The sequence below is a fragment of the Emys orbicularis genome, chromosome 1 (genome assembly GCF_028017835.1).
Source record: "Emys orbicularis isolate rEmyOrb1 chromosome 1, rEmyOrb1.hap1, whole genome shotgun sequence".
Classification (NCBI taxonomy): domain Eukaryota; kingdom Metazoa; phylum Chordata; order Testudines; family Emydidae; genus Emys; species Emys orbicularis.
In genome coordinates, this window is record NC_088683.1 from 281,886,784 (window position 1) to 281,958,872 (window position 72,089).

A 72,089-nucleotide genomic window follows, 5' to 3' on the forward strand; every position below is an offset into this window, starting at 1 on the left:
AATGGGACATCTGGTCACCCTAATTATTTTAGGTTTTACATCTGCTATATTTTCCCTCTAAATTAACTCTATATTTTATTTCCAAGAGTAAGGCAAGGGAAAATAATGTTTTGTTTTGTTTTTCTAGCTAAAAGAAAGTTTGTCCTATGTGCTAGAGCAGGGGTCGGCAAACTTTGGCATGCAGCCCATAAGGGTAATCCTCTGGTGGGCCACGAGACATTTTGTTTTCATTGACCATCCTCAGGCACGGCCCCCCGCAGCTCTCAGTGGCCGCGGTTCACTGTTCCCAGCCAATGGGCGCTGCAGGAAGCCGCGGGCCGCAGGGACGTGATGGCCTCCATTTCCTGCAGCTCCCATTGGGAACGGTGAACTGTGGATTGGGAACTGGGAGCTGTGAACTGGGAGCTGTGGATGGCCGTGCCTGCGGATGGTCAACATAAACAAAATGTCTTGTGATCCGCCAGCGGATTACCCTGATGGGCCGCGTGCTGAAGGTTTCTGACCCCTGTGCTAGAGAATGAACAGCCCCTTCTAAAAGCTGGGCTGGCCCAAGTGGGTGGAATCAGTATGGTACATCACAGCATGTCTATTTTGTCATTGGATTTTTTTCCTCCTCGATCCAATCTCTGCTCTTCACAATTTCTTTGGAATAGGGCATAGGTCCCAGATAACATTCAAGTTGAAGTCAAACATTAAACCCACAGTGGTGAAGCAGTTTCAAAATTGGACAAATGTATTTGTCCATCACTACACACTTTCCTTTAAAAAAATAATCTGAACTCATTTTTGGCTTTAGTTTGAAAAAAAAAGGCTTTACTCAAAATAATGATTTTTTTTCCTCAAGAGAACATTCCCTTAAGCAATGGCAGCACTGTAGCTTGTCAGTTGTAGTCCTTTTCACTCTGTGATATTCTGTACCCCAAAGCAACACCCTGGCACCCCCATATTTACTATGGTGGTATAATGATGCTATGTTTTGTACAAAGTATGCATTGTGAGGTATCATTTTAGAAGTCTTGATCTGTTGAATATTAATAGGTTGGTTTCAATCCAATGGGATATCAGGTACACCAATAAAAAGGCCAAACAGTGTTGATAGCTGACTGAGGGAAATATACACACTCACAAGAATTACCCCAGGAACTGTGTACAGTGGAAATCTCCAGAGATAAAACATACAGAGTGGAGGCTGCTTGACTGACATCATAGCAAAGAATATTGCCAGGAAGCTGGAAGAAGCTATAAAACGGGGAAGCAACATCATCACTGGGCCTTACTCCCCTTACAATTCAACATCTGGAAACACCTTAGGAACAAAGACTGAAATGGGGAAGGGGGTCCTGGGTGGGAAAGAAGGAAGCCTTGCCTGTGTATGGAAGATTGGTGGACTGTTTGTACCATCAGGATGAGACACTGCTTAATTCAAATCATGTCTAGTGTATAGAATTTAGATTGTTATTGAATGTATTTCTTAGTTAATCAACTTTGAGCTGTATGCTATTACTTATAATCACTTAAAATTTATCTTTCTGTAATTAGTAAATCTGTTTTATATTTTTTTAACCTAAAACTGTGTTTGAAGTGCAAAAGAGAAATCCACTCAGGAATGGGGGCTGGTGCATTGTCCTCTCCACACTAAGGGAGGGGCGAACTGGGTAATAAACTTCCACTGGTCAGGGTTTTGACCCGAGCAAGATGGTACAGTTCGGGCCTCCTTGGCTGGAGGGTGAAGCCTCTCTATTGTTAGTTCATGAATGGCTAGGAGAAGCATTCATGTAACTACAGCTGGGTGTGTCCCTGTGTAAATGTTTGTGTGAGTGGAGGACTGGGAGGGGTCTGTAGCTTGTCACAGGATCACAGTGCGTGAAGGAGCCCGGGCTGATGAGACATAGGGCTCAGCATTACCCTAGTCTAGGTTGCACCCTGGGGAAACCCATCAGACACTCATTTCCATGAAGAGAGGTAAGGTCCTTTGTCTCTAATACATCATGTTTTTCCTCTAAAAATAAAACTGTTTTGATTTCAGTTCTAAAGGTGGCTTTTGCTATACAATACCATCTTAAGTCGACTTATATTAAGTCGACTTACAGCCACTGTAGTAATTACCATGTCTACACTACCCTCCTTCGGTTGGTGGTGCACAGCCTCACCAGGAGCACTTCCACCATCTGACGAGGGGCAGTGTCAGGGGCTGAGAGCCAGGGCTCTCAGCTCTGCATACAGCTCCTTGCCAGGAGCCTAGCTGCCACCCAGGGCACCTCCCATCTTGGTAACTATCACTTGCAGCAAATGTTAGGGCATGTAAAGGTGCTAAGTCTTTACCTTAATCTAGAATAGTGTGTGCCCACACACATCAATACCCAAACTCATCCCTCTTTCTGAAATTCTTTTATCAGCTGTTTTTATTGTGGACAGGGTGGCTATTTCAGGGAAGCCATTTCATAAACAACAGTAACCATGGAAAAATGTACAACGATGCTTGTATATATAGCAGCAGAACTCTTGCAGTTTAGAACTACGTGCAGTTTAGCTGGGTATGCCACACCTATTCACATTTTTCATTTGCTTCTACTGACAGAGAAACAAAAGAGTTTGACCAGCACTGTTCAAAAGGATCCATGAACCAACAACCCACTGACTTCATAGAACCAGGTAAGTATCATGTAAATTGCAGCTTGACAAATTTGTGAATGGATTATATGACAGGGTTGCCTGTGATAGCAAGGGAGCGGATTCAATTATCTGTGAGTCCCCTTCAGTTCTATGTTCCTATAAGAAATACATGCCAGTCCACACCTCTTCCTGTTCCTGAATGCTGGGGCACATTCAACAATATTGGCATTCCCAGAATGGTGCTACACCCATAGCCACTGGGTCTCCTTCTCCAGCAGGTACTACAGGAAGTGATATCATTGGGAATAAATAATTGTGAAATAAGGTACTTGTTGGCATGAGTATGTTACTCAGAATGAAACCTACAATTATTTTTTTCAAAAAAATGTAAGATTTGTTTAATCTTCTGACTACAATCCTTGCTAAAGGTTCACATGAAGGTCACACCATTTTCAAGTGAACTTGGTCCAATTTATAGATGGGAAACATTCAACACTTGGACCCAGATACTCAGCTGATGTTGACTGGTGTAGCTCCTTTGAAGCTGAGAATTGCCCTTTTGGTTTTGTATTCTTGACATGAACCCTGGGGGAAACAGGAGTTTCAGCAGTTTCATTTTCAGAAAAGTAAAAGTAAAAGTCAATGGGGATATGAAATCCTGCAGATCAGACTAGATAAAATTTGCATGAATCCCTGTGAACTGAAAACACAAAGTTTTATGCAGCTTAATGTGCTGCTAAAGGCCAGTTGGTGTGATAGTTAAGCACTCAACTGTTATTAAGGTTGGGTCATTTAGTTTTAATATTCTGAAAAGTAAGCAAAGTGACATCAACATTATCTAGCAATAATGCATATAGTAAAATGCAGGGGTAGGGCATACTACTGAAAGGTCATTCTAGCTTAATACAAAGTAATTTGACACTGAAAAAAGTTTAAAAATGTTAAGTTGGATGTAGCTAGGAGTTCAACATTCAAATTAAGCCTCATTTAGGACATCCCAGCCAGGAAGGTAAATCATAAGTCATCTACCTGCACCCATTTTTTCCCTACATCTTCCCATTATACTAAGAATATATCTTTCCATGAAAACCGAATTCATTAATTCTGATATCCCTTCAGATCAAGTACATTAGTTTCTAGATACCATTTTCTATGCATGACTTTTTGCCACTACTTATTTTAGAGATTTAAATATTGTTTCTAATTACTATAAGTGAAAATAAAGTAGAAGTGTTGGAGAGAGAGCTAAATGTTCAGTACTGCAGAAAGTGTTGGGGGTTCTTTGTTTTAATAGATGTCAATTCAAAAATTATAAATTCGCACAAGAAGGAAGTATGTAGGATAAAGATGGTGCTACATGCTGATTTTTGTGTGTGTCCTGACCTATTTGAATTCTAAGGAAAGAAATTAAGGATGACATCTTCTTAACCAGCAATCTGGGGAAACATTTGGTAGCATAGAGCCAGTGAAACCAACTCTAGACCGCCCCCCTCCCAACACCTTGTAGTTGTGTTTGGTCATGGCCAGAGGAAGTGTACAGGGCCAGAGCCCCTGCGACCTTTAGCAATTCACACCTGGCATATCAACCCGTTGGGCCAATAGACAGCTGACATGACTTAGGGAAGCCCTGACAAGGACTGGTAGCTAGATGTGAAAGGCCTTTGGCTCTGGATTTCACTTCACCTATTGTCCAACAGAGTCTGAGTCTATTGACTCCTAGACTATAGCAAATGTGTTTGTTCCTGTGGTAACACCTACAAGGCAGTTTACATCAAGTCTAGCCAGCACATTGTGAATGGAATATTCGAGTGATGGCCCATCAACAAACACAATGGGCCATGAAGAAAGCTTATCTACACCTGATGGACTTTCATGTGAAGGTTCTGACTAGAATATGGATAATGGCCCCTGATATGACTCATCGAAGCATGCAAGGGCATGCGACTAGATCATGTAACACTAAACTCGATCTTGGGCCTGTATTTTTCCACAAACTGTGCTGAGGGCTTTGCTTGAAACAATGAGTTTCTCTCCACATGGCAGAAGCTATAAAAGGCCCTTGAGACAGCTCCATTTTGCCTCTTTCCTGCTCTAACCTCTGGACTATGGACTTATACTAATGGGAACATTCTAATCAAGGGACTTAGGACCTACCAGTTATTTGGAAGCACACAGAGACTTAACAAGTCAGCAATTTATTCCGTTGCTGCTCCAAACCTGATACAAGTCAGCAGTTTATTCCATTGCTGCTCCAAAACTCTGCAATTGTTGTATGTATTTGATTCCTTTAACCAATTTTAACTCTCACCTCTTTCTTTTCTCTTATAAATAAACCTTTATATATTAGATACCAAAGGATTGGCAACAGCATGATTATTGAGTAAGCTCTGAGTTATATATTGACCTGGGTATGTGGCTGGTCCTTTGGGATCAGAAGAACACTTTGGATGATGAAATTGGTTTTAAATAACCACTCATCATTACATCTAGTGTCTGGGTGTTGAATCCAGGACTGGAATACCTGAGAAGGCTGCATTTCTGACTTCTTGTTAGCCAGTGTGGTGAGACAGATGTTTACTTTTGATGCTGGTTTGGTTTATCTTATGGAAGAATAACCACCAGTTTTGGAGTTTGCCTGCACTATTTCTCAGCAGTTTGTCCTGAATTTGGTATTCTCAGTTGTGACCCACTGAGGCACCATGACACCATCACAGAACCCCAGTTGGAAAAGAAATAGCAGGACACTTCCTTCATGACACACTCCATCTTGCCTATCTCACAGCTGGAAATATACTTTTATCTAGAAGTATCCTTGACAAGAGTCCATTTCCAAGATTTAATGGACTTTAAAAGCATGGGGTAATCCCAAGTTAACTATCTTTCACCTAAGAAGACAAAGGTATCAGCTCTTGGACTTTGGGGGATAGATTGTGTCCCAGGGATTCTGTCAGCTATCTTGATGGAAATATGTGGTGCAGATTTTACCTGGAACCTAGTCTAGTTTGTAAAGTTTTAGTTAATAGAAAGTGTTTTATCTTTCTTTCTCTTGTAACCTTTTCTGACTTTAATACCTTACACTTTTACTCACTTAAAAACTATCTCTTTGGACTTAAATAAACGTGTTTTATTTTTAATCTAAACAAATCCAGTGCTGTGTTTGAACTGAACTGTTTGATAACTCCAGTTGAAGTAACAAACTCTTGGATATCGACTCTTTAAAGGAGCAACAAACCTCAACATTCCTCTGATTTTTTCCAGGACAGGGCTGCACATTTCAGAATACTTTTTTAAGGGAAATGTGGGGCTGAGAAAAGTGTGGAATCATCTTACCAGTTGTTAACCAAGGCTGGTGGAAACCAGTAGAAGTCTATGGTAGTGCAGGAAGGTTCCTGGTCTGTTCAATACATAGACATAGAGTGCATGCTTCTTTCTGACTGTCGGCATCCCAGGCAGACAACCACAGTAGCAAAGCTTTAAGGCATATAAGGGTTGTAGGATAAGAGGTGACACAAGTTTTCACCAGTCTGGATTGCATCCCAAAACATAACAATGACATTGATCATGATATTTTTATTTAATTCGTGTATTTAATTTTGGTTCTATACATTGTTTTACTCTTTAAAGTGACTCTCTAAATTGGTTCTCTGAACTTTATGAATAATCCCAAAGCTATTAATTTGTGGAAGAGGCAAGGGAAATCAGCACCTAGAACAGCCATGGAGACGATCTGTGGACACAAGAGGAAATAGCATCAAATTAAACTGGGAAGAGGAAACCAACAGCTTTGAACCCAAATATATTTAAACTATGATAAATTATGTTTTTTATGATTGTGAATATTATATAATGTTTTGCTTAAATCAAGGAGTTCAGTATTAAGTAGTGAAGGGAACACTAACATAGGTCACATTTTAAACATAAAGTAAACAAACACACGTGTAGTTTTCACATATCTAAACAGAAGGGTTTGTTGCTGTTTTAACTTTGTAAAATGTCCTAATAAACAGTTTCTGTTTCTGTGCAAATAAGCAAAACACGGTTTGCAGTAATTTCCAGAATACAAACGTTCAGCTTAAATGTATAGCAGTCCTTTTATTTTTCTCACTATACACTAGTTTAAACAGAATAAATCAGGTTTTTATGTAGAACAGTCAAGCAGAAGAGCTTGAACCATTTTTAAAGGCTTATGATGATAGAATTACCTGGTATAATTCAATACAAGAAACAGCTGACTGAGCTCCTGATTGAGCATGTGTGATAGCTACTTTCTATAACATATACAAATTTGACATCAATAGCATGTTGTGATTGTGGTTTACCATTATGAACTGAAAGATACTTTATATCAATTCAAATATTCTATCTGAATTCAGTTAAATCACAAAAAATAAGCTACCCCCCCCCCCCCAAAAAAACACCTTAAGATGATATTATAGATCTTGCTAAAACCCCATATAGTGCTGTTGTTTGATTCATAGATTCCCAGGCCAGAAAGAATCATAGTGATCTTCTAGTTTGACCTGTTTCGCTTAGGTACTGCCGGTATTACTTGCCATACCTGCAGCCCTTAATCAAAACTCCCTTACAAACTGCAGTATTTATTAATATTGCTATTATTACTACATTACCACCCAGGGCCCCACAAGAAAGTTTGGAACCATTGTGTACTAGACATCATAAAAAACTGAACAAACACATATAGGGTGACCATATTTCCCTATGCTGAATATGGGACACCTGGTAAAATTACTCATATTCAAGTGAGTTCAATGGCAATTAATCAGAACTCTGCAGTACAAATGTTCATAAGAATATAAGAACGGCCATACTGGGTCAGACCAAAGGTCCATCTAGCCCAGTATCCTCTCTTCCAACAGAGGCCATTGTCAGGTGCCACAAAGGGAATGAATAGAACAGGTAATCATCAAGTGATCAATCCCCTGTCATCTATTCCCAGCTTCTTGCAAAAATAGGCTAGGGACACCATCCCTTCCCATCCTGGCTAATAGCCATTGATGAACATATCCTCCATGAACATATCTAGTTCTTTTTTGAACCCTGTTATAGTCTTGGCCTTCACAACCTCCTCTGGAAGGTTGACTGTGCATTGTGTTAAAAACCTTACATAAGAACATAAGAACAGCCATACTAGGTCAGACCAAAAGTCCATCTAGCCCAGTATCCCAGGAGGGAAGGAATGGGAGCTGCTTCCAGCTGCAGGGAGGAGGATGGGGGGAAGGGATGACCTGGCCTGTGTCTTTGCAGAGCTCATCTCTTTTCCCCCCGTTTTTCCTCCCTTCCCCCCATGGTTGGAAGCAGATATTCCAATAGACAGCTACCACCTCCAGGCTGCTGCTGGCGCCCAACCTAACCCAGCTGCCTCCTGTCCCCAGGCTTCAGCATAGGTAGAAAGGGGTTAAGCCCTAAGGATGCATTGTGAAACAGGGCTCAGGGAACCTGGCCAGAGAGGTGGCTCAGCAGGGGAAGGTGCCTAGGGGACAGAGTAGTCCGGCACTCACAGGGGGCAGGACCCAAGGCGGGGGTGGTGGTGAAGAGGGTGCTAATCCCCTGCCCCGAGGCTGTTGTAGAGCCTACAGGTTCAGGGCATGAACAGACTGGAAATTGCTTCCCCACTCCAGAGCTTAGCTGAGGGGCAGAGAGTCTTCCCCATGCCAGCATTGCACAGGGCTTTGGCGCACACAAGGCTTGGCTTCTCCTGGCCAGTGCACTGGACCAGAGGGTCTTGGGCTTTCCCAAGTGCCAGCCCAGCCAGAGGCAGTGGGGGAAGGAAGGAACCTGCTGGCCAGGCTGTTGGTGAGCTGAGTGCTCCGACCAGGGGCTGGTTCTCCATACAGTGCTGGGAGTGGGACACACCCCACTGGAAGTGTGTGGAGGATCAATGGGATGGGGGGGTGAAGGGGCAAAGAAGGGAGAGGACAGCTAGAGGGGAGCACATAAAGGGTGGATGGGTGGGCAGCAGAGGTGACACGTAACTGGTGGCCACCACCTGATAACTGCCGACACTCATCAGCCACCGCATTTCGCAGCACGCAGCCAGTGCCAGCCGGAAATGGGTCAGAGGCAAGGTCCTGCTGTCCAAGAGCCAGCATGCAGTGGGGCTGCGCTGATGGATCAGTAGGGGGAGTGGCCAGCCCCACGCACTGCATCTTCACCCCAGCACCAGCCTTGCACACCCAACCCCATTGTCGGCCACTGGACCCCCGCACTCACCACTGGTGGGTGGACGGATGGTGAGCAGGGATATGGACAGCAGTAGGACCCACCAGAACTGATGTGGGGGAGACAGAAAATATTGGATAATTTGCCCATTTTTAAGAAAAAGTCGGGACACCTGCAAGAGGGCTTAAATACGGGACTGTCCCTTTAAAAACGGGACATCCGGTCACCCTAAACACATATGAAGACACAACAAGTTCTCCAAAGAGCTTATAATTTGAGGTCCTGATCCTAAAAATTCATATACAAACACATTATTTGATTTGCATGAGTAGTGCCACTGATGTCAACAAAGATACGCACATATGCAAGCTTTTGCAGGATCGGAGCATAAGAAGTTCTACCTGTGCAGTAAAATCTAAACTAACCTAGTGAGTTTGAGGAAAACTGTGATGGAATATAAAATACTTTCTAATCATTTAATATAATCTTTGGCATGATTAAATTGAAAACAATTATGTTTTTCTTGAATACCTTATAATATATAGATTGGCACTAAAGCAGTTTCATATCTGGTGGCATGTATCAGCACAGGAAGATCAGTGAGGCAGCCAGAGTTTTGCACAGTTCTTTTTAGATATGAAACATCATCATTGCATGTATGTACGTACACACTAAGCCAGGATACTGCAGGAAAAATATATAATTTACCCTCATCGTACTTAATTCTACCATAGCCCTTTTTAGGTAACTGTGGTTAAACTTAATTTAGTGGGTTAAAATTAAATCTGTAAAACAATGCCGTTTTATATTAAGATCATATGTAATGCTGCACAATCCACGTTTCATTCATACTAGTAATTTATATCTTTTCCATTATGGAATTTAAAGCTATATGCATATTTCCTATAGGAGCAGGTAGAAAATTCTTAATGTTTTTTCATCTGTTAGAGCTCTCCCAAAGCAATACAATTTGTGCTAAGAAGCATGATAGTTCATTTATGTCAATAGTCCTCAGAGTGCTCACACAGTGCATGTATTTGTTGATGAACAGACCATTTTGATTTAATTGAAGCATTCTAAACAACCTTCAGGAGAGACTGACAATTACACATCCATATGAACCTTAAATGAGGAAACCAAATATTGTTTTAAGAATATTCAGATTCCTTTTCTCTGCTGCTATTATTGCAAATTAAAAGGTCACCATTTAAGCTTGTATGGCTGGATCAGAGTCCATGATGAATTAAACATATTAACTGTATTCATAATCATGCTAGGGCCAGATGTTACTGTTTGTGTTGCTGAAGAGCCATATTAACTGCTAACCATCTTTTGTTTCATTTCCAGGCTTGCAGCACTTTAATTTAAAACTTGAGTGAATCTGACATCCAACTACACTTTAGCACAGAGTATGTTATAGGATTTTTGTTTGCCATTGTGTCTTTAACGTGATACTACTTTGTGGCTGATTCATTAAAAAAGGGTTAATTTATTTTTAATTAAGTTTATTTAATTAAGTCTCACCCTGTTTTTAATAATTGAATGTCTAATGGCACTGAAAGCTGCAGGGAACCGAATCATCATTGCTACATGTAGCGCTTAATTGGAAATGCTATAAGTTTCACAAAATGAGCCATTGTTACAGGGATAAGATCAACTGCGTGGTGAAACACCTTTCAAATTATGTGTGACTTCTTCAAAAAACAAAAGTCAAATCATTCCTAGAAGATTTGGTTATAGACAACTCTTCACTATTTAATGCAGATTTAAAAAGTAAGCACTATGGAAAGAGAGAGAGAGAGTAGTGCAATGAAAATAGTGCAATGCATTTGAAAAACAAATATGATCACATAACAAAAAGAAACATTGGGCAAGTGCACTGCAAGTGTGTTTTCAATTTCAAGGCACTTTCAAGGCCCACGCTACCTATGTCTCATATGTTATTGAGATGTCAACTTCTACCTTCACACTGCCAGTGATATCATCCATTATAGTCCACTTGTTACATTTTCAAATAAGAACCTTTATGCTTTCTCCCATGCTTCCTCTTCTGTATGGGAAAGCTCCCCATGAACATCAGAAAAAATAACTCATTATACATCTTCAAATTCCTCCAAAATGCTCTACTACAGGGATTGGCAACCTTTGGCACACGGCCCGTCAGGGAAATCCGCTGGTGGGCCGGGCCGGTTTGTTTACCTGCAGCGCCTGCAGGTTCGGCCGATCGCAGCTCCCACTGGTCGTGGTTCACCATTCCAGGCCAACGGGGACTGCGGGAAGTGGTGGCCAGCATGTCCCCCAGCCTCCCTCAGGCACAGTAATTACCTCAGGCGTGGTAATCGAGGGAACTGCTTTAGAAAACCAAACAGACAGAAGGGGAACCATTGGGGAGTCCTTTTATTGTTGAAGTTCTGAGGTAAATGGCAGAAAATCTAACTGTTACTGGAGTTACTGATGTGAGAGATACATTTGGTGAAAGGACTACTTTACTTGCATAGACATTGAGCAAAGAATCTACAAGGGTTTTGATTGTGTTTAATTAAGAAGTCTTAAATAAAGCATCTAATCCCTGCGGAAACAAGCTTCCCTGGATTTCCTGAAAGGCTTGGCTGTAATTAACCCCAGGGAGTGAGCTCACCCAGCAAGAAAAAGCTTGGCCTGATAGGAGGAGTGTGGTACTGTAAAATAGGTCTAATCTTTTTACAGAGTTGTTATCCTGATTCCACAGGAGTTGAGTTAATTCCCCCTTTGTATATGTGTGTGGATTAGGCATCAACCCATCTTCAGTTCAGAAGGTTTACAGGCAGGCCTCAGCTTTTATGGGAGCTTGGTGACTGACTGGTGCAGTAGTCTGCAGGAGTTAGGCCTGTGTTAGGTCTTTGTTAGGTCTTTCTAACTGTGAGCTAAATTCTGTTCTCAGTTAAAATGGTGTAAATCCAGAGCTTCTCCGCTGAAATCAATGGAGTTACTCCAGATTGAAAGAGATCTAACTCACGAGAATTTGCCTGTTTACTTTAACAAAATTCATATAGCTATAATCTTTCAGGAAAAAAATCATACTAAATCATTGCCATGCTGATTATTATCAGCTCTTGGCAGGCCATCACAAAACTGCACTGCCCTCTTTGCTTTGATAGTAATTGCTTATCCAAGTAAGAAGTGAGGCAGACTGCCTATGATTATTCTCAATCTCTTAAAGTTATGTTTTAGAATAATCAGCCTTGATTAACAAGTAGGTAGATGTTATAAACACTTAAAGATACCTTTTCTCTAGGCAGGAACATTTTTTCTTTAGATGGGAATACTTATCAGAAATCATTATGTTTTTACTGGAAGTTCCTATAGAAAGTTCCTTTTTTTTTTTTTTTTTTTTGGACCATTCTATAGTACAGGGGTCGGCAACCTTCGGTACGCAGCCCATCATGGTAATCTGCTGGCGGGCCGCAAGACATTTTGTTTACATTGACGGTCTTCAGGCACGACCCCCCCGCAGCTCCCAGTGCCCAGGGTTCTCCGTTCCTGGCCAATGGGTAGCTGCAGGAAGCTGTGGGCCACAGGGACGTGCTGGTTAATGAACCTGAAGTGCTGGTGCAAGCCTGGAGATTTTTTTTTAAACCAACATTTTATTGATAAGAATACTACCAATGTAACAAACCTTAATTATAGTGATGTCAGGCAAGACAAGCCCTGGTACCAACTAGAAAGGCAGATTGTTCAAATATATAAAACCTGAACGATGTCAGGCAGCAGTTAATATCTTGACTCCTAACTGATTGAGGTGCATTAGAGAAACTCTTCATTTTCCCATACTAAGAATTTGTCACCTTCTCTCAGGTTCATGTAATAAAAGATTAAATACAAATGATGAAGTCTTGGCAGCATATTGAATTTGGCCTAATCTCTGCCTTGGGTGATAAAGAAGGCATCAGCAAACTGTGTCAAATGACCGTCTGTTATGTCACTCGCTTCTGTGACACAGTCTATTCCTATCCTCACCAAAGTCAATGGATGAACTCTCAGGGTCAAATTCTGGATGATTTACTCACATAAGAAGGACATTAGGACAAGAATAATAAACGATCACAATTCCCATTGTCTTTATGTGTGTAAGATCTGTGATATATGTATAATTCTATTGTAGCTGAAAAACATGATCACTAACAGATAAAGCCTTCATCATGTTAAAAGTGTGTATTAATAAAAGATAAAAGAGGAGTTTGTGTAAGGCACAAGGGACCCCTGCTTCATGAGGCATGTCAAGTTTCCAAGACAGGCTTGACTATTTGTGTGTGGTCTTTTCACTTAGCATATTTTCTCAACTTTTTTATGCCTGCCACTTGCTCTTTCCAAGGGCCTCTGGGTACAAAAATAACTTCAAAAAGTTCTTGTTAATGGATTTAATGAACAACAATGAACTCTAAAGCTTGTGGAAGTGACAGTTTGCAAAATCAAAACTATTTTTTTTTAATTTATTTATTATTAAGGAAGAATCTGTTTCAAAGCTATGGACAGTGTGCTAGGAAGTTGGCTTTACTAAGCTTGATAAGTAAAACAATTTCAAAATGCAAAGTTGCAAATATATATAATTACAAATATGTTTACAAACAAAATATATTAGAGGTAAAATAGAAGGTACTTTAAAACAAACTCTAGATCTTCAGAAGTAAAGGAATTAAGGATTTTGTCTGTGTCTTAGACATTTCTAAGGTGCCTATCAACTTTGTATCAGTAAAGTTGTATAATGCATAGCTACTATAGCATTATATATACTTCATTTAACAAAAATACAGATTTGATCATGATTAATAAACACAATAAAATTACAACCTTAACACTGAGCCATTATTAATTATGTAATTTTTGAAGGAGCAGAATTTGCCAAAGATTTCACCCAGTGCTAAAGGGTTCTACTCAAGAATATAATTTTTTATTTAAAAAAAAAAGCCATATATGAAGAAAACCTTGGAACTATTAACAGATTACAAACACAATTTTTTTTTCTACCTAACGATGCTGAAAGCCTGAAACAATAGCTCACCCCATTCATCTCACCGCATATTTTAACTCTGAAACCTAAACACAACCGTAGCAACACACTGTAGCATAGAATCTCTATGGATGGTAATTTCATGCTCTAATAATAAGAATATAGCCATAGGGATATATTACCGACCACCCGACCAGGATGGTGATAGTGACTGTGAAATACTCAGGGAGATTAGAGAGGCTATTAAAATAAAAAACCTCAATAATAATGGGGGTTTTCAACTATCCCCATATTGACTAGATATATATCACCTCAGGACGGGATGCAGAGATAAAGTTTCTTGACACCTTAAATGACTGCTTCTTGGAGCAGGTAGTCCTGGAACCCACAAGAGGAGAGGCAATTCTTTATTTAGTCTTAAGTGGAGCACAGGATCAGATCCAATAGGTGAATATTGCTGGACTCCTTGGTAATAGTGACCATAATATAATTACATTTAACATTCCTGTGGTGGGGAAAACACCTCAGCAGCCCAACACTGTAGCATTTAATTTCAGAAAGGGGAACTACACAAAAATGAGGAGCTTAGTGAAACAGAAATTAAAAGGTACAGTGCCAAAAGTGAAATCCCTGCAAGCTCCATGGAAACTTTTTAAAGACACCATAATGGAGGATCAACTTAAATGTATACCCCAAATTAAAAAAACATAGTAAGAGAACCAAAAAAGTGCCCCCATGGCTAAACAACAAAGTAAAAGAAGCATTGAGAGGCAAAAAGTCATCCTGTAAAAAATGGAAGTTAAATCCTAGTGAGTCAAAGACTCAAAAAGTAATAGCAAAAAAAAAATTCTAAATACATCAGAAACAGGAAGACTGCTAAACATCCATTCCAGTACGGCCACTGGAAGATCGAGATGCTAAAGGAGCACTCAAGGACGAAAAGGCCATTGCAGAGAAACTAAATGAATTTTTTGCATCAGTTTCATGGCTGAGGATGTGAGGGAGATTCCCAAACTTGAGCCATTCTTTTTAGGTGACAAATCTGAGGAACTGTGCCAGATTGAGGTATCATTAGAGGAGGTTTTGGAACAAATTGATAAACTAAACAATAATAAGTCACTAGGACCAGATACTATTCACCGAAGAGTTATGAAGGAACTCAAATGTGAAATTGCAGAACTACTAACTGTAGTCTGTAACATATCATTTAAATCAGCTTCTGTACCAAATGACTGGAGGATAGCTAATGTGATGCCAATTTTTAAAAAGGGCTCCAGAGGTGATCCTGGCACAGGCCAGTAAGCCTGACTTCAGTACCTGGCAAACTGGTTGAAACTATACCAAAGAACAAAATTGTCAGATGAACACAATTCGTTGGGGGAAGAGTCAACATCATTTTGGTAACGGGAAATCATGCCTCACCAATCCACCAGAATTTTTTGATTTTGGGGGTCAACAGGTATGTGGACAAGGAGTATCCAGTGGGTATGGTATACTTAGATTTTTAGAAAGCCTTTGACAAGGTCCCTCACCAAAGGATCTTCAGTAAAGTAAACTGTAATGGGATAAGACGGATGGTCCGCTCACGGACTGATAACTGATTAAAATATAGGAAACAAAGGATAGAAATCAATGGTCAGTTTTCAGAATGGAGAGAGGTAAATAGTGGTGTCTCCCAAGGGTCTGTAATGGGACCAGTCCTATTCAACATATTCATAAATGATCTGGAAAAAGGGGTAGACAGTGAGGAGACAAAATTTCAAGACGATAGAAAACTACTCAAGATATTTAAGTCCCAGGCAGACTGTGATGAGCTACAAAAGAATCTCTCAAAACTGGGTGACTGGGCAACAAAATGGCAGATGAAATTCAATGTTGATAAATGTGAAGTAATACAATTGGAAAACATAATCCCAACTCTACATATAAAATGATGGGGTCTAAATTAGCTGTTACAACTCAAGAAGGAGATCTTGGAGTCATTGTGGATAGTTCTCTGAATACAACCACTCAATGTGCAGTGGAAATCAAAAAAGCAAACATAATATTGGGCATCATTAAGAAAGGGATAGATAATAAGACAAAAATATCATCTTCCCTCTGTATAAATCCATGGTACGCCCACATCTTGAATACTGCATGCAGATCTGCTCATCCCATCTCAAAAAAGGTATATTAGAATTGGAAAAAGTTCAGAAAAAGGCAACAGAAATTATTAGGGGTATGGAACAGCTTCCGTATGAGGAGAAATTAATAAGACTGGGACTTTTCAGCTTAGAAAAGAGATGACTAATGTGGGATATGATTGAGGTCTATACAATCATGACTGGTGTGGAGAAAGTAAAGAAGGAAGTGTTATTTACTCTTTCTCATAACACAAGAAGTAGGGGGTCACCAAATAATATTAATAGGCAGCAGGTTTAAAACAAACAAAAGGAAGTATTTTTTTCACACAACACACAGTCAACCTGTGGAACTCTTTGCCAGAGGTTGGTTGTGAAGGCCAAGACTATAACAGGGTTCAAAAAAGAACTAGATAAATTCATGGAGGATAGGTCCATCAATGACTATTAGCCAGGGTGGGCAGGGATGGTGTCCCTAGACTCTGTTTGTCAGAAGCTGGGAATGAGCGAGAGAGAATGGATCACTTGATGACTACCTGTTCTGTTCATTTCCTCAGCGGCATCTGGCATTGGTCACTGTCGGAAGACAGCATACTGGGCTAGATGGACCTTTGGTCTGACCCAATATGGCCATTCTTATGTTCTTATGTTAGCCATTTTAATGTTAACAGTGGGTGTGTGATAAATGAAGGGGGATGGCAGCTCACTTTTATGAACACCCAGCCAGCCAGCTAGCTATAAAATTCCTGTTAGTAAATGTTCTTTACTTACTTTACCTGTAAAGGGTTAAAAAAACTATAATAAAAGGAAGGGACTGGGCACCTAACCAAAAGAGCCAATGAGAGGGTTAGAACTTTTTAAAATTGGGGGGGGAAATTCCCTTTGTTTGTTTGTTGTTGTTTTCCAGAGAGAGGGGACAGAGTAGAGACAGGGCTGAAGCTATGCTGTAAAAACCTGTGAACCAGGTATGAAAATCACCAGATCATACCTGAAAACTAGTCAATTTGAAACCCCAGATATGTAAGTAGATCAGGAAATGTCTAGAAAGACACAATTAGGTTTATTTCTTTTATTTCTGTAAAGCTTGTGGACTCCACTCTGCTAACCCCCAAATGCTTTTGTTTTGCTTGTAACCATTAAGCTGGACCTCAAGAAAACCATTCTTGATGCTTAGTTATTATATTTGCTCTTTTAAAATCTAGCAATAGCCTAAGTTCCAATGTATTTTCTTTCTTTGTGTTTTTAATAAAATTTACCTTTTTTTAAGAACGTGATTGGGTTTTTGTGTCCTAAGAGGTTTGTGCATAGGTTGTTTAATTAGCTGGTGGCAACAGCTGATTTCCTTTGTTTTCTTTCTCAGCTCTTCCCCGGAGGAGGGGTGGTAGTGAAAGGGCTTGAGGGTACCCCACAGGGAGGAATTCCCAAGTGCGCCTTCCTGGGTCAAAAGGTTTTTTTTTTGCACTTGGGTGATGTCAGCATCTACCCATCCAAGGTCAGAGAGAAGCTGTAACCTTGGGAGTTTAATACCAGCCTGGAGTGGCCAGTATTAATTTTTAAAATCCTTGCGGGCCTCCACCTTCTGCACTCAAAGTGCCTGAGTGATGAATCAGGCTTGACAGGGTGGAATTTTCAAAAGTGCCTAAGTATGTTAGATGCCTCATTCCCTCTGAAATTCATTGTCATTATGACCCTAACTCACGTAAGCAGTTTTGAAAAGTCCCACCCATTGTGCACTATTTCAATGCTTAACATTTTAGGAGAACTATCCAGCTAATGTGCATATAGTATCATACCCAGTGCTTCTCAGTTTTCTCAGGAGCCAAAAGCCCCAGCTGTGCCCTTTCCAGCAGCTAAAATCTCCAGTTCCCTTGCTGGTAAATACTACAGTGCAGTGGTGTATCCAATGCAAACATTTGTGGCACCCTGAAAATACAGGAAAAACACTGGTGATGTGCTGAGCTCACAATCTATCATTCTGACCAATACTGTCTCATTATTTCCCTGTGTTCCCATGTCTGTATCCACCTGTTATCTCATACTTTATTGCAGGTGCCATCTTATAATTTCATATATGAACAGCACCTAGCACAATGAAGTCCTGGTCCCTGAGTATGGCTCCTAGACACTAAGATAATACAAATAAATAACCTATGACACAGTGAATTTAATGTAAAAATAAATGAGGCTGTTGTAGTGATTGTATTATTCATTTTGATACTGAACTCATTAAAAAGACCCTCATTTTGAAATTTGAATGAAATTGCTACTGATTTTCTTGGCTGCTACACTAGGATGCTGCAAAATCCATGTTTAGCTTAATCCATTTTGAATGTGAGTAAAGCTAAACAGCAAAAAGGCACTTTATGCCTTGTCTACACTAAATAGTTTTGTCAACAAAAGTCAGCTTTTGTTGACAAATAGTGGAGGTGTACACACAACCATGCTCCTCCCACTGATTTAACTCCCCTGCTACGACAACAAAATAAAACCACCTCGATGAGAGGCACAGAGCTTTTTGCGATGCAATTAGAGCGACATAGTGTCAGTGTAGACAGTGTGCTTTCTTAAGTTGCCCTAACTAGCCTTCAGGAGGTGTCTCACAATGCCTATCATGAAGGCTCTAGTCAGCAGTTTCAACACTGCTGCCCTGCAGGTACACAAGTATGCGCCTCACCCCTATTTAAATGCCTGGGAATTTTTGAAATTCCTCCTCCTGTTTGCTTGGTGGGGACTATTCACACAACATCTTCTAAGATGACCATGCTAGCTTTCTGCAACAGACACGCTCCCACCTGGAGTACACTGGAGCTGTTGGATCTGCTAGGTCTATGGGGAGAGGAGGACGTGCAGTTGCAAATTTGCTCCAGTTGTAGGAACTTTGGTATCTACAGGCAGATTGCTCATGGCATGCAGGAGAAGGGACATGCAACAGTGCCATGCTAAGATCAAGGAGCTGAGGCAGGCATACCAGAAGGCAAGAAAGGGCAACTGTAGTTCTGGTGCAGCTCTGAAGACATGTTGCTTCTATGAGGAGCTGCACAGCATCATCAGCAGTGAACCCAGTGCCACTGCCAAAAGCCCCGTGGATACTTTGGGGCAACTGGAGGCAGCAGCCTGCAGAGTCAACCCCGAGGTTGTGGATGAGGAACTGCAGTTGGAAGAGGATGTGGGACATGTGACAGGGTCGTCCAGTGGTGTGGCAAGCCAGGGCCTACTTTTGACTCCCAAGGGGTCTAGCCAGACCCAGCACTCTGACTCAAGTGCTCATGAAGCAGGAGAGGCAAGTTCTGGTAAGCACACATTATGCTTTGATACTGCATAATGATAAGAGATTGAGGTCTCATTTACTTTGTTATGTGGTAGAGTAGGGAAAAGGGATATACATTAACAACAAAGCCTATGCAGCTACACAGCTGGAAGAAAAGTTTGTTTATGTGTACCGTGATGTCCCAGGAATCCTCCATAGAGATCTCTAGGAAACGTCCGTGTAAGTACTCAGCAATCCTCGGCCGAAGATTCCTTCACGGAGCTGCCTTGTTTCTCCTCCTGCTGTAGGAAACTTTGCCGTGCCAACTGCTGCTACAAGCGAGCAGCATGTGGACCTACTCTGAAGCCACATGCATGCAGGAGATGCACCCTTGCATCCTTGGTTACCCTCAGGAGTGATATATCAGGTTTGATTATGCCAGTTTGTGGAAAAGGGTGCCAATATTCAGAATAGTCTCCCTAGATGTGTGTAGTGACCCCCTCACAAACAAACCAGACTATTTGTCCCTTCTTGTCTATTCCCCATCCCCACCCACACACCCCGCCAAACTCACCATATTTGGGACTCTTGCAAAGCTGTGTGCTAGCAAAGGGATAATGAGAAAGAAGTGTATGCGACTTTTTTGATTCACAGCTTTGAGTGCACTCTCAATAATGTCTCTGTTCATTGTTTCTTTGGCTTTTGCAAATTTACCCTGGAGGACCAACTCCTAAACACCATTGGAATGCCTCAGATAAGAAGGTCAACCAGGAGGAGTAAAGACGATATGTTTAGAGAAGTGCTGCTGTCAATAGATGCAGCGCAGAGAATAACAAGAGTGTGGAGGGGGGGGCAATTAATTAAAAATTCAGGCTAAATTTCATGGGAAAAATCTCCATTGAGGGATAGACTTTGGAGACAGTTGAGCCCTTCTGCTACCTCAGTAGCCAACTTTCTCAAAATGCAAAGTCAACAGTGAGATCGAGCTCAGCATCCAGTGTGCAAGTGCTTCCTTTGGAAAATTGCTCAGATGTGTTTTCACGGGCTGTGACCTATGGAAGAACACCAAGATACAGGTCTATAAGACAATTGTTATTCCTACATTATTTCATTGATACGAAACCTGGGTGACCTATCAACAACATCTCAAGAATCTGCAGCAGTACTGCCAACGATGTCTCTGGAAGATTCTTCACATCAAGTGGGAAGATCGCCGCACTAACGCCAGCATCCTTACTGAAGCCAATGAAGCATTGAAGCAATGATCCTCATGCATCAACTTTGCCGGGCTGGACATTGTGTGTGGATGCCAGACTCTCGCCTCCAAAAACAAGTCTACTCTCAGCTCACCCATGGTCAGAGACCCCGTGGTGGTCAGAGGAAACTTTACTAAGACACAGTGAAAGTATAGCTCAAGAAAACTGATGTGGACATCACAAGCTGGGAGAAGCAAGTCATCAACTGACCTCAATGGCACCACATCCTCCATCAGGCAGTGCCCCGCTTCGAGGAGAAGTGCATTGCCCTCAAAGCTGAAAAGAGAGAGAGAAGGAAGGAAAAAAGAAAGAAATTTGTCCCTGGAGGCAGCTGACCCCCCCGGAAATGTCTGCACCTACTGCAGGCGGATCTGTGGTTCAAGAATTAGACTCATATGTAAAGCTATGTTAGAGATCATCCTCAAAACTGATGATGATGATGATGATGATGATGATGATCATGAATGGAATCTAAGTAACTAATAATAATTTTTGCCGAATTGTGTTTTAGCGGTAGGAGGGACATCTAGGGAGAACAGTCTGAGGCCTTCTCTAAACACAAACATTACACGAGTTTCACTCAAATAAATTTGTAATTGATTTAGATGAATTGGTGCAAACCTCTATATGGACACACTTTTTTTTTATCAATTCAGTTTAATTTTAGGTAACTTACCAAATTACTTTTTCATACTATTAAAATCAAAGTCACTTTAAAAGGTTCAGACAATCAGTAAAATCACGTTAGTGGAATAAAATTCCAATTAATGGAATAAAATAATCAATTCCTTCCTATTAAATTTTGAGGCTACCCTACTGCTTTAATGGAATGTTCATATTCGGCAGTGATACTTTTCTTTTTATGTTTGCCTTAATTGGCTAGTTCATCACAATAAGTGCTACATATAGCTCTCAACTGCTACTCTCTATATGGAGCTAGCCTTGTAAAATAGCAACTAGGAAGCATCAGCTTTACCATGGAAGCATGCATTTAAATGTTTAATGTCCTTCAGACTCCTATTTTACCTTTACCTTGATCTGCTGATCTGAACAGACTGTGTGCTTCCAAACAGCACTACCTCAAAGTGCACTACTGAACTTTTAGGGCAAGGTAACAGGGCCAGCATGGTGATCCAGCGTGCAGCAGGCTAGTGCACTGTATGTTTGCACCCTGGATTGCCTTGCACTTGTAGATAAGCCCTCAGAGATCTCCAAAGCCAGCCTGCTCTGATCAGTCAGAGTGAAGGAATCACTTTAGGACTGAATGGAGAAAGTGTTAACCCCTATCAAACAAAAGAACAGGAAATATAAGGCTGAATAAAATGAGGTTACTTTAACAGGAAGTTACTCCTTTGGTTCTAACAGGGGCTGTTACTTTGTTCCAAAGCTAGAACAAAAAGTGCATGGACTATCTGCCCCATTTAGGGGTGAAAGATTTGACTTCATTAATTGCTGGCTGTTGTGTAGGGGTCCCATTTTCAAGGGCATAATTCAGAATACATTTGGATTCCTTGCATTCAGCTCCTAATCAATGTCTACAAATTGGAGTTTGCCTCCTCCTACAATGGTCACAACTGAAAATCTAGCCTCAGTGCCACATTTAATATTGCCATCCACGTTTTCATTATTTTAAACAGAGACCTTATTCTAAATCTGAATTTGGAGCTTCCATTCGTAAAGGAAGAACATTAACAAGCAAGGATGGAGACACAGAAGTAAACAGGTTAGTTTCCATTCATATTTCATTCATGCATCACATTTATACCAAAGCAGCAAATGTTCTAATTATATGTTTAATTACAGTTAGACAAAAATAACTAGCATTGGAAATTGCCTTTTTAGATTAGAATATGTAAGACAATGGGCTAACTAAATTAGATCTGATTAATTGGTGACCATCACTGAATAGTAGTGACCACAAGTTGTGTCTGTTCTAAAGGCTCTTTATTTTGAGTTAACGGTCTTAATCTCATTGCTAGTTAACAAGTGTCCAGCTCATAGAAAACTCATTGCAATTGACACTAATTGTCACCACAGCTGTCAGTCTTATCACAGAAGCCAAGAACTGTTTTGTACTTTCTCATCCATAGAAGAGGCCCTGCAGGTCATGTGCTAAGGCACATTTGCAGTGTAATATGGGAAAGCCTATTTTATGGCTACAGGGCTGCAGTAGTTACAACTTAATTCTGTCACCTATCATAAGCACTACATTCAATTAAAATAATAGATTGCCTTCTCCTCTTAATTCAACCAGTTCTATGTTGATACAGCTACATTTACCTCACTGATATAATTCCTATTTATACTGGTGTAATTGAGAGAAAAATCTGGCCCTATAATTCCAGTTATATATCTAGTTACATATCAAATTTAAATCAAATTTTGTGCCGAAACAATCCAGGCTTCAGTGTTCATTGTTGAAAGACTCTATTGTATAAACTGCATTCTTCTGTCTTTCAGTTTACAGATTATAACATAATGCAAATAAAAACATACTGAAGTTATTCTTGGAAGAAGAGCCTTGTTGACTTGTAGAAAGATGGAAGATACATAAATAGAAGGGAAGTATGAAAATGAGAAGGGGGTGCAATGTGCTTTCCCGTCAATTTGTTATATATATCGACTTTCTTTTGTCATAAACATATACTTTGTTTGTAAGCTCTTTGGGGCAGTGACCAACTTTTCATTGAATCAATATAAAATGCTGAACAAAATGGACCCTGATACCCACATAGGGACTCTAGATGTAGTACAAATAAAATAAATAATAAATCTCTTAAATGTGGGCTTACAAGGCAGGGCAGCAAAGGAAACACCATCTTTTTAGTATTTATTTTAAAGTGTACCTTTCAGCAGTGTGACAGCCTGTTTCATTTCTGTAATATTTTTCTTCTTTCACTGAAACCTGTAAATTAATCCACATTTTTACTGATAGCAAAAATAGCCTGAGATGTTTTTTCAGTAATAGCTATATCAGGGACTAAAACTCCTCAATTATGGATTTTTTTTTATCTGAACACCTTGGCCTTTATCATTAGATTTATTCAGCCCAAACAACATTAATACTTCAAGAACCTTCACATTATTTATTTAATCTTCTCCTTCATATCATATGAACATAAGAATGGCCATACTAGGTCAGACCAATGGTCCATCTAGCCCAGGGGTCGGCAACCTCTGGCATGCGGCTCACCAGGGTAAGCACCCTGGAGGGCCGGGCCAGTTTGTTCACCTGCCGAATTGGCAGGTTCGGCCGATTGCGGCTCCCGCTGGCCGCGGTTTGCCGTCCCAGGCCAATGGGGGCTGCGGGAAGCGGCGCGGGCTGAGGAGGTGCTGGCTGCGGCTTCCCGCAGCCCCCATTGGCCTGGAGCGGCGAACTGTGGCCATTGGAAGCCATGATTGGCCGAACCTGCCGACACAGCAGGTAAACAAACTGGCCCTGCCCGCCAGGGTGCTTACCCTGGCGAGCCGTGTGCCGGAGGTTGCCAACCCCTGATCTAGCCCAATGTCCTGTCTTCCGACAATGGCCAGTGCCAGATGCTTCAGAGGGAATGAAAAGCACAGGGCAATTTCTTGAGTGATCCATCACCTGTCATCCAGTCCCAGCTTCTGGCAGTCACAGATTTAGGAACACCCAGAGCATGCAGTTGCATCCCTAAGCAACTTGTCTAATAGCCACTGACGGATCTATACTCCATGAAATTTTATAATTCTTTTTTTGAAGCCTGTTATAGTTTTCGCATCCCTTGGCAATGAGTTCCACAGGTTGACTGTGCCTTGTATGAAGAAGTATTTCCTTATGTTTGTTTTAAACTTGCTGCCTATTAATTTCATTGGGTGACCCATGGTTCTTGTGTTATGTGAAGGCGTATATAACACTTCTTTATTCACATTCTCCTCACCCATGCATAATTTTATAGACCTTTATCAGATCGCCCTTTAGTCCTCTCTTTTCTAACTTGAATGGTCCAAGTCTCTTTAACTTCTCATTATGCAAGCTGTTCCATATCCCTACTCATTTCTGTTGCCCTTTTCTGTACTTCTACTAATTCTAATATATATTTCTTTGAGATGGCGCAACTAGAACTGCATGTAGTATTCAAAGTGTGGGCATACCATGGGAATTATATAATGGCATTATGATATTTTCTATTTTATTATCTATCCCTTTCCTAATGGTTCCTAAAATTGATAGCTTTTTTGACTGCACTTCACATTGAACAGATCTTTTTAGAGAACCATCCACAATGACTCTGAACTTCTTATTGAGTGGTAATAACAAATTTAGACCCCATCAGTTTGTATTCATAGTTGTGATTATGTTTTCCAATGTGCATTACTTTGCATTTATCAACACTGAGTTTCATCTGCCATTTTGTTGTCCAGTCCCCCATATTGGGGAGATCCTTTTGTAAATCCTTGTAGTGAGCTTAGGACTTAACTATCTTGAATAATTCTGCCAACTTTTTCACCTTACTGTTTACTCCTTTTTCCAAATCCTTAATGAATATTTTGCACAGCACTGGTCCTCGTACAGATCCTTGAGGAACACTGCTATTTACCTCTCTCCACTGTGAAAACTGACTATTAAATTCTACCATTTGTCTCATATTTTTTAACTAGTTACTGATCCAGGAAAAGACTGATCCAGTCTTATCCCATGACTGCCTACTTTGCTTAAGAGTCTTTGGTGAGGGACCTTGTCAAAGGCTTTCTGAAAGTCCAAGTACAGTATATCCACTGTATCATCCTCCTCCACATTTGCTGACCCCATCAAAGAATTCAGGTAGATTGGTGAAGCATGTACAAAAGCCATGTTTGACTCATTCCCAAAATATGTGTCTAATAATTCTGTTCTTTACTATAAATTCAACCAATTTGCCTGGTACTGAAGTTAGGCTTACTGGCCTGTAGTTGACAGGATCATATCTGGAACCTTTAAAAAAAAAAATTCAGTGTTATATTAGCTATTAGCTAGTCATCTAGCACAGAAGCTGATTTAAGCCAGAGGTTACAGACCATGGTTAGTAGTTCTGCAATTTCATATTTGATTTCCTTGAGAACTGTTGGGTGAGTTTATTCCCAAACCTCCCCTATTGATAGTTCAAGCGGGACAGTTATTCGTATTTGTCACCTAAAAAGAATGGCTTGGGTGTGGCTATCTCTCTCACATCCTCTGCAGTGAAGATCGATATAAAAACTTCATTTAGTTTTTCCATAGTGGCTTTTTTCCCCTCAAGTGTTCCTTTAGCACCTCGATAGCCCAATGGCCCCACTGATGTTTGGCAGGCCTCCTGCTTCTGGGGTACTTTAAAAAAAGTTGCTGTTAGTTATTGTGTCTTTTGCTAGTTGCTCTTCAAATTCTTTTTTGACCTGCCTAAATATACTTTTACAGTTGACTTGCCAAAGACTATGCTCCTTTCCATTTTCCTCAGTAGAAGTTGACTTCTAATTTTTAACAGATATATTTTTTGTCTCTAGCTGCCTCTTTTACTTTGTGTTTAGCCATGGTGGTATTTTTTGTACTCTTCTTACTGTTTTGTTGTTTTTTTTGTGGTGGGGGGGAGGTGATTTGTTCCTCTATTTTGGTGTTTTTTAAAAGTGTCCATGCAATTCCATCTTTGGGTCTCTCCCTTTTAATTTTTGTTTAACTTGCTTCCTCATTTTTATTTAGTTCCCCTTTTTAAAGTTAAAGTGTTACTGCGGTGGCTTTTTTATGGTATTCCCCCCTCCATCTTACCCTCAAAGATGCTACATTTAATTATGTTATGGTCACTATTACTGAGCGGTTCAGCTATATTTACCTCCTGGACCAGATCCCGTGTGCCACTTAGGACTAAATTAAGAATTGTTTTTCCCCTTGTAGGTTCTAAGAGTAGCTACTCCAAGCAGCAGACATTAATGGTGTCTAGAAATTTTATCTTTGCATACCATCCTGAAGAGACATGTTTCTAGTCAATATGGGGATAGTTGAAATCCCCCATTATTATTGGGGTTTCTGTTTTTGTAGCCTCTCTAATATCCCTGAGCATTTCACAATCACCATAATCATCCTGGTGAGATGGTCAGTAGTACTGCTATACTCTTAGTATTCAAGCATGGAATTTCTATCCATCGAGATTTGATGGTACTGTTTGATTCATTTAAGATTTTTACAATATTTGACTCTACACTTTTTTTCACATACAGTTTCACTCAGGGGTGCTGGAACAATTTGTGTAGTGGGGGTGCTGAAAGCCATTGATCCAAACTGTAAACCCTGTATATAATGGGAACCACTTCAAGCCAGGAGGTGCAGCAGCACCCCCAGCACCCTTAGTTCCAGGGCCTATGGTGCTATTCCCCCACCAGTGTGACCTACTCTGTCATTGCTATATATTTGGTTCCCTGGTATTACTCTGTTCCACTGATTATCATTGTTCCACAGAGTTTATGTGATGCCTATTATATCAATAACTTCATTTAATACTAGGCACTCAAGTTCACCCATCTTAATATTTAGACTTCTTGCATTTGAATACAAGAACTTATAAAACGTTTCACTATTTAGTTGTCTGCTTCATGTGATGTAATTGAATGGGACTCTTTTTTATTTGAATGTTTCTCTTCAGAACCGACCTATATTTTAGCAACTTCTATCCTTTTCTCTTTATTAGGATATATACTATCCTCTTTAATAATCCCCTAGAGTGTATAGCCAAACTGTGTGTGTCTCCGCACCTGTCAGCTTTCCTCCAACCCTTAGTTTAAAAACTCTTCTACAACTATTTTAGTTTTATAGCAATCTGGTTCCATTTTGGTTTAGGTGGAACCCATCTCTCCTCTACAGGCTCTTCCTTTTCCAAAGTTTCCCCGGTTGCTAATAAATCTAATGCCTCTTCCCTATTCCATCATCTCATCCACACATTGTGACCCTGCAGTTCTGCCTGTCTAACTGACCCTGTGCATGGAATTGTAAGCATTTCAGAAAATGCTACCTTGGAGGCCCTGGATTTTAATTTCTTACCTAACAGCCTAAATTTTGCCATTAGGACCTGTCACGTAGTATGCACACCCCCATCTTCCTTTGGGGCATGGTGAGGTTGTGATACCACTGCAGTTACAGTCTTACTGACAGTCTTTAGGCTGAAAGTGGCACAGGCCAAAGGCTGGAGACAATATGGTGGCCCTTGGGGTAAGGGCAGTGCAGCCCAATGGCAGAGTCAATATAACAGCCCACAGACACAGAGCAGTATGGCCTAGCGGCCAGTGTCAATATAATAGGCTTCAGACACAGGGCAGTGCAGCCTAGCGGCCAGAGTCAATTACAGCTTCCCTAATATTCAGGGCAGTGCGGCTGAGCAGCCAGAGTCAATATAACAGCCCACCAACACAGGGCAGAACAGATTAGCGGCCAGAGTTAATTACAGTGGCCCTTGCATTCAGAACAACGTGACCTAGCGGCCAGGGTCAAAATAATGGCCCTCAGGCATAGGAAAGAACGGCCTAGCAGCCAGGGTCAATATAGCAACCTTCAGATACAGGGAAGTCCGGCCTAATTGCCAGTACCTAGAGGGTCGCCACCAGGGGGGTGGTATCCCCAATAGGAGGGGCCCAGCCCACCAGATAGTAGTACTCTGTACTGGAAGTGTTCATGTCCTATTATGAATTGCAGGTATTTTCTGTGAACGAGCTGAATGGTGATATGGAAATAAGCAACTTGGAGGTCAAGGGCTGAAAACCAGTCCCTCTGTTGCAGCGCTGGAAGTATTGTGCCAAGTGTGATGATTTTGAACTTTTGGAAGCATACAAACTTGTTGAGTTTCCTGAGGTCCAAGACACATTTCCATCCCCCATTCTTTTTCTGGATCAAGAAATAATGGAAGTAAAATTCCTTCCCTCTATATTGTGAAGGCACTTGTTCCACTTATTCTAGTTGTATAAGATGATCGACTTCTTGTAGTAACAGGTGCTCATAAGAAGGGTCCCTGAAGAGGGACAGGGAAGGAGGTAGGGTAGGTGGTTGGGAGGTGAAGGGGATGGTATATCCTGAATGGATTATTTCTAAAACCCATTGGTCTGATGTTATTGTGGCCCAGATGTGATAGAAAGGGTGAAGTCAATGACCAAATATTTGGAATGGGTCGGGTGTAGGCACTGTTTGCTGAGGGAAGTAGTTTGAACCCTTGACCAGGGTTTTGGAGATGCCGATTGGGAAGTTGGTGCTGTGATTGAGGCGTTCATCAACACTGTGAGCATTGATGTTGATTGTCATAAGGTCTATGTTGTTGCCTGTTTTTAGAGGAGTCTCTGGGTCTCGGATATGGCTGGTACCTTCTTTTCTTCTCAGGTGGGCTATAAATCCCCAAAGTGTGGAGGGTGGCCCAAGAGTCCTTCATAGAATGAATGAAGAGTCCTTCATCAGTCTTCTTTGAGAAGAGTTTTTCTTGATCAAAAGGTAGGTCTTCTACCTTCGTTTGCAGTTCCTTGGGTATACCCTAGGCCTGTAGCCAGGATGTCTGGAGCATCACTACAGCTGTGGCTGTGGTTCTGGCTATTGTGTTCATGATGTCTAGTGATGCTTGTAGGGCTGTTTTGGCTATCAGTTGGTCCTCATTGATGATGGCTTGAAATTGGGATTGTTTCTCCTGTGGGAGCTCTGCTGTGAACGAGCTAAGTTTCCCATAGTTATCGTCGTCGTATTTTGCTAACAATGCAGAGTGGGCCAGTCTGAATTATACTGTGCCTGAAAAATACACTTTACACCCGAACAGGTCATATTCTTTCTCCTGTGGTGTAGATTTAAACTGTGGTTGCTTGCCATGTTGATTCGCAGCATCAACAACAAATGAATTGGGGGGTGGATGCGCAAGAGAAAGTCTGCCCCTTTTGCTGGGACATAATACTTTCTATCTGCCCTTTTGCACGTTAGCGGAGTTGAGGCAATATCTGCCAAACGTTCTCTGACAGTTCTAAGATGGCAGCATTGATAGGAAAAGCGATCTTGGAGGTAGATGATGGTTGTAGTATTTGTACCAGCTTATGCTGGTTTGTCTGTACCTCCTCTAGCAGAATGTCCTGGCTGTGAGTGACCCGCTTAAACAGTTCTTGAAACTGCTTGCAGTCATCCGCCAAAGTTGGCAGTGGGGGCATAATAGCCTCATCTTGGGAGGAGGAAGAATTGTGAGCAGGAGATGTAGTTTCTTGGTCTGTGCCAGTTTCCATGTCCTCTCCTACATCCTGAGCCTCCGTGGGCTGCAGTGTAGGAGACGCAGGTTTAGAGCACAGTTCACGTCTATGCACTGCGGGAGGCCTAGAATGTGGACCCCTGTAAGAAGCCCAGGGTTCCCAGTGTGCCCATTGCATTGGGAAGGCCATAGGGGGGATATATCCATGGTGGTCCACACCATGGCTGAGTTGTCTGGTGGTATCTTGGTCCCATGTGGCTCCAAGATGGTCAGTGTGGTTTCGGTGAGGAATGGTGTGGTGAGAAGGTGTTTTGCTCCTTCATCTCCTCATTGTCTTTGCTGAAAAATTGTTCGTTGGGGAGCCCTCAGTACCAAGTATCGGGGAGTGTGGTGCCAATGGTATCACCAAGTCTTTTTGGTGCAACAGAGACTGTGCTGATGTCAATGTCTGGACCATCGGTGCCATGAGGTCCGTTCTCGATGGTGCCGGCGTCGGTGCCAATTGATGCTGTGACTGTTTAGTCGGTGTGGTCGGTGACGACTTATTTTTCTGCACTGGTGCTGATTGTGTTGTTAGTGCCAAGGGCGGAGCCATGGTGCCTGAGGAGATACTCAGTGCTGATTCCCTTGTGGGTGAACTCAGTGTCATGGAGGAGGCATATCTTTGTCTGTTCCTCGTCTCCGTCTCCTTCGCTCGGACTTCGGCGGTGCCGGAAGTGCTCAGAGCATCATAGTTGCTCACCCAAGCATATGTCGGCATCAGGGGTAGCGACCTGTCAGGAGACTGCCTTCATTTCCATGGTGTTCTATGTGGAGAAGTCTTGGCCCTCTTTTTTGGTCTTTCAGAGGGTACATCTCCTTTTTGAGTTGGAGGAGTTCCTGGACAGGCAGTCTGCTTGTCTGAATCGGGTTGGAGGGATTTTTCCATTAAAATCATTTTTAGCCAGAGATCCCTTTCGCATCGAGTTCTGTCTTTCAAAATGCTGCAGTAAGGGCATTTTAGGGGGATATGCCCCTCACCCAGACAGCGAACACACAATGAATGCCCGTCTGAAATGGGCATAGCTTTGCGGCAGGATCCGCAGCATTTGAAGCCTGGGGAGCCAGGCATCTTTATCAGATAACCGTCCCCTGAGTGAAGGGAGCTAATGAAATAAAAGGTTTTTTAAAATAAAACTAACCCTAACTCTAACTATAACTTTCTATTTAACTATCTAATTAAACTATTTTGTTAACGGTTTTAGGGAAGATTGCTAACACTGCCCCAGAGCACTGTCTTCAGCCGAGGACGGGAACTGCGGCCAATGGGAGCTGCGGGGGTGGTGCCTGTGGGCAAGGGCAGCAAGCAGAGACCCCCGACCCCTTGCCTAAGAGCCGCTGCCAAAGAGATGTTCCAGTTGCTTTCTGGAGCCGCCCGAGGTAAGGGCTGTCTGTCTGGAGCCTTACCCCCTCCCACACCCCAACCCCCTGCCCTAGTCCTGAGCCCTCTCCCAGAGCCAGCACCCCCAACTCCCTCCTGCACCCAAACTCGTTCCCAGACCCCAGAACTCATCCTGCCCCCAAACTCCCTCCCAGAGTCTGCACACCCTCCTGCACCCAAACTCCCTCCCAGAGCCTGCATCCCACTCCACTTCCCAGACCCCAAGCCCTGGCCCCACCCAGAGCCTGCACCCCACACCCAAACTTCCTCCCAAAGCCCGCACCCACTCCTGCAACTCAACCCCCTGCCCCAGCCTGTTGAAAGTGAGTGACGGTGAGGGAAAGCGAGTGACGGAGTGATGTGGAATAGAGTGAGCAGGGGGCAGGAAGAGGTGGGGCAGGGGTGGGGCCTTGGCAGAAGGGGTGGAGTGGGGGCAGGGCCTGGGGCTGAGAGGGGAGGCTTGGGAGTCCCTGAATTTTTTTAATCAAAATGGGGGTCCTCAGGTTGCTAAAGTTTGAGAACCATTGTTTTAAATAATGGGTTTTTTTTCTTTTACACTGTATGTAATTTATAAACATAGAAAGCATATAAAAATGAAATCTGTTTGGTCTAGACAGTAACGGGGTACATCTATCCTATTAGAAACAAGACCTTGCTCAATAACAACAGAAGCTGAAGAATATTCTGCAAGAGTACCAGCAGGAGCTCAGGATCCACCTCAGCACACTGATAATTTGCCCCTCTGCCATGTAATACTCCAGATGGCCTGCCACTACCGCTGGCCCTTCTCCAACTGCCTTAAAGCCCTCTTCCCTCAGTTCATCTGTTACTATTCCTACAAAATGTCCTGGTCCTTCCTTATCCACTGCTGATCCACCACAGTATGTTTGCCAGCATCCACTCTTGCTCCACAAGAGCAGCTACCCAGTGGTGAGCCTAATTACTACCCAACCATCTATCCCTCGGCCTGCCCTGCCAATACTGTGGTCCACTTTCTGGGTTCTTCCTGTCAGCCCCTTGCACAAAGCACCTCTGGGTGACATTTTGATCTCTGAGCCATACATGTCTCTGTGCCGTAGTGGATCCATAAGCTGCTTGTTCCTCAGCATTACTTTACACCTTTCCTCACTGTCTGGTCACATTCAGAAACCTTTCTCCAAACTCTGGGACTGGAACATGGACAAAGTGTCTCTTGGTAAGACAACTTTCTCCATGTTGGTAGTGCAGTTGGAGAACTCACTCTCCTAAACTCTTTTGCTAGATGACTGGCAAGTCATGATTGTCGTCAAATGTTTGGCTGCGCGTGTGTGCCATCCCAGCTTTGCGCAGATAGTTGGCACAGAGGACCTCAGTCAAACTGCCCAGTGACCATGAGACTGGGTTTAGTAGCCAAAGTGCCTGGCCAGGTTATTGTCGATGGTATGGTAATAACACCTGACAGACTCAATGAGGCTACTAAGACATATATGCCCATGACAATGGAAACAGCTCAGTCAATGGTAGGACTTTCCACTGACCTCTAGGATGGATGAAGGGTTAAGGAGAGGTATGCCAAAATTTATAGACTGAAACGAACAATCTAGGTAGGATAAACAGCTTATGTATCACCTTACACGTTTCATGACATGTTTGTTACCTCCCCTTGTACTTTCACTCCTGATGTTTCAGACAAAATATCACTATTCATCACTTTTGTGAAATGATTTTATCTTGTGTGAGGTTGGTGTGTTCTTGTGCTGGCCTGCTGGAATGTGTTGACATATTCAGTGTGTTTTAGCAATGCTAAATGGTGCCGAGTTCATGTACTGGACATTGGCTTGTAGGCAAGCATGTGTTTTTGACAGGGCCTGACTGTTGCTCATAGCATAACTTTTGCTGACTTTGGTTCAAGCCTCAGGCCTTGCACCAGGCCCATACTTCAGGCTCTTTCTTTCTACTACAGTGATCAATTATAAACAAATTGTTATGATTGTGCATCACAAAAGTGCCCAGTGTTTGCATAGCTCGCCTCCCATGAAAACAATGGGAGTTTCACAATTGACTTCAATAGTAGAGTTATCCCAATGTTAAAAGCTTGTGAAAAATCCCACTCTGTATATTTGAACTACCATAACTGGTTTTACTGCTTTTACTCCCTTCCTAACTCCAATACCTATAAAAAACAATATAAAATAACCATACAAGTGACTCAGGTATGAATTATGAATATGCATATTCTCAGGCAAACAAGCATATTCACACAAATACCATCTTCAGATTCTGCTGCAAACAGTTGTATGAACAATAATTGCTCACATGAATACGCATGTGAAAAATCTAATAAAAAGAGGTGGAAGTATGGTCAAATTGAAACAGACTCAGAATTCGACTAAATGGTGGAAGAAAAAAGCTCGTATTATTCACTCCACTCTGTTTTTGTTTAAAATTCATTGAGAGGGAAGTGTAGATTTAAAGTCTCACTGAGTGGCTCAATTAGTTAATGATATTCATTAAGAACCTGTGATAAAGTGACCGCTCTTTTTCTTTTTAATAGTATTTGCAATAACCAAACAAACTGTACTCGGGGGATCAATTTGTACCTGTTTACATAATTAAAGTTGCATTCTCTGAAAGAATATGTACAGGGACACATGCACAGCTACAGCATAACTTTAACTGATGTTAAAGAATGGATGCTTTAATGTCTGCATATGCTTAAGACAGGATAGTAAACATTTCAAGAAATGCTTCTCAGCCATTTTTCCTCTACTGGCTAGACAATTATTTGTTAATTTACAGACTGCATTACTTTAAAGATGGATCATACATCTATAGGATCTTCTTAAAATATTAATCTGCAGAAATCCTAATGAAAGCATCATGACATGTGTCATACACTAAGCCTTATACATGTGGGTGGACATGTTAATATCAGTGGTCCTTTAGCTATATTTTGCACATAGGAATGTTTCCAGAATTAATCTGTAATACAGCATGAAATTTGCCCACCACTGTAACTGCTATAATACAGTGCCTAAAGGAATGAGGTATTGGCTAATGAACACTAGAATAGGTCAAGCCATTAGTCATCTATAGTCAAACATTAGAAGTTAGTTACAAAAAAATTCAAGATACTTCTATTATAGGCTATGAGAGGCAAAATGAATTCCCAACAGCTTCTTTCATTTGTTTTTAACATCAAAAAGAGTCATGCTACAAAAAAAGAAAAAAAGCCAACAACAAAAATCACTTTTATCTTTTTTTATATGAAGATATCCTTGTAATTAGTAGTGAGCCTCTCCTTCTAGTATACAGGTATAAAGGGTGGAGAAAAAATTGATCTGTCACTTACCATTATCTTTTTTATTTCTTTTATTTTAATATGTATTTATTTATAATTAGGAATACTTTTTTCTAGGGCTGTCGATTAATCACAGTTAACTCACACGATTAACTCAAACAAATTAACTGTGATGTAAATATTAATCATGATTAATTGCACTGTTAAACAATAGAATACCAATTGAGATGTATTAAATATTTGTGGATGTTTTCCTACATTTTCAAATATATTGATTTATATTAAAAAACAGAATACAAAGTGTACCGTGTTCACTTTATATTATTTTTTATTACAAATATTTGCACTGTAAAAATGATAAACAAAATAAATAGTATTTTTCAATTCACCTCATACAAGTACTGTAATGCAATCTCTTTATTGTGAAAGTGTAACTTACAAATATTGATTTATTTTTGTTACATAACTGGACTCAAAAACAAAACAATGTAAAACTTTAGAGCCTACAAGTCCACTCAGTCCTACTTCTTGTTCAGCCAATTGCTAAGACAAACAAGTTTGTTTACATTTACGGGAGATACTGCTGACTGCTTCTTATTTACTTTACCTGAAAGTGAGAACAGGCATTTGCATGGCACTTTTGTAGCCAGCATTGCAAGGTATTTATGTGCCAGATATGCTAAACATTCATATGTCCCTTCATGCTTCAGCCGCCATTCCAGAGGACATGCTTCCATGCTGATGATGCTCGTTAAAAAAATAATACGTTAATTAAATTTGTGACTGAACTCCTTGGGGGAGAATTGTATTTTTCCTGTTCTGTTTTACCTACTTTCTGCCATGTATTTCATGTTAAAGCAATCTCAGATAATGAACCAGCACATGTTTGTTTTAAGAACACTTTCACAGCAGATTTGACAAAACGTGAAGAAGGTACCAATGTGAGATTTCTAAGGATAGATACAGCACTCAACCCAAGGTTTAAGAATCTGAAGTGCCTTCCAAAATCTGAAAGGGACGAGGTGTAGAGAATGCTTTCAGATGTCTTAAAAGATCAACACTCAGAGATTACAGAACTGGAACCACCAAAAAAGAAAATCAACCTTCTGCTGGTGGCATCTGACTCAGATAATGAAAATGAACATGCATCAGTCCGCTCTGCTTTGAATTGTTATCGAGCAGAACCCGTCATCAGCATGGACGCATGTCTTCTGGAATGGTGGTTGAAGCTTGAAGGGACATATGAATCCTTAGTGCATCTGGCACATAAATATCTTTCGATGCCGACTAAAACAGTGCCATGCGAACAGCTGTTCTCACTTTCAGGTGACATTGTAAACAAGACGTGGGCAGCATTATCTCCTGCAAATTGTAACCAAACTTGTTTGTCTGAGCGATTGGCTGATGTTGAACTGAGTGGACTTGTAGGTTCTAAAGTTTTACATTGTTTTATTTTTGAATGCAGTTATTTTTTGTACATAATTCTACATTTGTAAGTTCAACTTTCATTATAAAGAGATTGCACTACAGTACTTGTATTAGGTGAATTGAAATATACTATTTCTTTTGTTTTTTACAGTGCAAATATTTGTAATAAAAAAACAAATATAAAGTGAGCACTGTACACTTTGTATTCTGTGTTGTAATTGAAATTAATATATTTTAAAATGTAGAAAACATCCACAAATATTTAAATAAATGGTATTCATTATTAACAGTGTGATTAATCGCACGTTTAATCGCGCTTAATTCTTTAATCTCTTGACAGCCCTACTTCTTTCCTTTAGAAAGAGAGAAAGAGGACTTGATTTTGATCTCACTTACGCCAAAGTAAACAGGATTAAATCAAAGACATTGTACCAATGCAAAATGGGTACAAGCAAGATCAGAGTATATATATATCTATATAAGCTGAATATTTATACATCATTGTCAGGGGTTTGTCTGTCTGTCTGTTTGTTTGTTTGTTTTAAATATCAAAACATTGCCCTTATGCATAAATAGTCTTTAATTTGGCACACACCACTTTGTCAAATTCTTGTGCCAAGAATTAGTACTAGGCAAATCTCAACATTTAAGGCTAACACCTGAACTTCAGATGCTTACCTGAACCATTTGAGTTATTTTTTCTTCCTTCCTTTTTTACCTACTGTTCTGATCTTTTGCCCTTCTCCAAGACTATTTAGACCCTTCTCTCATTCCTTCACATTCTGCAACCGATCCTACACTTGTAAATGACACATCTCTTCTTGACCCATCACAGGCCACCAAAAAACTTTGGGTCCCAAGAAGACCTCAACATGTTTAAATACTCATTTCAGACATGTAGCCTAATATTATCAATGAGTTGAAGAAATTAATCCAGGTAAGAAAATGTTCCATGAACAAGACTAACCACAGAACTGACTCAATAGTAAATATGAAGAGGCCTAGTGAAAACCATTACTGGAAACATGTAAGAGAGCTAGTAGAAAACTTAATTCTGCAATGGCCATGTCAGAATATTGGGCAGCCTCTGCCAATCACAGTGCAAAAGTAGTGGCACTCCTCAATTTAAAGCCATGCACCCATCATTCCACCTAGCTGTCACAAGAAAGTGGTTCACAAGGAACACACCAAAGTACCTAAACAGGAAATATATGCCCAGTGTAAATCATGAACCATACAAAACCCCAATGGACAGACATTCACCAGATGACAACACATAGCAGTAGGTGAGCAGGTGAGAATTGGACATGCATTCCTTTGCAGTGGAGCTGAGAGGATGTCTGAATACACTATTCTTCTTGCATCTGAAGAAGTGAGGTTCTTACCCACGAAAGCTTATGCTCCCAATACTTCTGTTAGTCTTAAAGGTGCCACAGGACCCTCTGTTGCTTTTTACAGATTCAGACTAACACGGCTACCCCTCTGATACTGAATACACTATGTGCATCTCTTTACCAGTTGTTTTGCCTTTCCATTTACTATTGTGCCTTGTACCATGACTGGAACCACAGTTATGATAAAAGGAAGTGCTAATCAGAAGATGAATGCATGAAAAAAATATAGGGCTTTTCAGGGGGCTCACTTAAGTGTTAAGTTAGCTATTTACTGAACAATTTTGCATAGAAAACTATAACTACTTTTCATATAACACCAGTTTTGAGTTAACCTAAAATTGTCTAAAGAAACAATATAATTTGCCTTATCTTAAACTAATTGAGAAAGTCTCCAATGATTGCTGTACAGATTTAGGGTCTAATGTGCAGGGCCGGCTCCAGCTTTTTTGCCGCCCCAAGCGGCGAAGGAAAAAAAAAGAAAAAAAAGATAAAGCCGCGATCAGCGGCACTTCGGCAGCAGCTCTACCATGCCGCTTCATTCTTCAGTGGCAATTCGGCGGCCGGTCCTTCCCTCTGAGAGGGACTGAGGGACCCGCCGCCGAATTGCCGCCGAAGACCCCGGATGTGCCACCCCTTTCCATTGGCTGCCGCAAGCACCTGCTTCCTGCGCTGGTGCCTGGAGCCAGCCCTGCTAATATGGGAGCCGAGGAAGAATATCATATTCTTTTGCGGTTGCAATATAGGCTAAATGCAATGTAGCCAAGACACTAGTGGTAATACCACTACTCTTGCCAAATGTGTCAACAGCTCTTTGACAAATAGTCAGGACCTTGATTTTACATCTCATCCAAATCCTGAATTTTAAAATTCCATTATTCTATTATACTATAATTAAAAATATTTTACACAGTTACGTGCACTCATTTGTTTAAAGGCAGAGAAACATGAATGATATAAAATGCAAGCCCTGCCCTCCCACACTGATCCCCTTCTAGAATCCATTCAATCATTTAATTATCATATGGTTCTCACCTGCAATGTTCAGTCATTTGAGATCCTCCTTCTTTCTTGGAGCTCTGTCTAGAGCCCTAAAGAAACATAGCATTGGTTCTCACATGATGCTCATGCAGAGCTGTTAAATCATCCAGAAGAGGTTTACTAGCCCACAAGCTTTACAGTGAGTTAAAGAAGAAGCTTTAAATAAATAAATTTTGTAACCTTTTGGCAAAAGTTTTTCTCTGCTTTCTGGTAGTCAATAGGTAACAACAAAGGGAAACAAATCTAAATCACTGATTTGATCTGCCTCCATAAAGAGAGCAGAGGGAAAAAAATCTGTGTCCTATAGTTAAAGTCCCTCTGCAGCCTGATATTTCTTTTGGTATAAGTTTTAAAGATGAATGCTTATATGATTTTGTCTGCGTTCTGGGATGAGATTGCTGCCAGAATAAAAATATTCTCTATTTATTTAGATACATAATGCCACTATAATGTAGTTCTGCTGTATGGCACAGGCATATGTTGAATTCCTTCCGTTTAAAATAGTAACACTGCCTTATCCTGCAATTGACCCCTTAAGCCCCCTGCTGATGGCATACTCATACTTATCTGATTGGTTGAGAATGTTCACTTTTCATATCTAGATTTGTAGATCAAATTATATTCCTTTAGGTATTGAATTACACCCCTTGGCTTTGGCAGAATTGAATGAGGGAAGATCGAGGTGATTAAGCTTTTGATTGACTTTCTATCTGAGTCATTGACACTTTTCTCCTATTCCAGTTTCAAATGTCAGCAACAAGGACAAATCACAGTCTGTATTTCTCTTTAGTAAGACACTTGAAAAGTGGGACAATACAATGTCTCAAAAAGATATGGGGCAGAGCTTTAAGCACAAGGCTGTGTCATTTGAAGTGAAATGATTAGGCACTCATTTGAGCATCCACTTTGAATATTTGATTCTCTCTACAGTCAGCCATTCACATAAGACAAGGTTTTATATACTAAAAAAAAAAAAAAGTTAGATTAATGAATGGATTGTGCCCCAGCTCAATTTAGAAGAGTAAGAACCCCTTAGTCTCTGCATGACCACAATAGTGCTGTCCTCATCGTGACTCCATAAGTGGCTTCTGGAGTTCAGCTCTTAGCATCCCAAAGCAGGTGGGCAGGAAGGGGGATGAACTGTGGCTTTGCCCATCTAACATACAAACCAGCAGAGTTGAGTCAGTACGAAGGGGAAGTAGGCTTTCCTCCATAATGGACTTCAGTAAATTACTTCCTGCTGAGAGAAAACAGGGAGCAGGAAAGAAACTAAGATTGAAAGCCACAATTTCTTTTGAAGTCTCCTTGAACTGTTGCATCTATGTACTACTATGTAGTACTCTCGCAAAACTTGGGAAAGTAGATGGTCTTGCAAGCTTTCTGTGAAACTCATCAGCTCTGAGCTACTTCAGACCAATGGTGACATGGAGTCACCTGAGGAGGCAGTTGTTTTCTAAAGTGTAGCTCAGCCCCCAGCCTCCTCTCTTCCCTCCATGCACCCTTTTAAAACCAGGGGATGATAGATAAAGTGACTCTGCAGCATCTCTTCTCTGGGAAGTGGTCTCTCAAGAAAGCAGGTCCCAGCTATTGATGATTACTAGGTCAAAAACAGCACCTTGAACTCCACCAGGACGTGCTAGCCGCCACTTCCCACAGCTCCCATTGACCGGGAAAACTGGCTATGTGCACAAGTTTTTTTATTAAAGATATAAACAAATACTCATTGTCTGTCTACTGCCCACCTGCTAGGGTGGTAGGTATCTACTAAAATTGACATGCACAACTGGAGCCAGCTAAATCAACTTTGTGCCACTCCTTCCTGGTCACCTTGGTATAGGGAGCATATCAGGGTATGTGCCATGGGTGTGCCCAGAGTGCAGAGTTTTCCAGCAGTCCCTGTCAGAGTGACAGCCCTTATGTAACTATTACAAACTCATGCAAAATATAGCAATACAGAAGGTGTCCTACATACATTCCAAGGACCTTAAATTCAATTACCATAGGCATCCATCACTAGAGAGATAGTATTTGGACTGAATCCTGTGAAAACTTATGTGAGTGCTTCTTAATCCTGTGATTAGTCCCATCAGTTACTGTGTAACTACTCCTAATGCTAAGGATGCTCAGGATTGGGCCCTTGGTTGGCATTTAGCAACAATGTGACTCTTAGTTTGAGTTCAGCAAGATTACTATGTAATCATCAGGCATCACAGTGAAGCATTTAGTTATGCAAACTTTTATTGTTTAATCTAAAGGGCTCCCATCAATTTGGAAATGACACAGGCCATGTATTCAGTGTAGCTATTTGCAACTTCTTTGTGAACATTCCCATGCATTATCCGCCTGCCTCCATCTCACTTAGTAGAAGTTGCATTAGTCCTGAAAAGCACTGAATAATGTAGTCAATTATAGCGCTTAGAGAAAAATAAGAAATACAAAGAAAAATTACAAAATGTAATTTCATTATTTGAAATATATGGAGGCTTGTGTGTATAAGCTACCATGTAATAGCAGTGAATATGGGCTTCATTGTGTTATCTTGTGATTTATACTCTATCATTACATGTTGAAAAATAGAGTATAATAAAGAGATATTGTGTACAAATTAGATAAGGGATAAACCTCCTTCCAAGACTCTGCAATGAGTCAAAACTCAAATAGTTAGGTTCAAAAATTAGGTTAAAGGGGACTGGTTCTCTCAGGTATTAGAAATGGTATCTTGCTATTTTCCCTCTTCTCCTGGATGTATGATCAAGTGAAAATTATCTTTGGAAGGACTCTGCAGACAGGTGTATGGCAAGGCCATAGGACAGGAGGCTCAAGCTGGAATTTGAAAGCTGAAAGGAGTCTAAGGCAAGAAGAAGGGTGAAGCACAGTAAGGATGGTAGGGATAACTTCCTCCAGAAAGGAGGAAGATAGAACAGGCCAAAAATATCCAGATTCCTCAGGATTCTGCCATTTACTATCATTTATGATTTTTGCAGGCTTTTTTTATCATTTTTGGTATAAGATACTGCACTTAAATTAATGGTGTAGTATTGGCAAGATACTTTGTATACTGCATCTTGTTTACCAGTGTACTCTTAGGCAGATACTGTGATTAAATGTCTGGTATCTTTTATGATTTTTTTGATATTAATATTGAATAATTATATGAACAACAGTTCATGGCTGCTATCTTATCCTGCACTGGATACATTTAAGCGGTAAGGACTTGATTGGTTTACAGGATCCTGACCTCTCTTACTCTTAGTATATCTTGGATGCTAGTTTTGTTAAAATGATATCCAGTTGATGTGGTTTTGTTGATTATACATAACTGCCTTAGTTATCTTTTCATTTGCATACAATATTTATGGGATCTTCTAAATTTAGATTTAATAGAAAAGGTACTGATGGGGGGAATTAACTCACTTTTATTCCCTTTTAGGGGTTGTCTAGCATAGGATAAAGGTATGTTTTAAAAACACATTAGCTAAAATGTTTTTACTAAAATTTTCTAAAAATGTAGTATAGACAGGGCATGTTATACTTTAATATATGTTAGCTGGTCAAGGTTAGATAAAATGTGTTAGATAACTTATTTATTTTAGAAAGGGAATGGTCATGTGGTTAAAAGCACAGGACTGTAACTAAAGAAATCTGGGTTCAGTTACTAACAATCTCAGATTTGACATGTGACCATGGGTATGCTACTTAGGGTCAGGTTTACAAAGACATTTAGGAACCTTAAGATACTGGTTGGAACACAGTGGGATTCTTAAAGTTTTCACTCAGGCTTCCTATACAGTGAATGGGGGAAGATAGATACCTCAGAATGAGATTCACAAAAGGCAGCCTGCTAGGCAGGTCCCCACCTAAGCTAGCAATGGGAGATATGTTCTAAGCCCCACCCTTCTCTGGGAGTTCAGTGCCTATCTCTCCTTGGGATTCTCAGCAGCAAACCTTTTCTTTGAGTTAGGCAACATTATCTTTTTGGAGGCAGAGACATAACTTTTAGCCCACTGGTTAGGGTACTCATCTGGGATGTGAGACACTCTCAGTTCAAGTCCATCTGATCCCCCAATCTCTCCTGCTGAAGCTATTCCACTTTGGACAAATAATGAAAGTTAGTGGATGAGGGAATTCCCACATCCTGAGTAAGTGCTATAACCACCAGGTTAAAGAGTCACTCTCTTTATTATCTCTCTGGCCCACTGCCCCAGCATGGAACAACTTCAATAAGAGAGATTGAGGGTGCCCCACATCAAAATACCCCATAGCCCAGTGGTTAGTGCATGCTCTTGAGAGGTGGTAGAACCCTGTTCAAATCCCTTTGTCTCCTCCTCAGCTGGAGGAGGAAGTTTGAATGGAAGTCTCCCACATCTCAGGTGAGTACCCTAACCACTAGACTAAAAATCCATCCCTCTCAACAAAAGCTACCTGAGCTGTTAAGCAGGCTCTGAGCCTATTTGCCGGATTGGGCCCTCACAGGTGAGTTAGGTAGAGCAATGCCTATCATCCTCTGGTTCTTCATCACACTGGGGCTTAGGTGTCTGGTCACCTAGCATGAGGCAGCAGTACGTATGCTCACATACCAAAACATAGGTAACTAGGAATATTTACTGCAAAAAATGAGGTGCTAAACCAAGTTGGGCACCTATAGAATTTGGTGGCAGCAGGGATTTAGCAGGAAGGCCTAATTCTGGGATTTAGTCACCTAAATCCTTTTGTGAATCTAGCCTACCTAGGTGCCTACCTGCATCTTTAGGCACCTATATACCTTTATAAATCTGGCCCTTAATCTCTGTGTGCTTCCATTTACCACCCCTCCACCCCCCAAATATATATATATATATAACAATACTTCCTTTCTGTAACCATTTGTCTATCTTGTCTATTTAGACTGTAAGCTCTTTGGGGCAGGGACTATCTCATACTATGTGTTTTTATAGTACCTAGCACAGTGGGGATTGGGGCATGTAGATATTACCATAAAACAAATACATGATATAATATAGATTTTGCTATTTTCTCATGCTTCAATTGCCCATAAGGAGGTCACAATTTGTACAAATGTGTAATCTGCAGTTGCATTATTTGCTACTAGTACTGTTTGTGTTCTGTAACTAGATCCCTTAAGTGTTATTAATGTAATTCCATTTGCCTAAGAGATTATCCAGAAACTCTATTATTTTACTATTGTGTGAATGATAAAAATGGCTTTTCAAGAAGACAGAGAACACCCCCGTGATCAAGTTATCTTAAAAAGGTGTTTGTATGATGTTGAAAAATATTTTTTTGAATAAAAGGACTACTCAATAACTACTTAATAATCAGATAAGCAAAGAAGCAGATTCCAAGAGTCGCAACTCCGTGTCTTGACCTAAGGTATAATACTGACACCTCAACAGGTCATGGAATAGTGTTGTTCTAGCCTCACTAGCAGTAATAAAATCTAGATTGTAAGCTCTATGGGGCAGGGATCATCTCTTTGTTGTGAGTTGCACAGCACCTACCACTATGGGGTCCAAGACTGGGGCTCCTAGGTACTACTGCAATACAAATAAAAAATAGTAATGATAATAGGCACCCCTTTTATCTGTGGCTTACTCCTGCTTTAGTGCGTATTTGGGGCTGCACATACAAGTGGAGCATATGGAGCTTTAGAGAGACAGACTCAGGATCAAACTCAGCTGATAAGTATCAGTAGCTCAGTATTTCCTCTTCCACACTGGATCAGTTCTGCTTTCCAGCTCATTGTGGGGATAAAGTCAAGGCATGTGGAGTAGCCACACTGCAGAGACTAGGCATCTTCCTGCACAATGACCTCCAGTGCAGGTAGTTGGCACAGGTAGGTCAGGGCCTAAAGAATTTGGTTAAAGAGAGAAGGCAACTGAGAGAGAGGCCTGGAGAGAGCATTCCACAAGAATGACTGCTTTGACTCTCTGCTCCCATTGTTTTTTCAAAGGTTGGGAATAAATAAATAAAGGCTAGGTATTCTTATTGAATTTGGAATTAATGTCAAGAAAAATGCAAGTTGCATTTTTTAAAAAACAATGAAAGGTCTGATTTTTAATCCAGGCTAATTACAAAAAAAAGAAGGAGAAAATAAAAACCTGTTTCATGATCCTGAAACCATGTTCTCCTACCCCTGAGCTGTTGTTGCTTTTGATGACTAAATTGATAGTTTGTTAACTTTCAGTGTCACTTTCTTTTCTTCCACCACCCAAGCTAAATACAAAATGTGTAGAAGGCCTCTGTGCCAGCTTTAAATCAAGTCCGAATCAAGATTTAAACCAGAACGTTCCCAGTTTTTCTCACATCTCTGGCAAAAATATGAGCAATTTTTTTTAATTGTCTGATTAAATACATACATATGTGAAAAAGGCTTTTTAATTGCATAATGCTTTTTTGCATAATGAGTTAGCAAGCCACTGGAACAGTCTCTGTTCCCCACTAACTTTATGGTATGTGACAATGCTGATAAAGGGTGATAGATAATATTCTGGAGCACTGCAGCATGAACCAGTATTTATAATTCAGAGATGAAAGGTTCTGCATATGAAAGCTTCCACAGTCTCTCCATAGGAAATTTCCATCTTGTATCAATAATGTATAATAGGTTGGAATTCTAATTTTTGTTTCTATTGGCATACCGGTGTCAATGGGGAGGGAGGAATTAATGCCATTCTTTTCAGCTTTATTGTTGCTGGACAAGATAATATTTCATTAATGCAAAGCCGCATTGTCAAGCATAAATATATGTATGAAATCAGATGATTAATTTGAAGTATAAATCAGAAGTTCTTAATACTATTTTTTAAATGAAGAGGTTTTTTAACTTGTCTGTACATTTGTTTCCTACTGAAAGAAAAGGGAACAATGGGAGAAGCTCGTGCTGTATGTGAATGCCAGAGGAGTTCTAGCTTGATTTTTTAAAATTTTATTTTATTTATTTATTACTTCCACTAGTTCTGAAACTCTTGTGCCCGGCCTAAAGGGTATGTACCTTAGGGTTTGCTCTATGTACTGTGTGCTGTATTTTCAATGAAATGTAGTAAATTATATTTAGAGTACAGAAAATCTGATGGAAGAAAAGAGACCATTTTAATCTGAAAAAAAGGATTGAATCCACTTTTATTAAAAGACATGTTACAAGTCTGGTCAGCACTATGGAGCACATCCAAAACCCACTGAAGTTAGTGGAAAGCATCCCATTGACTTCAATGGGCTTTTGGATCAGGCCCAACATGTAGGAAAAACATTTGATTTCTGATTTCGTTTTATAAATAGGTTTCTGGAAATAAGTGAAAACAACAAAGAGGCTATAGAGGTTGAGACTACAGATTTAAATAATGCTAAATGTTTTACAAATGTTATGTAGCACCAACTATATAGACATTCATGACAAAAATGCAGTAAGTGCAATGGCTTTCTGAAAGGTAAAATTGTATAAAATTAACAATAAACCAAAGAGGAACAGAGATTCAGTCACAAAATCTGTTGTCCCTAAATTAACTATACAGTAACTCCTGCTGTTCTCATGCTTAGACCTGGGTTTTTATTACAAGCCTTTTCGGGGGTGGGGTGCAGAGAGGTTAAAGGGGTAATTGATTGATATTTTGATTACAAACTGGAAAAATATAAAAATAACATGGCACGCATTAAATGGATTAAAATTGGCTAACTGAGAGGTCTCATATTGTAAAAGTAAATGGGGAATCATTATCGAATGGGTATGTTTCTAGTGCGTGTCCCTCAGGGACTGGGTCTTTGCCTTATGCTATTTAATACACCTCTACCTCGATATAACGCTGTCCTCGGGAGGCAAAAAATCTTACCGCGTTATAGGTGAAACCGCATTATATCGAACTTGCTTTGATCCACCGGAGTGCGCAGCCCCCCCCCCCCCCGGAGCACGGCTTTACCGCGTTATATCCAAATTTGTGTTATATCGGGTCGCGTTATATTGGGGTAGAGGTGTATTTTTATTAGTGACCTGTAAGAAAACATACAATCATCACTGATGCAGTTTGCAGATGGCACAATAAATGAGGGAGTGATAATGAAGAGGCCAATCATTGATACACAACAATCTGGATCTCTTGGTACACTGGATGCAAGCACACAATATGCATTTTAATATGGCTAAAGGTAATATGTAATCTAGAAACAAATATTGTAGGCCATTCTTATAGGATGGGGGGCTCTATCTTGGGAATCAGTGACATTAGGGTGTCACAATGGATAATCAGCTGACCATGAGCTCCCAATATGATGCTGTTGCCAATAGGGCTAATGCAATCATTGGATACATAAGCAGGGGAATTTCAAGTAGGAGTAGAGAGGTTATTTTACCTCTGTATTTGGCACTGGTGTGAATGCTGCTGGAATACTGTCTCCAGTTCTGGTGTCCACAAATCAAGAATGCTGTTGATAAATTGGAGAGGGTTCAGAGAAGAGCCACAAGAATGAATGAGCGATTACAGAACATGCCTCACAGTGATAAAATAAATAGATTAACCTCCTGAGTCTAACAAAGAGAAGATTAAAGGGTGAATTGATTAGTCTAGAAGTGCCTTCATGAGGAACAAATATTTAATAATGGTCTCTTCAATCTAGCAGAGAAAGATATAAAATGATTCAATGGCTGGAAGTGGAAGCTAGATAAATTCTGACTGAAATAAGGTGTACATTTTTAAAAGTGAGAGTATTTAACCAATGGAAAAACTTACCAAGGGTCATAGTGGATTCTCCATCACTGACAATTTTTAAATTAAGATTAAATTTTTCCCTTAAAAAATAAGCTCTAGAAATTATTTTAGGGAATTTTCTTCTATGCTTATTTTTAAGTCTCACTATACTTGTTTAATCTATGCTATGTTCTTCGCCCTGTCTTTTTTCCCCTGAGATGTTTACCTACCTATCGCTCACTTTACCAACTCTGATTCTTCACTCCACTTCATCCCCACAAGTCTCTGATGAATGAAACACAAATATAACAACATTCAAGTTGACCTTCTGACCTCACAATATTCACATTAGGTATAATTGCCCAGATCTTAAGCTGTGGCTTCAGAGCACACAGCACCATTGGGGTGGAGAGAAATGCACAAACATTGAATGAGGGAGTACAGTGTGCTGCAAAGCCCCACACATGCCTCTTTTCTGGCCACAATGCTTAAACATTAACTACATAGAGAGAGAGGGATCATTAATTTGATCTATACCATTTGAGGTGATAGGGTGATGCTTCCATAGACAGCTATCTATATGCTAGTTTTAAGGGTACTTTGTGGAAGCTAAGCAGAGCAAATCTGCCTGAATGCAAAGGAAGAATTTAGGCATATGAATTCACACATCCCTAACAGAGCTGAGAGACTAATAGATTTTTCCATTCCAGGCCTAAGTGGGGAAAAAAAAAAAGTGAGGCTCAGTTCAAATTGAAATTAAATTTTGTTTTTTCTTACCAAAACAAACAAAAAATCACTTTGCATGAAATTAAACATTTAGTTCAATCTGATTTATTATCTGTTTTCATGTAATTGTGAGTGTTTTACAACCTTTATTCTAACTAGCTAAATTTCAAAACAAAACACCATTTTGAAATGAAAAGTCAAAATGATTCATTTCAAAATTATTGAAACAAAATGTTATTTCAGAAACTTCAAAGCGAAATGTTTCAACATTTGCCATTTTTCCTCGATCCAAAACTATTCACCGAATTCACACATAGTTTTGGTGCCCTGAAAAGTGCATTTTTCAGCAATTTACTATTTGTCTCCCAGCTCTAATCCCTAACAGGAACCAAAGTTGTGACCATATTTTGTTCATTTCTATTAATCACAATAAGGTGCTTTTGCCTCAGTGTTTTTTGCCTCTCTGTAGTACTGGTTAGTAATGTTGTTTCAAGATAAGTTGTTAGTGCTGTAATAGGTATTTCAGATATCTGTCTTAGACAGATCAACAAGCATATTGATTTACTCCTTCATTACTGCATAGGACTGGACAACGGCTACGCAAGGAAAGCATTCTCAGGGGTGAAAAGGATTTGTGGTGAGAATGTACTTAAGATTAAAATTAATACATACAGAAAATAAACAAAAACTTGTTTAAAAGTTGTACTCCCTCTGTAGTATTTTGTTCTTTCAGCAACATTTTGCCAGTGTCCTTCCTCCTGAATATTAGTAGAATATAAAGGTGTAGTTACAGATAAATTGCAGCTTGTGAGTGCGGGTACTTGACCAGCTGCTGGATTGAACACCTTACCAATATTTAAAAATGTAAATAGAGTGAATTACTGGCCAGCAGATGACACACTGATCAGAAGATCAACTCTTCAAGAATATACATCTATGCCTCAAGCTGACGCTGATTTTATTCATAAGAAGAATATAGAAGCCTCATTGTATTAGTTTAATACACTGCATTCAGCTGCACAGTTAACATCTACATCTCTCTTAATGTATGTCACAGCATACATTGATAAGGCAGTGTTGTTATCTCTGTTCTTTGGAGAGACCACACCTAGCAGTGACAGTAAGACCAGCTTCCATGTCCATTCAGTCCATCTTAGCTGAGACAGCCAACATGTGTGGTGCTTTATATGAAGTAGACATCTAATCCATAAAAAACTGAAACTCATTTTGGATAAGCCAAGAAATGTGTTGGAGGGAGGGATGTGTGCACAAGTGTTGGGGGAAGGAAGCAGGAAGGTAAACATTCTAAAGAACTGCCAGCAGATTTGGTAAAGAAATCATAGCAAAGCTATTGGGACCATTCTTGACCATTATTGTTCTGACTCTGGTACACATATATATACTACACCTGGAACAAAGGTAGTCACATACAGCATGCAGGCCAAACCGTAATATCTGCAAACAAGTCTATCTCAAGAAATGACTCCACTTAGACGGATAAGGCAGAGAACAAGTTCCTTTGCAGCTTGCCAAAGCTCCCCCAAGGAAAATGTATAATAAAAACCAACAAGACTGTGTTTCTTCCAAGACTGAAAGCTTGCTAAGAAGTCAAAGACCTTGTCTAAAAGAGTCCCCTGAGGTTTTTCACGCAGATGGTGGGAGAACCTGATCACACCCTTTTAAAAGCTTCCTCCCTGCCATCCATGATTGATAGGGCTAGAGATGTGGGGCTAACCCTGCCCCCAGAGCCTCTCTGGTACCTTCCTCATCAGTGTGGAGTATATACACCTGGTCACACTTTGTTTTAAAACAGATGTGTAATAATACCATCTGGTGACCTGTTGCATGACAATAGTTCAGCTAGAACATAAGAACATAAGAACGGCCATACTGGGTCAGACCAAAGGTCTGTCAAGCCCAGTACCCTGACCTCTGACAGTGGCTAATGGCAGGTGCCCCAAAGGGAATGAACAGACAGGTTATCATCAAGTGATTCATGCCCTGTCACCCAATCCCAGCTTCTAGCAAACAGAGGCTAGGGACACCATTCCTGCCCATCCTGGCTAACAGCCATTGATGGACCTATCTTCCATAAATCTATCTAGCTCCCTTTTTTTGAACCCCGTTATAGTATTGGATAAGGACATATTATAGTATTGGATAAGAACATAAGCTCACATACACTGGGCTAGTATTTGACTTGGATTACAGGAAAGGGAGTAAGAAAGAGTTAAAACTCCCCTAATACTCTAGAAATGTTACTCAGACTTTGGGTTTGGGTACATAGGTTGAAGTGGGGCTGCTCTATGCTTATTTGTTCCCTGGATCAGGTGAACAAAATATGTGTAAAGCCTTGGCTCCATCCCTCCCTGCCCCACCCTACTCTGCCCCCTCACTGGCCAGCAGAGCTAAACCATTGGGGAAGGGAGCAGTAAATTACCACTGGTATGGGTCACAACTTAGATTATTACTTCATCTACCTGATTGCAGGAGCAATCAGAAAGGAATTATGACTCGGAAATATGTGTCTCAGTTGCTGTGCCTTTGAGGGGTACACCTTGGATGGTGCAACTTACAGAGCATTCATTGCTCAGGACTTTACCTAACATAAGTTTTGTCCATTATTAGGAATTAACTGTGGTCGGCCTGAAACAGTAGTCTGCATTCTGACTGGCAGTATTCCTCATTTATAGCAGTCAAAATAGCCTTATTAGGCTTAATTCTTTAGTTTTCAAGTGAAGAAGAGATGCATTCTAGATAGCTAAATCTGTAGCTTCTTCTGTTGGTGTAAAATAACTATGATCTCACTTGTTGCCAGTGCACAACTGCTGCAACTCCCCCTTGACTCTGAACAGTTTTGTATGATATATCAGAAATTCAAGTTAGGCGGAACAAAGCACTCAAGATGCCTAACATAACCACTCATTATCTTCTGCTCACTAAAGCCTAACCAAGTTCATGTCCTTTGAATGTGGTTAGAATGTCAGCAATGGTGTCCTTTCCAGCAAAAAAAGATTTCATCGACAGCTGTGCTTGTCCTTTACATTAAATCGCATTAGATTGGCACTTGTGTCATATAAAGACTTTGTTTCTAAGCAAAATTTCCTCTTGGCATTTCAAGAAGCACCCTTAATGTGATGATTCAGTTAGCTTTTTAGTTCATATCTATAGATATCATTCTTGGACAAGAATTATATCTTTTAAACAATAGTTTCTCTCTTGTTCTGAAGTGAAGACTGATATTTGAGACTGGCACAAATGTTACATTAACTATCTCATTTTTCATACACAAAAGGTTTATTCTGAATCAGTAAAATCTAAGTTAAACAGTCTCTTCTCTTATGCCTAAGGGCACATAACTTCTCTCTTGACAGCATATGCTCTATGTTTACCATCAATTTAATAAATGACAGCTTATGAAAATTCAGAAATGGCAGACAGCCTCATCACAGGACTGTATATGGGTTTGAACCGGCAGCCCTTATGAATGCACAACTACAGTACCATGAAAGTCAATGGGAGTTTTGTGCACACAATGACTACAGGATATAGCACATAGATTCTTGTCTGAGTCTTTAGAAGTTGAAAGATAATTATTTTTTTGGAAATGGAATAGCTGAAATATGTCACTCAGGTTTGATCAAACACAAACATCCCCACTAACTCCATATGGTTACTTAATACCGGTACTTCATTTCTATATTTCATTCAACAAAGTACTAAGAATGAAAAATTAGCAAATTGCTTCTACTCGGGATGTCCATGCAGACATAAATAGTCTAAACTTACTATTATGATACATACAAAGAAAGCTAAGAGATTGCCAAATACTATTTGAAGCCAGGAGAACATAGAATCTCAAACAAAACTGAGGTTGGTGCTAAGATTTCAGATTCAAATACATTTGGGTCTAATAGGAATACTGTATTTATTATAAATTTATACATTTACAATTTGAAAAATTATAAGAAGTTTATCAATAGAGCCACATCTACTTAAAACCATATACACAGATGGATCTTAGATTTGCACCAGCAGAAATTTCCCAGTATCTGTATAAGACCATAGATATAATGGGAAAGGGGGAGGAAGAAAATACATTAAGTATAACCTCTTGATAAAAGAGATGCAAAAAGCAAAGGATAATCTTATTAAAGTCTTAAAAATACAGAAGAAAATTTTAATAGACTCATTTTGCAGAAATATCTACATTCCATAATTTTTTAAATAAAAAAGTCCCCTCTTCTAATTGCTATGTAAAATTAAAACATGAAGAACTGATTAAAGAACTTGAATGTTGTAACTCATAGACTTTAAGACCAGAAGGGACCATCATTATCAACTAGTCTGACCTCCTGCACATTGCAGATCTCAGAACCTCACCCACCCATTCTTGTAATAGATCCATAACCTCTGGACTTAACTCAAGTCCTCAAATCATGATTTAAAGACTTCAAGTTACAGAGAATCCACCATTTACACTGATTTAAACCTGCAAGTGACCTGTGTCCCATGCTCCAGAGGAAGGTGACCCCCCATCCCCCGGCAATCAGTCCAAGGGAAAAATTCCTTCCCGACCCAAAATACTGTGATCAGTTAGACCCTGAGCATGTGGGCAGGAACCACCAGCCAGACATCTGGGAAAGAACTCTCTGTAGTAACCCAGAGCTCTCACTTGATGCTAGTGTCTCATTACGGGCCATTTGAGATATTTGCTGCTAGCAGCCGCTGATCGGCTACATGGCATTGTGGACCATATCCTCCATAAATGTATCAAGCTCAGTCTTAAAGCCAGTTAGTTATTTTTTCCCCCACTGGTCCTCTTGGGAGGCTGCTGGAGAACTTCACTCCTCTGATGGTTAGAAACCTTTGCCTAATTTCAAGCCTAAACTTGTTGATGGCCAGTTTATATCTATTTGTTCTGAGTTCCACGCAGCCTTCTTTTGGTCAGGCTAAACAAGCCAAGCTCTTTGAGTCTCATCTCATAAGGAAGGTTTTCCATATCTAGTAGCTCATCTCTGCAGCTGTTCCACTTTGAATTCATCTTTGTTAAACATGGGATACCTATTGCACACAGGTCTCACCAGTGCCTTGTACAATGGTACTAACACATCCCTGTCTCTACTGGAAATACCATGTCTGATGCATCCTAGGACTGTATAGCCTTTTTCATGGTTGCATCACATTGGTGGCTCATAGTCATTCTGTGATCAACCAATACACCCAGGTCTTTCGCCTCCTCTGTCACTTTCAGATGACAAATCCCCAGTTTATAGCAAAAATCCTTATTGTTAGTCCCTAAGCGTATGACCTTATACTTTGCACTATTAAATTTCATCCCATTTCTGTTACTCTAGTTCATCTAGATCTTCTTGTATGATATTTTGGTCCTCCTCCACTTCCCAACTTTGTGTCATCTGCAAATTTTATCAGCACACTCCCACTTTTTGTGTCAAGGTAATTAATTAAAATGTTAAACAAGACTGTTCCAAGACCAACCCCAGAGTAATTCCACTAGTAACCTTCCTCCAGCATGATAATTCAACTTTCAGTATGAGCCATTGCAGTCTCCCCTTTAACCAGTTCCTTACCCACCTTCCAATTCTCATATTAGTCCCCATCTTCTCCAATTTAGCTAAGAATTTCTCACGTGGAGCTGTATCAAATGCCTTATTGTACCAAATGCCTTATACTGCATTTCCTTTGTCTTTTAAAAAATCAGTTATCTTCTCAAAGAAGGAGATCAGGTTGGTCTGGCACAATCTACCTTTTGTAACACCATGTAGTATTTTATCCCAACTACCATTTAATCCAATGTCCTTAACTTCTTTCTCTTTTAAAATTTATGACAAGACCTGGCATACAGTTGAGGTCAAACTATCAGGCCTATAGTTTCCTGGATAACTTTTCCCCACCCCCTTTCTTTAAAATAGGTACTATATTAACAATTCTTCAGTCATATGATATGACACCTGAGTTTTCAGAGCATTAAAAATCCTTGCTATTGGGCTTGCAATTTCATGTGCCAGTTCCTTCAATATTCTTGGATGAAGATTATCAGGCCCACTCCCCCGCAGCTTAGTCCCATTAAGCTGTTTGAGCCAACTTTATGGATGGCATAAATAGTGGTATAATTTACAGGGTGGGTGTAGGGTGGTCAGAAGATGGGACCAAGTGATGTGACTTGCAGCAATCTGGCATTGCCTGGGGGCCAAATTTAGTCATGATTCTATGGGAAGTGTTTTGCTTACACTGGAGCTGAATCTGACCTTTGGAATTGTTTGGGATGATAAAGCAACCTTTTATTTTCTATGTGTGAAAAATTAGAAAATTGCATATGTTCAAAAAAAACATGCTGTCCTTTCTCTCTTCCTAAAATGGTTCACTTTGACAAATTGAGTCATGCTCCCTGTTTATAAACCATAGGTGATAAAACCCAGAAATAAACACACATAATATGGTTTAGGTGACCAATCACACAAATGAATAACAAATAACCATAGTACTCACTGTATTGGTAATCAGTAGGTTGTAATGAACAATTTCAAGACAATGGAACAAACCCCCATAGAAACTTAAAACCACCACTAATATTACCACCTTTTGCTCCAAGTGGAAACAAAACATCTTTTAACTCGCCTTTGCCAGTATAAACACACACAAAAGTCAGACACTGTACACTTCCTTTTACTAGTGGGGTGAACAATGAAAAATGAACCATACATGAGAGATGTTAGCTATGTTGCTTTATGCACTACTGGAAAGTGCTCTGATACCAACACAATATAAGAACCTGAACAGAATATAATTATTTATAATTAAGGCTATGTTTATGTCACAGAGGTCATGGCAGTCACGGAATCCATGACTTCCAGAGACCTCTATGATATTCTCTGCTTCAGCCCCAGGGGCTGCAGGACTCTGGAGATGACAGCCAGTGGGGCCCTGGCAGGGTTCCAGCGACACGTGACAGCAACGACAAGCAACAGGGTGCCCCCTGCAAAGTTCCAGCGACAGGTGATAGACTCCTGAGGGGGTTCTCCTCAGGGTTCCAGTGACAGCCTTGCGTGGAGGAAAGGGGACTCCTTAGGCAAGCGGCTGGGGTGTCCCATTTTGTCTTTGGGATATATGGTCACCCTGCAGCTCCTAGCCACCATGGTGGTGGGGGAAACCATGGAGCCGCAGCAGCAAAAGTCACAGACAGATCATGGCTTCCGTGAATTTTTGTTTATTGCTATTGACCTGTCCGTGACTTTTACTAAAAATAACAATGACAAAATCTTAGCCTTATTTATAATACACCAACATGAGATGATCAAGGATATTTTGTGAATAACTAAACGAGAAAAAGATTTAAGCTCTCTGAATAAATTGTTTGTTGTGACTAGTTTGTCCAGACCTAAATGGGAATTGTACTCACTTACTCAGGAAGGCATTCAGTTGAATTTGGCTCTTAGGTTTTGGTTTTGTTTTGTTTTTTTAAAGGGAAAGAACTGAATAGAATTGACAGAGTAGAAAGGGGTGACCAGGAACAGCTGGGGAAAAAAAGAGAATTAATTATTAAACAGTAAGAGAGCCCAGATTCTCTCAGCTTATTATACTTATTTTAAAAGCCTATATCATTTTTTCCACAGGCAAAGTTTTTATCAGATATATAATTCATTCCTTTTCTGTTGGCAAGGTCTCTGATTTCTCAGGATCCTAGACTCATCACCTTGGCTATCAATACGCTAATAGCTATCCACAACTTCCCCCCCGCCCTTTGAGTTGTATGATGCATTAAACAAATTTTACATCTAAAGCTTGATATTGCTAAAAGAATTTGAGTGTAGCATTTTATCTTTAATGAAATATTTCCTGCAGGGATACATTATAAAAAATAAATTCATTTGGATCCAAGAACATTATATTGGGCCATCATGATCACGGTGCAGAGCAGAAATCTAACTTTTCTGGATAGCATGTTCTAAGTGCATGGTGGAGGCAAGGAAAGGAGAAAGGGATTCACTTGCTACTCTAGCACCATCTCATGACCTGTCATTGAACTACAGAAGCTTCAGAGTAAATTCTTGATTGGCTCATCAAAATTAGGGTATGGACAAAATGTAATAGCAATAGTTGCCCCAAAATGAAAAGTTTAGAAATGCCTAGTAAATCAACTGTGACTAACCTGAAAAAGTAGATAAAAAAAAGCTTTTAGTAATCTTAGGACAATTAAGGTCTTTAATCTATACCTATTAGCTGGTTGCAATATGTATGACTCACAATAAGGAAACAAATAAAAACTTAATATTGTGTCTAGCTCACACAAAAAAGGATAATGTACCTTCAGGCATTGTATTATTTTTCATACCCAGTAGTTAAGCAAAAGTTAAGAATTCATTAGATAAGTCAACAGTATTTATATTGATCCTTTGTAATTCAAAGTTACATAAATGAAGCTACCAGATTAATATTTTCTTTCAGAATAAGGGAATTGCCTTCATATTGGACAACTGTGCAAATAAATACTGTATCTGAACTACTATTATATCATTACAATTAGACCAAAATCTTTGGTGTAGTGACTAATGCAACCATGTACTATCAGATACATATGAGTAGAATATTACAGTTTGCTAGTTACCAGAGCAGTGCTATACAATATTCAATCAGTGCTATCCTGACTTGTAATCAAATCAATTCAACATTTCTTTAAAGTAAAATATGAGTCAACTAAAATATAGATACTCCCTTTTGATGTAACCTCTCAAGGAAGAAAAAAATAACTTGGGCTTGTGTCTCTTGTTTTTCTACTTTTTGAGGTATAAAGAAGGCCTGAAATAGTCACTCCTCCCAAAAAGCAAAAACAGTTTTCCCTGCTTGATTTTTACATTATAAATCAAGACATTCATGTATTACTGCAAACTCCATCATTGTACTTCACCAGAGCATTGAGCTTCAGATCTGGAAGACTATCATAATTTGAGAACCAGTGAAATGATGACATTAAAAAAGCCAAGAGAGTGAAAGCTGAGCAGTAGACAGGAGCAGAGATATTTAGTCAGGGGCTGTTTAAAACTGTTTTTGTTAGCTCTGGTTAACACCTATTTAAATGAACATTTTTGAGAATGGAAATCTTTGTTAACGATTCAGTACTGTTGCAATTAACAATATACATCCACTGAGATCTACAACAAGATATCCAGGAAAACCAGGGAAGAACAAAACCAGAAAATGACAAAATAATCAAAACCAGAAACTCTTAAAAAGTTACCTCGGAAACAGGCACACAGTATTTAAACTTGAAAGCCTTTTTGGACAGCTAATTTATTAGAAGTTCCTTACAACACAAGTAAGGAAAACTTGTCTTGATTATAATCCATACAACTTTCTCTCAAGAACTCACTATTTTGAAAGATGTAATTGTTTGGGGATATTGATTTTAAGTAGAATTTCCTGTAAATACAAAAATGCTATTTTTGCAAGATTAAGCTCTTGACTGAAGAAGATGAAACATTGCATTGCTGTATGATATACTACAGGAAGAGCCAAGTACACAGCATAAATCACATAGACATTTGTCTAAACTTAATTAAATAATGCCACTCTGTTAGACTAAAATGATTAATGTATAGACTGACAAGCCAAATTATTATTTTCTAATTATTCAGTGAATGACAAACTTTGACTTACAAAAAATAATAGGAACAACTCTAAAATTTAATTGTTTTGATACACACAGAGCTACAGACATAAGCAACTATTGTTTTGTGTAAGCAGCACTCAGACTTTACCCTATATCTCAGGATGGGCCAGATAGCCCAGGTTGAAAGCACCGCCTCACTTTGACCAGAGAGCTTCATGTGTGGCTGGCAACCAGGCTAGGGGCAACACCTGAGTAAGAACCCAAGGTAACTCTGCAGGGATGACAAGCCCTCAATGGACATTCATAGGGTGCTTTGAGCCAGCAGCCTTATAAAAAAGCAACCAGTTGCGAACCAAGTGAGCCGTGAACAGAGGACAGGCAAACAGAGGGAGTTTGCCTGGGAGTTCACCTGGGGGGAGCTCCCACAAACGGTTTATTTATTTATTTTGCCTTTCCGGCTTCTGTGAGCAGTAAATACAACATCTGAAGAGGCTCTTAGAAGGAAGACATTATGGATAGTGAGTGACCAGGTGCTATGTTTATCTTTCTCCTTGAGAATAGAAGCGACTTCGTCTGTACAAAGTGCAAGCTGGTCTCCATATTGGAAGAGAAGGTTAAAGGACTAGAGACCCAAGGATCAACCTTGCATTGCATCAGAGAAAATGAAGATTTTCTGGATAGAAGTCAGTGTTTGGTGCTGCAGCACAGCATGCTGAAGAATCAGAGAGGGCAGTGCAGAACGGGGAAGAAAACTGGCAACATGTGACCTCCAGAAGAAGAAAGAGGAGAACACATGAACCTCCAATGCAGATAAAGGTAAGAAACCGTTTTCAGGCTCTCTGCACAGGTACTACGGTGGAGAATGGTTTGGAAGAGTCATCTGAAGGAAGGGATCAGAGGGAGACCCCATCGACCGGAAGGCATGGGATGCATTGTCCTAGGGATGGGGGTTCCACGATCACCTCTCCCAAGATGAGGAGACAGGTGGTGATTGTTGGGGACTTCCTCCTAAGGGGGACGGAGTCATCCATCTGATATCCAGACCAGGAAAATCGAGACGTGTACTGCTTGCCTGGAGCTAGAATTCAGCTAGAATTCAGGATGTGACAGAGTGTCTTCTTCTTCTTCCACTAAATGGGAAGCTCCACAAGTATCGAAATTTGGGCTATTAAGTACAGTATATGTGTACGTGTACCTGTATGTATCATAGACATATGTAGATCAGTGCAAGTAAATGAAATCTTGGGTTCTTAAACCAATTGTCAGGATGTTGGTTACTGATTGCATTGCAAGAAAAGAAAATGGATAGTAGGAAGTTTCTTTTCAGATAGGTTAGGCAGTTGAACAGAGAGAATGAGTTGTGATTGAGGGTTATCCCCCCCCCCCCATTTGTGTATTATTTAATAATACATGACCTTTATTTTCCTTTCTTTTGAAGGGATATGAAATCCTTTTTCAGAAGTGTGATCCAAGCAGAGGACAAGGAGGCAGAAACTCTTGAGCACTAACTTTGATTCTGACAACAAATCAGTGTGTGGCTTTGATCTAGCTAAGAGTTTATATATGGATGCTAATCTCCATAGTATCAGAGTCCCCTCTGATACTATGGTGATAAAAATCAATTGTAATAACAAAGTCCTTAGTGGACTTCTCTGATACTTCTGGGGTGGAGGAGGTAAAAACTCTGATGCGGATATGTTATTTGGTTTTTGTTTGCTGATTTGTTTGTTTCATGTGTCATTTTTATTTATTTTTTGTGTGAGTAGAAGGTATTTGAGTAGATAGGGGTATCAAAGTTGCAAGTGTCATATTTGCTATAGTGGAAAACTTTTCTCAAAGAGAAAATTTGGAGCTGAGGGGATCCGGCTACGGAATAAAGCTTCCAGAGGAGATTAGGCAAGTCTGAGTATCTTCAGGAAATGCTGCAAAAGTTTCCTCTTTTGGGATGAGGGCAAGCTTTTCCATCATAGATTCAAATTACTATCTCACTCTTCTTCAGTTTTCCACTGTATATATTGGGATAATATTTTATTTGAAGGAGTGTTGTCAGGATTAATGCTTGTAGAAGCACATTCAAGATGAAAATGTGCAAGTTCTGAGATGTTAAGTATCATTAGGGTCCATTGTTTATTTTACTTTAAAACCATTTCAGTCCATGTAGCAGTTCTCACATCCAGGCCAGTCTGAATGAATATTCCAAGTAAGTTTTTGTGAGGCAAGGCACTTTAAAGATATATCAGCTACCTGGCCTCTGTACTTCAGTTTAAATCAATCTAATTACATTTGTATAAATTATTGAAAGATCATATTAATAAAATATTTTAGTATAAATATGGTAAAAAGGATTAGTAGAGAATACAATATGTTACACTCTGCCAGCTGTTCACTCAATGTTATATTTCCTGTTGCTACGCACCTCTGCACAACCATGCTTTTGTGGCCAACAATTTTTATTCATAGATCTGCTAATCTATTCTCTCTAAAGACAGATAAATATTGCAATTAAAATTAATCCCAAAGTGTAAATCATCATTGTGTGGCACTGGATCACTTTGTAGTGACGGCTTGTGGGGCACCACATACCAGGGATTGTATTCTAAGTTTTATTTTATCTCCCTGTGTGATATGGAGGCAAGAGTATGTAATGAACAGCCGGGAGACCTGGGTTCAGATCACAGCACTGCCTTAGAATCATGCCCAAATCCCTTAAACCTTTTCTTCTCCCCTAACTCTAGATTATTTAACACCACCACCAATATGGCTGCATCTTCCTTCTGTTGCTCCCATGTGTGCTTCTCCCCTTGTCTCTGGACACTGGTTTGCAAGATGGCATCTGGCTATCATCATGGTAACACAGCAGTGCTGCTGGTTGCTATCTATTTCTTTTGACTGTTGCCTGGTGGAAAGGAGTGATTTACAGAGCAGTGTCTTTGGCCTTTAGTCAGTAACAGTTTAGCAGCAGACTCTGGATGCCCCTGCACTTGTTGTGGTTTTGTGTAGACATATTAGGTGAATCCATGAAGGTCAGTTCATAGGCAGCCATCTCGAAGCTAAAATTTCAGATTGCATTGAAAATCCATGCAGGTTAAATACTGTATTAACACATATGGGAGAAAAATCTGAAACAAATATTTAGTGGGAAAGGAATACATGAAAAGTGGTAATGCTGAAAATGACCTACGAGTGATGATGAACCGCAAATCCAGTAGGAACCTGTGTGGGATATGGCAACAAAAGTAGGCAATGTCGTTTTATGAGTTCATTATACAGTAACAGTGCACTATGATTCATGCAGATCAGAATATCTCCAATATGCAGGGCACAGCGTATTTCATAGCATGAGTGACCTATGCTCTGTTGCAAGACCACCCATATTTCAACTGTACTGATTTTGGCAGCATACTATTTTTTGAATTGTGCTGCAAAAATAAGAAGTTTCTAATAGAATAACAAACTAACTGCTGAGTCGATAGTGTTATTTAATTTAATACTTAATTCAATAAACCCACTGTTTAAAATGTTTTTCCATTTATTTTGCTCTGCTTCAAATTTCAATTTGCATGAGAATGTAATTTAATATAGTCAATATATTAAGGCACTGAAGCAGTTGCAAGGATTAGGAGGCACAGAGAGTTTTACATTGCAGGTGGGATCATGATTGTATGGCTGATTGGGGGGGAGGAGTTTGTGATCTTATTACTGATCCCTCAGCCTGATCTATGGATTATGTATTAATTATATTGATTAGTTAAGAATTCCCAGATATCATTTTGAGGTTTCACAGGTTTTTTGTCCCAAGATCAGGCCCAGTATTATTAGAATTGCTGTTCAGTTGGGAACCCTGATGTGCATGGTTGCAGCATTCACACTTTAGGAACCCTTCTGCATTGGTAATAGTTTATTAATACATTTAGCAAAGTCATAAACACTCTAACCCAGGAAATACATAGAAATAATACAGAATGTACATCTGAACAGCCACATACTCACACCATCCCTTGCAGAACAACATTAAATGTTAGCCATTATCTTCCTCATCACCATCACCTTCCTCATTATCACCAATGGCGATCATCCTGGCAACTCCCAAGGACTACATCTTTCTTTCTTCCTGCACACATGAAAGGATACAACTTGATAACACACCACCACTGTGATGATGCCACTATGCCTAAAGTATATTCATCGGGGTTTCACATCTCTTCCTTATTTGTATTTCCTCAGCCTACTAATGTTGGGGAGCCCTTCTCCTATAGGTTATAATATTAACAATCTCAATTTATTGCCATTAAGGCTAAGATTATGTCACGGAGGTCACTGAAGTCACAGATTCCATAATTTCCAGAGACCTCCGTGACATTTTCCCCTTCAGTCCCAGTGTAGCGGGGATGGAGCTGTCAGCCAGCCAGGACCATGGAGCTCTGAACCACTGCAGGGGAACCTAGAGCTCAGAGCTGCCACGGGTGGTGGGGAGAGGAGGAGACCCAGCAGCACCAGTCACCGCAGGCAGCGGGGGTCCCCACAGCACCCAGTTGGTGTGGGCAGTTGGGGAACTTGGAGTTCTGAGCCACCATGGATGGCGAGAGGACCCCAGAGTTCTGAGCCGCTGTGGGCAGCAGGGGAACCCTGGAGCTCTCAGTCACTGCGGGTAGTGGAGGCCTCCACAGCTCCCAGGTGCCTTGGGCGGCAGGGGGCCCCCACAGCTCCCAGTCACTAGCCCTGTAGCTCCAAGCTGCCGCAGGTGGTGCTGTACCGTTCCTCCCATCCCGCAGCATGTCTTGGGTTCTTATCCCCTCCTCAGCCCCATTTTGTCAGTTATTTTTAGTAAAATTCAAGGACAGGTCATGGGCTTCCACGCATTTATTTTTATTACTCATGATCTGTCCCTGAGTTTTACTAAAAATAACCATGACAAAATCTTAACTTTAATTTTCATATACATCAATTTGTTGCCATGGTGCTGTTGTGGACAGACATCTGCATATATTCCTATCCTAAAATATCCAAAAGCTTGTGTTAGCTCATGGTCCTGTGGTTATCTGGTGTCATCATGTACAAACTTCCCTCTTACACACACTACTCTCAGTTCCCCAAAACTTAGGGGTGAACTTTGGGCCATTTAAGTGTGCCTAAATTCATATGCCTCAAATCTTATAATAACTGCTGAAGCCAATGTCTTACAGGATACAGTAAACCTGAAGCTAATTCTGAGGCTACAGTCCTGTCTCAGACATTTGCTCACATGGTGCTTTCCCCTTTTTCCTCCCCGCAGCAAGTGTTGGGCTTCTTGTGTCTCTGTCCTCCTTGCTGGGACAAGGGTAACAAGGTCATCTGGGGGCTCCTAGATTATGACCAGGTTAGATTATGTCCCCCAAGATCACCACATAGAAGGAACCTTCTGTACCTGGATTTCAACCATCCCACAAGGAAGATGGCAACATGGAGGGCATTGACCCCCTCTCCTAGGACACATCCACAAATAGCTTTCCATAGGTTCAAAATCCATCGAAAGGAAGGTACAAAAAATGGAAGGGCTAGGGCAGGAGTGGGCCGCTTTTCACTGAGAGGGCTGAAGATCAAAAGGATGGCTATTGAGACCCTTCTTGCCCAATGGGAGATTGTGTAGGAGCCTCAGTCTGTTTCACCTGTTCCCATAACCTGTTTCACTCATTCCATTACCTCAGTAATATGATCCACCTTTAAATGGGTCTCGGGGCAACTGTAGACAAGGGTACTTGTTGGTAGTACTGTTCCTTTGGAGCAGTATTGCTGGTAAGTAAGGAAAACCAGGGCAAAGAGCCAGAATAGAGGCACAGGGCCACCTGGGAATAATCCAAGTCTGACACAGTCCCCATGGCTCATTCAAAGGGTGTTAAATCTGCCAGAGAGCCTGAGGGGACAATCGGGGAGGAACAATGTGTGGGAATCTTTATGCAGATTTCCTTCTCCTGCAGGTTTTACCATGGGCAGGGGACACCCTGGCCATTGGTTTGGGTATATGAGAGTATCTTTCCAATCCCATAGGTCTATTCATCCAATGCTACCTGCTGTTTGAGATGGGAATATTTCATTGCAAAGGGATTACATCTTTTCTTACCTTCAAGGTTCTAAGGCAGGGATCGGCAACCTTTGGAACATGGCTCACCAGGGTAAGAACCCTGGCGCGCTGGGCCAGTTTGTTTACCTGCCGCGTCCGCAGGTTCGGCCGATCGCAGCTCCCACTGGCCGCGGTTTGCTGTCCCAGGCCAAAGGGAGCTGCAGGAAGCGGCGCGGGCTGAGGGATGTGCTGGCCACCTCTTCCCGCCGCCCCCATTGGCCTGGAGCAGCGAACTGCAGCCAGTGGGAGCTGCGATTGGCCGAACCTGCAGACACGGCAGGTAAACAATCCAGATTGGCCTGCCAGGGTGCTTACCCTGGTGTGCCGTGTGCCAAATGTTACCGATCCCTGTTCTAAGGATATATACTTTATGTGATTAGGAAAAAAAAGGGAAATTGTTTCAATGCTTTTTCCTGATGAAGAAAATCCTGTTTGAAAACAGCAATTTATATGTGGACTAGAAAAAGAAGGCAAACAGCTTTTAGGGCATTCTCCAGATAAAACAGCCTGATTGCAAAATATAGAGCATGGAAAAAGCACCTTCAGTATAATTCCAATTTTCTAGCAGGAATACATACAGCAGTGGTAAGGAGCATGGAGAACATGCATTCCCAAAGGAAATGATTCAATCAGGAGCTTGTGGAATTCAAACAGAAGAAAATAAATAGCTCTCCAAAATGCCAGCTACAAACAGCAACATGGTAATTGAAAGCCAAACCACAAAAAGCCCCAAATAGAGTGATAATAGTCATGGCACATGTCCAATACTTAGGCCTCAGTCCTGAAGATATAACCCATTAGTAAGTGTGTGTGTGTTACAAGTCTCCCTCTGTGCCAACCAGCAGAGGGTACGAGTTGTTATAGCCCCCAACTACAGAGACTTGGCTGTAACAGCTGATGCTTTTATCTCTGGAGGGCTCTGGCCCTGGCTGAAGCTAGATAAATTCAGACTAGAAATAAGGCATAATTAGACATTGGAACAATTACTGAGGATTGTGGTGGATTTCTTATAATTGGCATTTTTTAAATATATTTTTTAAAATAAATATGCTTCAGTTCAAAAGGAATTATTTTAGGTACGTTCTATGGACTATGCTATACAGAAGGTCAGACAAGATGATCACAATGGTCCCTTCTGGTCTTAGAATCTATACTCTACGGTCCAAGCTCTGCTGTGTTGGCCAAGAGGGCAGTAGTCACACAAGCACACAACTGCATAATGTTTCTCACACATTTAATCCCACTAAAGCCAATATATGTGTTTATACATAAATAAAGTTACACATCTGAGTTACTATTTACAGGTTCAGCACCATTGCAGGTAAGACTGAAACGTATATGCCCGGGGTTCCCAAACTTGGTTCATCGCTTGCTCAGGGTAAACCCCTGGCGGGCAGTGAGATGCTTTGTTTACCTGAGCGTCCACAGGTACGGCTGCTTGCAGCTCCCAGTGGCTGTGGTTCGCCGTTCCCGGCCAATGGGAGCTGCGGGAAGAGGTGGCCCGGCCTGCACCGCTTCCCGCAGCTCCCATTGGCCAGGAAGGGCGAACCACGGCCACTGGGAGCTGCAAGCAGCCGTACCTGTGGATGCTCAGGTAAACAAAGCGTCTCACTGCCTGCCAGGGGTTTACCCTGAACAAGCTGTGAACCAAGTTTGGGAACACCTGCTATATGCACTTAAGCTTCTGGTCTTTTCAAACAATTCATTTAAAAATATCCATAGAAACTTCCTTGTACATTATACCGTGTCTACCAGTTCATATTAGAGTTGGTTGAACAACAGGATTTTTCCTCTCCCCTACCGCCCCCTCTACTTTTTTTGGGGGGGGGGGTGAAATCAGTCAAAACAGTTTTTGGTTTTTGTTGACAAAAACAAGGCTTTTCACAGAAAGCGGACACTTTTTGCAAAGAATTAGGTTTTTGGAAAATCAGTTTTGATGGAAAATGTTCAGTCATCTTGAGCTCATATGATTCACCCTTTACCTCATTAATTTCACTGATAAGGTCTAGCTGGGATTTGTTTGTTATTAGATACATATTATGGGGTGACTTGAGTTGATTTTTTGCCTCTGGATTTGAAAAAAGAAGTAAGCCTAGGAGAACTGCTGCAACAGTATTGACCACCTTGTTCTGGGTTTGTGTGTGTGTTTGTTTGTTTTGATTTTTATTTAGTTAAATTGGGGGTTATTGTACAGTAATCTTTAAACAGCCTACTTGGTGCCAGAATGAATAGAGCCTTGCTATGAAAATGTTTTAAAAATTGCACATAATGGAAATTGTTTTAATAGTACTACTTTTGACATATTTGGCTCCCATTTTGATGTGTTTCATGTCTTTAAATTTATTTTCAATATTGTTTGACAAATGTAAAGATAAGCACTGTTACGAAAAAGTTATTCTGCATCTACAGACCATAATTTAAAAATCAAACATCTAATCCTTTGATTCTGAAAAGAAAGCAATTTTCTCTTAGAATAATGTTGTCTCTTTTTGTTCATTTTTACAGTTTGAATGAACACCATTTAACTTCAGAGGTGCTTGTGAACAACATCAAATAAGGACAAAAATTTGGATCCTGGATTTCTTGTGCACCAAAACTCCCATAGCAATCTAAAATAGTAGATAATAACAGGGCCAGTTTTTTTCTTTTTCTTCTTCAGTACAGTACCATGTTTTAAAAATCATGACTAATACACCCTGAAAAGAGAAATTATTCCTCTCAGAACAAAAGAAGGATGTTTTGGGGAAAAAGGACAATCTAGTGCAACGGTCCCCAAACTGTGGGGTGCCCCCTTAGGGGGGCATGGAGGAATGCCCAGGGGATGCGGTAGGCAACAGGCCAACCCCCATGGTGGGGGAGGGAGGAGAGGGAGCGCCACCCAGTTTCGCTCTGGCCCCAACTCCTGCTCTGGCCCCACTCCTGGCCCCAGCCCCTTCTACAGCTCAAGCATTCATCTGGCCCCTGGCCACAGCCCAGCTCCTGTCTGCTGCAACTCGGCCCACTGCCCCACAGCCACTCCTGGCCTGGGGTGGTGTAAACATATTCCATTACTGGTAAGGGGCGGGGGGGGGGGGAGGGAGCGTGACACCACTGGGGGTTGGCCTGTGGCCTGCCGCAACCCCTGGGCATTCCTCCATGCCCCCCTAAACATTTGCAATGGGAGTTTTGGTGCACAAGAAATCCAGGATCCAACCTTTGTATGCCTCTTCATGCTTCAACTGTCATTCCAGAGGATGTGCTTCTATGCTGATAACAGGTTCTTCTCAATAACAATCTAAAGAAATGCGGACCGATGCACATTCATTTCCATCATCTCAATCAGATGCCACCAACAGAAAGGTTGATTTTCTTTTTTGGTGGTTCGGGTTCTGTAGTTTCTGTATCAGAGTGTTGCTCTTTTCAAACTTTTGACAGCATGTTCCACACCTTGTCCCTCTCAGATTTTGGAAGGCACTTCATATTCTTAAACCTTGGGTTGAGAGCTGTAGCTATCTTTAAAAATCTGCAATGAAAGTGTTCTTAAATCTTAAATCGAACAACATATGCTGGGTTGTCATCCAAGATTGCCATAACACAAAATTTATGGCAGAATGCAGGTAAAACCATGGAGCAGGAGACGTATAATTGTTCCCCAAGCGTCATCAGCATGGAAATGTCCTCTGGAATAGTGGATGAAGCATGAAGGGACATATAAATGTTTAGAATATCTGGCACATAAATACATTGCAATTCTGGTTACACAAGTCTGAAATATTTGAAACTGTAGAAAATGTAGAAAACATCCAAAAATATTTAAATAAAAAGTATTCAATTATTGTTTAACAGTGCGATTAAAACTGTGATTAGTCACAAATCATTTTTTTATTTTGCGATTAATAACAATTAATTTTTTTTTGATCATTTGACACCCGTATTTCAGAGTCAACTGCCATTTATCTCAATGCTCTGTTAAAACCTATTTTTGATCAATTGTTTCAGGCTGCCTGCAGATTTCAGTAAGCATGAGTACATTATTTTATATTCAGTTTATGTTTGGAAGGTTCCTGTTACAACCATAAGATCTAGAAAAAATAATTAATGAAAACTGAAATTTCACTGCATGATAGAGCAACCGGGGGCTAAAATTTGCAGCTGTATAATCACAGGATACAAAAGATCCCAAGTACATTTTTCATTTAAACTTGAATATACATACATAAATCAAATAGCCTGTAATCTTCTATTAATATTAAAAATACTTTAGTTCATCTCTTGTTTCATTAAATGATCTCAAAGCATTCTAAACACATTATTGAATTAAGACCCACGCTTTGAGTATAGTATTATATTCATACCCATTTTACAGATGATCAGATGAGAGAGAGAGAGAGAGACTAATATAAGGCTCATTGAAGTCCATTAAAGGACTACCTTTGAAATCAGTGGGCTATGGATCAGGCGAATAAAGAGATGGAATGAGTGACTGTGCAACAAGATCACATAATAGATCATTAACAGAGTTCTGGATCATAGGCTACAGCAGGGCCATGCAAATACCTGTTCTTACTTTCAGGTGACATTGTAAATAAGAAGCAGCATTATCGCCCTTAAATGTAAACAAACGTGTTTGTCTTAGCGATTGGCTGAACAAGAAGTAGGACTGAGTGGACTTGTCAGCTATAAAATTTTACATTATTTTGTTTTTGACTGCACATATGTAACCAAAAAAATCTAAGTTTGTAAGTTGCACTTTCATGATAAAGAGATTGCATTACAGTACTTGTATGAAGTGAATTGAAAAAATGCTATTTCTTTCATTTATCTTTTTAAAGTGCAAATATTTGTAATAAAAATAATATAAAGTGAGCACTTCCCACTTTGTATTCTGTGTTGTAACTGAAATCAATATATTTGAAAATGTAGAAAAACATCCAAAATATTTATAGTAAAATTAAATTGGTATTCTATTATAATTTAACAGTGTGATTAAAACTGTGATTAATCATGATTAATTTTTAATTGAGTTAATTTGTTTTGAGTTAATCGTTTGAGTTAACTATGATTGATTAACAGCCCTATTCTGAAACCTATGAAATCAATAGAAATGTTACTGTTACATAATTTCATGGCTGATCATTTTAATCAGAAATATGTGATCCATCCTGACTGGATGCAATAGTGATAGCAGGGCTACTAGTTGCTGTAAGGGAGTTCTGAGGTAGGAAATTAAGATTTCAAGCCCCTCCCTTCCCTAATAAATTAAGGTTGCTTCTGACCCAGCTCAAAAAGAGTAAGTGGGTGTTTAACCTCTCCCTAATATGTCAGCTGTCTCCTGGGTGCCAAAAACTAGCCCCCCTTCAACATCTTCCCAGGTGGCAATTGTTGCCTACCCAGCTGCCAAAATCTCTGGCTTCCTCACAACAAATTCCAGTTATGCATTTTCAGTATACATTCTGAAGCGTTTCAAGAGCTGAAAATCTGGGGGCAACACATAAAGATATTTGAATATCAAAGCAAACACAAATGTATTGTTTGGAGGTCTGTGTACATTTTCCTATATGTTCTGATCCAGAATATCTTTGATGTGAGCTGGGAGCACTCTGAGCAATTTCAGTCTCTCTTCTGCTGCAACTGTTCATCAGCACCCCCTCTGGCTTCTCACTGCATCACAGTGGAGGGAAAAGAGTCACCCTGGTTATTCCATTTTCCAATTAGGTGATGGGTTTTGGGAGTCTCACAGAGAGCAGGGCAGGAACTCGACTGGCTGTGCCTGAGCTTAGAGAAGTGCCTAGCCAAATTTGGGTCTCCTCACCACACAGAGTAATCAATGAAGCATCCAAGGACAGGGGTGGAAGGGAGAAGTTGACAAATGACCACCAATCAGCAAACGCTTTCCAGTCCCAGTGGAGATGGGCACAACTTGGGTTGCTCTAAATACCAGATCCGGCGGCTCTGGCCCTCAAGAAACTCAAGTTACACTATCTCAGAGACAGCTGAGCACAGTATACTCCAGGTACTTCCCAGCTCCATGTGACAGGGACTGTGGTGAGGGAGGTGCAAGCATTTGGCGATGCTGAATCTACATCCACTGAACAGTCCTTAATATGGGAGGTTGTAGGGAGCTTCCAATTCCACTCCCTTTGTACTGCCTGAGTAGGACAAAGGAGGCAGAACAGATCTGTTCTGCCTCCTTTGTCCTAAAGTATTTATTGTAGCACCATCACCTTTCTTATATAGTATGTCCAGCCCTTGGGCTGACAAAGATGGACATTACTAATATGCCGTATATACTTGTTCATTAGCCCGTTCGTTTATAAGCCGACCCCCCCAAAATGGAAAGGTAAAAACAGCAAAAACTGTATGACCCTTTCATAAGCTGACCCTATATTTCAGGGGCTGGAAAACTTTGGCTATCAGCCCATCAGGGTAAGCCACTGGCGGGTCGGGACGTTTTGTTTACTTGGAGCGGCTGCAGGCATGGACCCCTTCAGCTCCCTTTGGCCGCAGTTCGCCGTTCCCAGTCAACGGGAACTGAGGGAAGTGGCATGCCACTTCCCACAGCTCCCATTGGCTGGGAACAGCAAACCGTGGCCAGAGGGAGCTGAGGGGCTCCATGCCTGCAGATGCTCCAGGTAAACAAAACTACAATGTATTAGATCAGGGATCAGCAACCTTTGGCGGGCCGGACCAGTTTGTTTACCTGCTGCGTCCGCAGGTTCGGCTGATCGCGGCTCCCACTGGCCGCGGTTCGCTGCTCCAGGCCAATGGGGGCGGCGGGAAGCAGCGCGGGCAGAGAGATGTGCTGGCGCGTGCCAAAGGTTGCTGATCCCTGTGTTAGATATTCAACTCAATGATTCCATAGAGTTTTAAATCATCACATTTTGGTGTAGACCCGTTTATAAGCCGACCTCCGCTCTTTGATGCATCACTTTTTTACCAAAAATATTCGGCTTATGAATGAGTATATACGGTAAGTATTTTTACTGCTTATGGAACTGTTGCAACTGATACCATCAGGTATATGTGAAAATAAGTAAGACCTTATAGGGACTCTCCACAGATATCTTCAGGAAGTGTTGTTATCCCATTTGTCTCTCCATTAACCATATACGAACTGATCAAAACAGTATCTCTGTCCTAGAGAGCTTTCAAGTGTTACATCTATGGATAAATAAGAAGAACAGATGAAAAAAACCAACTACCTCTCCCGGGGTCACTCCCCCATCTGTGAGTTACACTTGCCAAGTGTCCTATGATGCTGACTTCCCCCCCCCCCCTCTAAGTATGAATACAGAGGTTGAAAAAGATGCTACCTGTAATTGACCTTTCCATTAGATTCAGTAGGCCACTCTTGGCTTCAGAATAAGAAATGTAATGTCTGTATACCTCAGATTACTGTCCTACTTCTCATCAATCATCAGTATGCCCTTGTAGTCATGTGATAGTATTCCAACTTCAATATTTTTGGAGATGTTAGTGTCATCATAATAGCATATGAAAATCACATTTCCAGTCATGGGTCATCTCAACCATCACAGAAATGCAGACATATATCTTTAAACTACTGTCAGTGAGCAAATACAATACCCTTCTGTCACCCATATAGCTTTATTTCAGGGCAGAAATGTTGTGTCTCAGTTACTGCAAACAGACATTTGTGAAATGATGCATGATCCTAAAAAGTAACATGTCGATAAATCAAATAGTTTATTTAAATAAACTGCTAATTATTATAGGAAGAGCAAAAAAAAAAAAAAAAAGGAATGTGATTTGCTAGTTCATTAGAAGCAGAAAAAAAAGCACTCAAACATCTCAGTTGGTACAATATCACAGGACACTAATGAACAAATTTATATTATCTATGCCAGTAATTTCCAATGGAACTTATTCCCAAACCCAAGTGGCCTATATATTTTAATTAAGACCAAAATGTTGGAGAGCCTGTTCATCACAAAACAAGGGGTGCTAAAGCCTAAAGAAGAACAATGTACAAAAAAACCTTATTCCGACACCAGTTTTTGAAACAGAACTCCCCATTAATGGAATACTAATTTTGGCTTAAAATGGATGTTGCGATAATGCCCCAGATTGGCATCAGTGTGAATAAGTATACTGCATATGCTCTGATCCAAATCTTCTTCTCAGTAATTATTTTAAGTCTAATGAATAAATGAGAAGGATTCCAGGATCAGGTTGGAGTATAACAATAGACAGCTAAATGGCTGTGGAAGTATGTGCCTAATTTTAATTATATAAGCAGTCCCATGATGAGACTCTTCAGATGATTAAAAACTCAGGAAGACAAGGTGGGTGAGGTAATATTTTTTTATTGGACCAAATTCTGTCAGTGAGAGAGACAAGTTTTCGAGATTTCATGGAGCTCTTCTTCAGGTCTGGGAAAGGTATTCAGAGCATCACAGCTAAATACAAGATCAAATAGATAATTTACTGTAAGTAGTTAGCACATATTCCCAGGGACCATTCAAGGTGAAGTGGCCCATTAACACCCCTGTAGTCATAAAACAAAAAAGCGGTGTTAGTGGGACAAATGCACCACAAAACCAATTATATACCTGAGATTCATCAATGATAATTCATCTTCTGGATAGACAACTTAAACTCCCTTATAGATTTTCACCACAACTTCCATAACAACTACCCATCCATTAAAACTTCTCAGAAACATTCTCACACTAGCATCAACTTCCTGGACACCAGGATCAGCTTCAATAATGGAACTCTATAGACAGCTATATACAAGAAATACATGGATCACCTGTAGCTACCCCAAAATCATCAAGAAATCTTGTTATCTACAGCCAGACACTCAGATACCACAGAATATGCTCCC